At 33.1% G+C, this 61,962-nt stretch overlaps 2 protein-coding genes across 2 annotated transcripts in view; both read left to right on the forward strand.

Moving 5' to 3' along the window:
- Positions 1 to 5,135, forward strand: part of LOC132558439 (uncharacterized) — a 10,502-nt gene extending 5,367 nt beyond the window's left edge. The window contains exons 5-8 of the mRNA XM_060223007.1: positions 1 to 40; positions 951 to 1,346; positions 2,862 to 2,945; positions 4,339 to 5,135. The exon at positions 1 to 40 is cut by the window's left edge and continues 81 nt beyond it. Coding sequence (XP_060078990.1) covers positions 1 to 40; positions 951 to 1,346; positions 2,862 to 2,945; positions 4,339 to 5,135 — 1,317 coding nt within the window. The remainder of the gene's footprint in view (positions 41 to 950; positions 1,347 to 2,861; positions 2,946 to 4,338) is intronic.
- Positions 5,136 to 15,877: 10,742 nt separating this feature from the next.
- On the forward strand, positions 15,878 to 40,617 carry LOC132558440 (uncharacterized). Its single transcript, XM_060223009.1, has 11 exons — positions 15,878 to 15,967; positions 21,583 to 21,622; positions 27,748 to 27,918; positions 28,420 to 28,544; positions 29,996 to 30,137; positions 30,811 to 31,001; positions 31,648 to 31,695; positions 31,826 to 32,036; positions 38,798 to 38,896; positions 39,158 to 39,274; positions 39,482 to 40,617. Exons 1-11 carry the CDS (start codon positions 15,878 to 15,880, stop codon positions 40,615 to 40,617), a joined length of 2,370 nt encoding a protein of 789 aa, XP_060078992.1.
- The last annotated feature ends 21,345 nt before the right edge of the window (positions 40,618 to 61,962 follow it).

Below are 61,962 nucleotides of genomic sequence, written 5' to 3' on the forward strand. Positions count from 1 at the left end.
TTCATGGGTAACAAAGTTGTCGTCCGTCCCAATAACAACGGTAAGTCGCTTTAGTTTTTACATTGTATCTGCTGCTGTTGAGGCACACGTGCTTCAATAAACCATTATGCATATTCATTCATACACAGAAGTTTGCCTGCGTCATTGAAGATGTCGTGATAGGCGATTAAATTGTTACAACACAACAAACAAATTTCATATCAACAGAAATGATTGGTTTATGAAATGTCATAGGAAAATGCATTAAAAAATTCAAGAAAATATCCACATGACAACATAATCATAGTTCAAATGAAATTCCATGAAATTAAGGCAATACATGAACAAAGGAAAGATTTACACGGAAAAGTAGAAGGAGAATAAGATCAGGTGTTCCGGAAGAGTAAACGTCTTCTGCTTCATCGACGACATCCGCTATGTAATTCTTGGTCAATCCAAGTAAGTAGTGTCACGTCCTCAAATGAAAACAAAGCATACAACAACGGAACAGACAGGCAAACTAACTAGCTTCAAATACGTCCAGCTTCATGTCACACAAAGAAATAGAATAGTTCTCAATTAGATCACTATGGCGACCATAAACCATCCCTATGGTTTTCATTAACCTATATTTTTCGAACCCTTGTGTCAGTTGACTTCTTGCATTTATTTCTCTTGAAACTTCAGCAAGTAGGATGGCAGTTTGATAGGTAACTGTAGTAAAGGAACTCTATTAATTGGGGTATATTGCAAAAGCTGCATAGACGGATTTCAACTTTACCTTGCTAAGCAGTCAGCCGTCGAACTTCGTTATTTTTCTACATTGCAATATATATATTGAATATTGATATTGTGAAAAATGCGAACAAATATTATTACCGAGGTTGTGTAAATGTTCTGAATAGCTTGTCATTGTTATAGAGGTTACACGAAAACAGTTTGTTTAATATATTACAAAACTTTATATACAGCAGATCCTACAAGCACAGCCACAGGAAGCACCAGCTCCATCATAACCAAATTGATTACCACAGCTAGATCTACATATGCATTTTCTAACCAAGGTCAAGTGGCCTCCGGTGTAACATATTCAGCTTCCATTGGTTTGACGACGAATACCGGTAGTAGCGACACGGATACATTGAATAACCACAATAAGTCGACATCCGGTGAAAGAGCTTCAACTTCCGGAGTCATGGCAAGAGATGGCGATGACAACAACAGTAACAGAACAACTGTCAGTGACAAAAAAATTCATCCAGAAAACCATGGATTAATCGCAAACGAAGTGATACTGACCATAGCTCTGTCCTCGGTGTGTTTACTGTCGTTTTCCCTCGTCCTAATAATAATCGTGTGGAGGAGATGTAAGTATCATTACATTCAAAGCCTTTATTACATTTTTGGTATCTAAAAAAAATGACAAATTGGTTTTCATTCTTGTTGTAAATTTACTTAATTTGGCACCATAAATATTTCGTGCTTCGTCGTTTTTAACTTTTATATTCAATTAACCAAATAATGTCCGCTATGTAATCTAAGTCAATCCAAGTAAGAAATGTAACAACAGAACCAACAGGCAAACTAACGAGCATCAAACACATCCAGCTCCATATCGTACAACGGAACCAACAGGCAAACTAACGAGCATCAAACACGTCCATCTTCATATCGTACAACGGAACCAACAGGCAAACTAACGAGCATCAAACACGTCCATCTTCATATCGTACAACGGAACCAACAGGCAAACTAACGAACAGCAAACACATCCAGCTCCATATCGTACAACAGAACCAAAAGGCAAACTAACGAACATCAAACACGTCCAGCTCCATATCGTACAACGGAACCAACAGGCAAACTAATGAGCATGAAACACGTCCAGCTTCATATCGTACAACGGAACCAACAAGCAAACTAACGAGCATGAAACACGTCCAGCTTCATATCGTACAACGGAACCAACAGACAAACTAACGAGCACCAAACACATCCATCTTCATATCGTACAACGGAACCAACAGGCAAACTAACGAGCACCAAACACATCCATCTTCATATCGTACAACGGAACCAACAGGCAAACTAACGAGCACCAAACACATCCATCTTCATATCGTACAACGGAACCAATAGGCAAACTAACGAACCTCAAACACATCCAGCTTCATATCGCACAAAGAAATATATTTCTCAACAAGATCACTGACGACCGTAAAACGTCCTCATAATTTCCTTCAACCTACATCTCTTGAAACCTCGTGTTATGAGTTAGTATGTCTGTTGATGACATCTTGCATGGAATTCGTGATACTAGGTTTTAAATATCGAATTAACTACGACATATTAAGACCAAAGGTTAGGGATGCAAGGTTGTGTTGCTATCGAGAAATGGAAAATTCACAATAGGGAAATTGAAATAATCACGCTTATCAAACAGCTTGGTGGAAAGGTGACTACACGTACATAGATTTCCTTTTAGGAAAAGATTCATTGGGTGATTACGAATGACGTAGACAATAAATATCTCGTTATTTAAAGTAAAGACGATCAACCATTATATCTGAAAGCGAAACTGGAGGACTTTTCACAGTCTTTGAGCCTGTGTAAATAAGCCTTTCGATAATTCAGCCTCGTGTGAAAAAAACAAGTCAGCAAACGGAGGAAGACAGCTAGTTTTCGTAGGTATGCCGAAAGTCTGTCAGAAGGTCTTGCCACCAAACTCGACGAAGATGTTGTCAACCGGAAACTCAATTATTTCTATGATTTCGTCCTCCGTATATTTCTGTGACATGGACTAGCATTTTTATATATTAAGTGTACTACATTTTTAATAATATACACATTACCAGTGAAACTAACTTGTTCTTTCATTCAAGATCCGCGTTGTTGCTGTCATCGCAAGATTGTCGAAATCAAACAAGATTCAGACACAGTTAAGACGACAGACAAACAACAGGAAGGTTAGTACATTGTGACCATGTCTCTTTGATACAGCGGTTGTAATGATAGCGTACATTTATATCATCATTTCTAACGTTAAGTGGTGTACTATTAGCTCTAGATGTAATATTCGCTGTGGGTGTTAATTAGTGTCGTCCATCCTTATCCGACGTTGTTTGGAACTTTGGTCGAGTGAAATATGTTCGCAGTCATTACGATATCCCACCTACCTGGCGATTTCATGGTCCATTCTCAAAGACTGGCTTTTTAAGAACAGAGGGTATCAGTTTATTTGCATACTTGTCCCGTTTTTCAACAATAAAGAGGCACATTACAATATACATAAAGGAGTGCTATTGATATCCATTAAAATATCAAGTGTATTCTAGTAACACTGAATATAGGAAGATAACTCTAGACAACTTGGATTGGCATTGAAATAGCGTATATTTCGTTAAGTACCATGTCTCCGTGTGGTAAGCTCATCTGTTTTAGTCAAGATGTTCTCAGAACAGTTGTTCTAAAGTGGCTACGATCATTAACATAAATGCATGTATGATCATAAGTACAGAACTTTTTATTTAATAATCATTGTTGGTCATTCATTCTCGAAAATCATCACAAATTTGACGGATGAATTTTGTAGGAAAATCCAGAGATGTACATACATATATTGTGTGTTTCAAATTATTTCCATAATAAGTAGCATGTTCGACATATGAACCAAGCAAGCGTTGTTTGTGTATATGATGGATGAATTATTCAGGCGTTCGATCGGCTTCTTTTTTATAAACATCAGGTTACAGTCGATAGAACTTCAGTTATACGACAAGTGGGATGTCACCTAAACCGAAAATATCTGACACTAAAATAATAAGTTAATGTCAATATTCACATTTATTGAGGACAAGGCTGATATTAGCATTTATTATCACTCGTAATGGCTGAAAGAGAGAGAGAGAGAGAGAGAGAGAGAGAGAGAGAGAGAGGAGGGGGGAGGGAGCGAGAGAGAGAGGGGAGAGAGAGAGAGAACAAAAATGAAAAACAAAACAAAAAAAAACACTAGAAGAATGACATAAATATAGCAAACTGTAAGGTCAATGATAGTGATTGATGGGTTTTCATCACTTTTATGAACACGTCCGTTCTATCTCTGAAATGAGAATAGTCAATATAAATGTAGATATCAATAACACCAAATTATAAGTGAATATTGTCATGAAATTATCATTTCAGGGACAGAAATTTTCGGTCTAAATTTCACCTTGTAAATTTTAAACACCAACATCAGTATTTTTTATCATAAAATGAGTTTGATATCCATGACAGTATGTAAACGTTAGATTAAAATTATTCAGTTGAAAAAACCTGCGTATAAGCCGCATTCAAATATGCTTCTTATTATACGTACAGAGGAAGAAAAAAGTACCGGAGAAAAATACGACTCGGGTATACAGGATTGGGATAATGAAGAAGGATTCCTACAATCTGACGTTGCAACTTTACAGGAGAGGTGTGGCAATGTTTATTCAGAGACATGTCAATATTCAGAATTATCATGTGATCTCTATGATTATACACAAAACTGCAAGAGTCAACGTGATCCGTCCATCTATCCGGCGATCACGATTTTAGACGGAACATTAGAAAAGACCAATTATATTCATCCATTTTTTGATGATATAACCCGAGATGAGAACTCGTGGATTCCATCATCTGCTTGTTCTGTAAAGCCAAATATGATACAGGACAACCTTATCAACCAAACGGATAAACAAACACACTCGTCCGAACAAGGCATGGCAGTACACAAAGGAAATGTTCATCATTGCACAGTTATATTACAAAATGACCAACAGCGGGACAAAAGTGCGTTCACAAGGGACCAGGTGTCTTTTAGAAGCGAATGTGATGAAATGATTCCAAATATACGAGATAAGTTTGAATTTGTCCCCCCTGATTCGAATCCTAGTGAGTGTTCTGACATTACAAGTCAAATAATCGAACAAAGAATATTGGAAATCAACAGAAACTATTTCTGGAATATTTCTTCCGATGGAAATGTCAAGAGCAACACAAACACTTCAGAATCACGTGTTAATGACAATAAGACCAGAGAGTCGGTCAACCAATGGGTTTTTGATCAACAATGTAGTGAAGATATGGTTCACGACGGAAGTGATGTAAGCATTGGTGGCATCAGTTTATAACAGCTGTCACTGAATAGTTGATTCATTGTCAGAATATATATATAAATAACTGGTCAATATTAACAGAAATGTGTTGTTTTATACATTTTTTTTCTTTGTAAATTATTTGTCATTATCTTCAATATTGTGTAAATCAATAAAAGTTTTTTTATGTTCAGCTGTTATATGCACAGTTGAAAAATAAATTTTAAATTGTATAATTAACGTTAATATTTTACAACATGATTACATACGCTGAGCTTAAACAGCGTCCGTTGCAACAAGACAGACAAAAGAGGCATACACAGTCTCATTTCATCAGTATGAAAATTTGCAATTTCGAAACATAGTAAGCATTTGTGGCAGCCTTATTTTGATATCGCCATCTTGAATTCAATCTAGACGATAATTACGATAGCTCTCTTCACCCTCAGATACCTTTTAAACACTATCTCCTGTACTCTCTGTAATGTATAAACTGTTTTAACAGTTCTCGTAAATCGCGTCATGTACCATATGGATCTTGTAACAATAATATAAACATTTAGAACAGGACGTGATAGGGATAATTTAGTTCTCGCTTGATATAACAATCTTGTGTGTGGGTAAGAATCATCTTGTGTGCTATACATAGTGCATATACAATCCATGGTACAATATATAGAATGAATACTATTGTTAGACTCTCTATATACAATCAGGGATTTCGTAATTCACTAGCTTCATAGATAAATTTACCTAGCATACAAAATTCTTAAATATTGTGAATACTCAATAATTCAAATAACTTAAAGACTGAAGGTTTTCTCCAATAATATCACTTAATAAAATAAGCTTGAATGGTTTGGAATTGTCTACATGTTAGTGAAAAATGGAATCAATTATCAAATACAGAGTTACATTGTTTACAATATTTGTGTGCCTTTGGAATATTTCTACATCTTCCTGTCTCAATTGCAAGATAATGACTTGGCGTACGGCTTTTAGTACAGAACGTCGCTGACAATCTATGGAGTTTCAGCTGTAACAAGTTAAGTAACGGTAAGTAGACACTACGATTCTTACATATGATTTAATAGTCTAATGAGCTATATATATTGATATAAAGTATTCAAACATACATCGTTACAACAGTCGCGAGATTTGTGTGACTAAACTGATTTCGTATACATCTTAATAGCATAACACTTCGGAAAACCTCTGCTTTCTCTCTGTGTTGGTATACATAATGCGTCAGCATATTACCTCACAAAGTAAGTGAAAGGATACATGTCTATACACCGTATGAAGCTCTCTGAACACACTCGTATTGACACTAACAGCACGCGCACACAAGGTTTTTTATATGATCTTTTCGCAATTTGGTCTTTTAACAAATAACGCAAATATACAAACACCCGAGTTCAATATATACATTAAAAATACGATAGCAATCTGTAGCATTGTGTTCCAGAAAAATTCATTATTTCCAGAATTGTGTTTCAGGAATCATATAAACTCATTTTCTTTGTGATGGCGCATGGTATTTAGTTGCAAAATGATGTCAAATTACACAGATATAAGCACTATGGAAACAACACCACTATTTGCCGCCGCTGTAGCTGTACAACGTCGCAACGTTGCGCTGGTCAGGCTTCTGACGTCGACAAAGGTAAAGCTATCACCGATGAACAGCACGTGAAAGTTCCGCAACGAATCTGACATCACGACACTGGCGAGAACGACGCCCAAAGACATCCCACACGTGTCCGATTGGGGATGAATCACGTGCTCTTGTTGGCTATTCACGTGACGTGACATAACTGACGTAACGCAGTTTATATGTGACAATCAGTGTATCGTTGCAATACGTTGTTGCATAAATGGTACCACCACTGACATGAAAATCTTATCACAACGCCGCCGTATAGATTAGTATTCCTTAAACTATCACAAAAGTAGCTGATCTCTTCCCACACCAGCACACTACCACCGCCATTCCGACCCTGTTTTGGCGACGTAGTCTACACACGCGTCCCTTCTTTCAACAAACTGGTCATTGAAGCGAGATTTTAAAAAAAAACGACTTCTTGTGATTTCCGTTGGGCCACCAACGGTGCGTTTTAACCCATTTGAGACCATTTTGCCGATGACATCGCGTCAACAGAACGGTCACGAGACGCTTATCGTGTGATCTTGCGTTACGGATATGACTCTGCAGCTTGACAAGGAACAAAGCATTCTTAGTCTGAGCAAAAAACGCAAACGTCGACGTCGCGATGTTGTTACATAACAGTCCTGTCGTACCATCGTTTTCCTAGATCCTTCATCAGATAACGTGCCTTCAGTCGGGAAACTGTTTGAGAGATGAATATGGAAGTGAAAAGCAACGTCTCCAATCGACACATAACTTAGTTATAAGTAAAACCTGGACGTTGACTTTTTTTTTGTTTTTGTTTTTTTATTTTTTTCAAAATTTTATTTTTCTATTTTTGTTTGTTTTGGTTTTGTTTGCTTTTGTTTTGTTTTTGTTTTTCTTTTGTTCAACAAACCTTCCCTAATAAAATGACATTCACCTATGCGAACAGTGATACACGGCAAAAATTACAAAACGATTGTGCATTTGATTCCAGTTCGCTAATCGTTTCACAACAGGCTGTTACCCTACCAGATTTACATAAAACATACATAAATGAAAAATACATTTGACATAAAGAAAATAATTGTTTCTGAACAGTGTTTGGGATTTTTTTGTTTTTGTTTTTTTTGTTTTCAAAACTAACAATGGGCAACATTTGATATATCGATAAAAAGGTGGGGAAATTGTCTAGATCTAAACAATGAGATGATCGATAACACGTTTTTGTCTTCTCCCCAACAGGGTGAAGGGGAATAACTCTTGCGTTACTATAGATTAATCGTAAGAAAAAAGGACATATGATAGTAACATTGTAGCTTTTCATGAAAAACAACCAAACTCACAAAACAATGTGAAGATGTTCAACTAAAGCCATGAAGCTATTTAACGGTCATCAATTACCTGTCTAGATTCATTTACATAAATGTAAGGGAGAAAATACAACGGATTTATAAGTTATTTATCTGATGTTAAACTTTCTGATGTAAAACAGGCGAGGCCAATATCAGGATGTTGTTTAGAACACGAAACATGCTATTACCTGTTTGCTTACTTGATTATACAATATCATTTTTTTAATTTCTTTTTATATAAACTGTTTCATATCACGCATTTTATCTACAATTAATACTATAAAAATATTCACCTATAAACATGTACTTATTGGACTGCATTGACTTTCTGTCTACTCGAGAAAAAAACTTATCGTAAAGTTACAAGTCTAAAGACTCTTTTTGAAACTGTTCAGATTTATAAAATTCTAGGCCATCTGAAAGATGTTGGTCTATATTATAGACTAAGACTTACCACTTTAATATTTTGTGATAATATAACCATTTAAGATTTTCAGCATTTGTCCATTACCTTTTAGTTTGTTTGATGTTATTTCCTTTTTGGATCGCTGTGTGTTTTACCGGTTGATGGCCCTAATGACCTTTTATGTGTTGACGGGCCGTTAAGAATGTAATGATAATAATAAGCTACACTTCAGATTAATCAGTATTTTATATATTTCATTTCGCCTTTCGTTATGTTTTCTTTTTTAACACAAACTATAATTATTTTACAATAACTGCGAGACAAGCTATCAGTTTATATGTCTCCCTCTTGTTGGCCCGACTGGAACGCGCCGGGTCTTACTGTGGAAAGAAACCGGAGTACCCGGGAAAATCCACGTAATCGGGCAGGTGACCTCATTTCTTTTCACGCCCGTTCCGGGACTCTAACCTCAGACGGCTAGGTGAAAGGCGAATGCGTTATCACTGCGCCACCCGACCACCCTATTTTCCTTTCTAACAAAAGCAATTAATGTATCACTTGACGGTATCATGGGCTTATAGATAGCACAGCCTGCTATACCTATTGTGTACAGATATCTTTCAAACTATACCAAAGTGCTGAGAACTTGTTTTTGTGTCATTTACTTAAGAAAGTTACGTCATGGATAAAGCGATAGCGAAATAATATATCTAATTACGTCAGAGATCTTAAAATTCGTGTCAGTCTGCTTGGAATTTGTAAAAAAAACACGTAAGTTTTCGTAAGAATTTCTTTAAAAAGCCTCGGCGTACAGAGAAATTCGTAAAAAAAATATTTCGTAAAACCTCAGATTATGCAGAAATCATGATAACCAGCCACAGTTACCAGTCTCATCTGTCATTATACTTACAGCTATCGATGTATTGTGAATAGTATGAGCATTCTGACAGACAAGGCTGGTACAGTTGAACCACGTTAAGAACCCAGTATAATTTTTAATTTGTGATATAATCTATACATCTGCTTAGAAATTGGAGAAAACCAAGTCAAAAGTTTTGTGACATGGCTTGATAACCTTATGTATATCAGTTAGATTTTATCTGATAAGTACTCAATAGTCACGGAAAGATACATACACTCAGTGTATGTCTTCCTTTAAGTTGTGGTTAGTTATATAATCTACAGCGACCCCATAAACAGATACTCACCCACAGTAGATCGAGCTAGTCTTAAGTGGAAGTATCCTTCTTGCGGTCCACAATTACGTGTTCAACTTGTCAAGGATTCAAGTAAAATTTAAGTATTATCACCTAAACAAACTACTTAATAATTCACTTTTAAAAGACATAAGTTTCTGTGCTGAACAAACCATTCCTAAATCCAGCCTGATTTTAATGAATAAAATTAATATCATCTAATAGTTTTTTTATTCTGTCATTAAGTATAGATGTAAAGACTTTGCCCAGACAAGAATTTCATCAAATAGCAATATAACTGTCAAAATTATGTGCGTCATCTTTGTTTTTATAAATGGGCTTTATAACTCCCATCATCCAGGATTCAGTTGTATCAATGACAATCTTAAATAATTTGACATACAATGTACATCGGTAATAACATATCAATAGAACATTTAATATGTTCATTTAGAACTGCATCAATAACACTGACTTTGTTATAACTTAAAGAGCCAGACCCATTTCTCGACCGATATTATTTTATATTAAAAAAAATCATGATTTTCTACTTTTCTCGGGTAGCAAAAGTTCTGACTAACCCTGTAATATCGCAATTTTAAAGTAAATCGCTACCAATCTAACGTAATAAATAGTTTTAAAAGGAATTTGAAACGACTCAGTGCTAATTTATAATTATGCGGGAAGTCCTGCCCTCTGACGCATGCGCAAAGAACTGTAAATAAATTTGCCGCCTTCGAACATGGCAGAAAGCGTGCGAGGGAAGCGGGGAAGAAAACGTTTTTTGACGGACTCTGAGGCGAAAAGAAGAAAGATGGCTGGTTCATACTCTGTATCGCTCTCTGTTTGGCTCTCTCGTGTAGCATCACTCTAAAATCATATTCATAAATACTCTTATTATCGAATATTCGCTTTAAATATATCCATTTCGCGATGTTATCTATGTTCGTTGCCGTATCGTAGCCCCCATTTGAGGGCCTCTTTGCAATTATTCGTTGTTTTTCTCGTAATCTGCACGTTTTTGTGTGATATCTAAGCATTGGAAGATGTGATCAATACATACGTTAGATGATTTCCTTACTGGATATATAGAGTATTGATATCTCCGGTACCCTTTCAAATTCAAGTTCGAAACTTTATACAAGTCTTTATTTACATATTATCTATTAATATACAACAACATTTCCAGTCAATAAAATATGAAAAAATATCTATAACGGAGTGGGTCTGGCTCTTTAAATTTTGGACGAACTTTTAATTTCAAATTCCGATATTGGCTCATTAAGTAAATTATCATAGATAAAAATATTTACATCAGGTATAATATATTCCTCATCCGGGTTTGAATCCGTGCTGAGGTCTTTAAAGTAATTGTGAAGTTCTTAAACAGTTCAATAATATCATTTTTTTTTCTGATTTCCATCAATGTCATTAAAACGTTCCCGAAAAGCCTTTGTATCAGACATTAATGATTTTTCTTATTTCGGCGCTTCCGGTTTTTCTTGATACTTTATGTAACATGATTTCTTATTATTTCTATATTCCTCTCCCCTTTGTTTTTCATTCTTTGTTTATTCAAACTAGTTTTGATGTGAAATTATTTCTTTGTTATCATACACTCAAGTGTATACCACAGTTTGTGATAACTGGCATCTTTATGACAAACAAGATTTTATTATTTTAAAATCCAAACCGATTCACAAGAATCGGCAACTACTTTGCTTACTTAGCTACTACATAATTAATACAATTTTGTTCACTCACAGGCCTTCGGGAATCACCTAACTGATACAACTTTTCAATAAGTAAATTTATTCCAAGAGAATTACTATTACTAATAAAATATGTAAAGTTTAGTTTAAGATCATATCTCCATTTAACAGTTAGCGTAGTATTATCAGTTTGAATAGTATTTAGGATGCGTACTTCTGCACATGTATTTTGATATTCAATACATGAATCAATTCTACAGTGAACATCGAATATAACAAGATCAAAATCAGAAACACAAAGGTTACTGATGCTTGAAAACACATCTGCTGACAAAATTACATAGTCAATTAAGCTTGTATCACTAAATGCTTATGCAACATATCGATCTGCGCCAACCGTCTTGCCATTGACAATATAAAGATTCAGTTTTTTTTTTACAAAGTTTGATTAACTTGTATCCAAAGTTATTTGCTTTCGACAAATCTTCACTGTGTCTTTCTAGTGGAATATTAAATGTTGGGAGCTTTTCAAAATCCAACATATACGCTTACATTTTGTCATTTTCATCAATATGCATTATTGCAACAAAATTTGGAACGGGGATTAAAAATCAGGACAATACAGATTCTACATATATAATACGTCGAATTAAGCATTATGTGTTTTCATCTTTGAATCTTAATATTAAATCTTATATGCTTAATTAAAAATGTTGTTTGAAGTTATTTTTAGATACAAATATACTGACTTTGTACTGATATTTACATAAAGTATAGGTATGTGTGATGTAACGTGTGTATTTTAGGTGTGTGAGATGTAACGTGTGTATTTTAGGTGCGTATGATGTAACATGTGTATTTTAGGTGTGAGATGTAACGTGTGTATTTTAGGTGTGTGAGATGTAACGTGTGTATTTTAGGTGCGTATGATGTAACATGTGTATTTTAGGTGTGAGATGTAACGTGTGTATTTTAGGTGTGTATGATTTAACGTGTGTATTTTAGGTGTGTGAGATGTAACGTGTGTATTGCAGGTGTGTTGAGATGTAACGTGTGTATTTTAGGTATGTTTGATGTAACGTGTGTTTTTAGGTGTGTGTGATGTAACGTGTGTTTTTAGGTATGTATGATGTAACGTGTGTATTTTAGGTGTGTATGATGTAACGTGTGTATTTTAGGTGTGTGTGATGTAACGTGTGTATTTTAAGTGTGTATGATGTAACGTGTGTATTTTAAGTGTGTATGATGTAACGTGTGTATTTTAGGTGTGTATGATGTAACGTGTGTATTTTAGGTGTGTGAGATGTAACGTGTGTATTTTATGTGTGAGATGTAACGTGTGTATTTTAGGTGTGTATGATGTAACGTGTGTATTTTAGGTGTGTATGATGTAACGTGTGTATTTTAGGTGTGTATGATGTAACGTGTGTATTTTAGGTGTGTGAGATGTAACGTGTGTATTTTAGGTGTGTGTGATGTAACGTGTGTATTTTAGGTGTGTATGATGTAACGTGTGTATGTTTGATGTGTGAGATGTAACGTGTGTATTTTAGGTGTGTGTGATGTAACGTGTGTATTTTAGGTGTGTATGATGTAACGTGTGTATTTCAGGTGTGTGAGATGTAACGTGTGTATTTTAGGTGTGTGAGATGTAACGTGTGTATTTTGTGTGAGATGTAACGTGTGTATTTTAGGTGTGAGATGTAACGTGTGTATTTTAGGTGTGAGATTTAACGTGTGTATTTTAGGTGTGTATGATGTAACGTGTGTATTTTAGGTGTGTATGATGTAACGTGTGTGTGTATTTTAGGTGTGTAGATGTAACGTGTGTGAGATGTAACGTGTGTATTTTAGTGTGTGTGATGTAACGTGTGTATTTTAGATGTGTGAGATGTAACGTGTGTATTTTAGGTGTGTGAGATGTAACGTGTGTGTGAGATGTAACGTGTGTATTTTAGGTGTGTATGATGTAACGTGTGTATTTTAGGTGTGAGATGTAACGTGTGTATTTTAGGTGTGTGTGATGTAACGTGTGTATTTTAGGTGTGTGAGATGTAACGTGTGTATTTTAGGTGTGTGAGATGTAACGTGTGTATATTAGGTGTGTATGATGTAACGTGTGTATTTCAGGTGTGTGAGATGTAACGTGTGTATTTTAGGTGTGAGATGTAACGTGTGTATTTTAGGTGTGTATGATGTAACGTGTGTATTTTAGGTGTGTATGATGTAACGTGTGTATTTCAGGTGTGTTGAGATGTAACGTGTGTATTTTAGGTATGTTTGATGTAACGTGTGTTTTAGGTGTGTGTTTTAGGTGTGTGTGTGATGTAACGTGTGTATTTTAGGTGTGTATGATGTAACGTGTGTATTTCAGGTGTGTGAGATGTAACGTGTGTATTTTAGGTGTGTGTGATGTAACGTGTGTATTTTAGGTGTGTGTGATGTAACGTGTGTATTTTAGGTGTGAGATGTAACGTGTGTGTTTTAGGTGTGTGAGATGTAACGTGTGTATTTTAGGTGTGTGTGATGTAACGTGTGTATTTCAGGTGTGTGAGATGTAACGTGGTGTGTGAGATGTAACGTGTGTGTATGTTTACGTGTGTGTGTGTGATGTAACGTGTGTATTTTAGGTTTTAGGTGTGTGAGATGTAACGTGTGTATTTTAGGTGTGTGTGATGTAACGTGTGTATTTTAGGTGTGTATGATGTAACGTTGGTATGTTCGGACTGGTTGAATAAACTAGCGTATTTCAGGAGGGTGAGATGTAACGTGTGAATTTCAGGTGTGTGAGGTGTGTGAGATGTAACGTGTGTATTTTAGGTGTGTGTGATGTAACGTGTGTATTTTAGGTGTGTGAGATGTAACGTGTGTATTTTAGGTGTGTGTGATGTAACGTGTGTATTTTAGGTGTGTGAGATGTAACGTGTGTATTTTAGGTGTGTGTGATGTAACGTGTGTATTTCAGGTGTGTGAGATGTAACGTGTGTATTTCAGGTGTGTGAGATGTAACGTGTGTATTTTAGGTGTGTGTGATGTAACGTGTGTATTTCAGGTGTGTGAGATGTAACGTGTGTATTTTAGGTGTGTGTGATGTAACGTGTGTATTTTAGGTGTGTGTGATGTAACGTGTGTATTTTAGGTGTGTATGATGTAACGTGTGTATTTCAGGTGTGTATGATGTAACGTGTGTATTTTAGGTGTGTGTGATGTAACGTGTGTATTTTAGGTGTGTATGATGTAACGTGTGTATTTTAGGTGTGTATGATGTAACGTGTGTATTTTAGGTGTGAGATGTAACGTGTGTATTTTAGGTGTGTATGATGTAACGTGTGTATTTTAGGTGTGTGAGATGTAACGTGTGTATTTTAGGTGTGTATGATGTAACGTGTGTGATAATATTGTGTCTTGACAAAGGGGCGGATTGCCTATACAATTTATAATCCTGATCAGCTCCCCACCCCCATTTATATACTGATATATATATATAGCGAAATGTCAAACGAATTTTAGTTTCTACCAGAACTCATGATGGCACAAACGATTTTTTTCATGAGAAATAAAATTATCAAAGAAATGAACTTGAATGAACTTATCTTTTTATCTACATGTAGGAAAATAAATAATATTTCACCGCCTTATAAATATCTAAGTATATATTCCCAATGAAACAGAATAAAATGTATTTCAAGTATTTCATGATGCAATAATTTAGTAGGTAATCTATTAATTTAATATGTAATTTATATAAAGTAATTGTTTGATCATATTAAGTCTTCCGCTTCTTTCAAGACGACTGCAATTGAGGTCCCATATTGATTTCATTTCTCTGAAAATGTTTTAATTTGTGACCTGTTTACACAGGCGATATGACATGTTAGTGTTTATAACTCCACAAAAGGGTTTGTGACGTATAACAGATAATGAGTCACAATCGAGGGGATTGTTTAAGCTGAATTCTGAGGAAAAGCAAATATTTATAAATGATAGATATATATTTGCTTGCTACCAGTAAAACATTCCTTTATTTTATTATATCCTTCATACAAGTACATAGTAATTCTGCTATAACATCAACAGAATGAATTTACGAAGTCTGTATGCGAATACCTTTTGACCTACTTCTGACAGTGCACATAAACGTTTTCTTTATATACATATATATGCGTGTGTACCAAGAAAATGAATTCGTTGAATCAAGGGAGATAACCGTTACAAAGAAATTACGTTGATACAACATCCAGTTAAAACGTGAAGAAACTTAAGGAGACGCTACTTCCTTAGTCGGGAGATAAACTTAAGGGTCGTGCTTGTCGTTCTACAGCATGTATGTATGACCTGATTAGTGGCGAGAGAAACTAACTAGACTTCTGTGACATGGAACGGAGTTGAACACCTGTGTTACCCAAGTCTGTGAGAAAAGCACCTGCCAGTGCCCCGTCCTTATTACCTGTACTATTAACTTCCTGGATACATTCCGCCATGAAGTTCCTCTTGTACGCGGGAATTGTGATACAGCTCTGCTTTGTGATAGAAGGCCTCAGATTGTTCAATTGTACATCAATACATGCGGTGAGTTTGAGTTTTCTTCTCGTCTTCTTTATTTATTAACAGTATACACATGTTTGTTTACAGTGTAAAACTGTGCACGTGACTGCTTTAAGTTTCGTATCCAAACACGAAGAATATTGATTTGTCCTAAGTTCACGAAACTATTAAATGATGTCGATGAACTACTTCGACAATAATGTCTTTACCTGTCATCAACCGTCCGTTGACAGGGTCAAGTAATATTTTAACTTTGTTATATGTGTTTACAAATGTCTGACAATTGACAGCCGAAATTTAAGCCGTGACATGTATATGGAAGTATGCCATTTTTGAATTTGTTTTTATCCTATTTGTAAAATGTTTTCGGCTCAGATTTTGTAAACTCTACCTACTGTTCTTGTGTTCCCTGAGTTTTCCTACAATTAATGTCCACACTTTGACTAATTACAGATTGTTTACAACAAAATATTGATAAAATACAGACCAATTTCCTCTCTCAATATCAATTTGAGGAAATAAAGAATAATGATAGCCAAGTTTGAATAAAACACTTACTCCATTGTCTTAGGGAGATCATTTAAGTCATACTGTGAATGTTAAAAGCTATTCAATAGGTATACACTGATATTGTTATGTATATCTGGTTGTGAATAAAGAACACATAACAATGAAATCATTACAAAGGAGAATATTTGTTTTATAACACAAATTCTGTTTTAATTTTTAAACCCTGTTTTTAACTTGATAAGAACGTTTAGTCACTTACAAACAGACACGAGAAGATTTGATACAAGGAGAATATTTGTTTTATAACACAAAGAATATTTAAGAACGTTTTATACAAACAGACACGAGAAGATTTGATGCAATATGGCTGTAACACTAAAATTTCCATTTACAAAAAGAAAATTACAAAAAGAAATTTCCTTTTACATACCAGTACATAATATCTGAAAGATTTTATATCAAAGAACAAATATTGGAAACTTCCAAGAGATCTCCAGTTTGAAAATTGCTTAATTCATATATGCACTGAAATCAGAACCAAAAGATTGACTTTATTATAACAGATTTAATTAAAGTTTGACTATGAGACCGAACATTTACTCAAAATGTATTAGCCTTACAGGTTACAACATCTGTATGTAGCCTCTTGGTATTGCTGGCATTATTCAATTTTCTGTCACCAACAAATAAAAAAAGGTCACATACAACAACATCATAGTGATATGTCTTTTTTGATGGAAACACTGCTAAGACATGTCTTACATGAAAGTCATACCACAAAGACATTGTCTTATATGACAGACACACTGCATAAACATTGTCTTATATGGCAGACACACTGCAGAGACATGTCTTAAATGACAGACACATCATAGAAACATATTTGACAGACACAACACTGAGACATTGTCTTACATGACAGACACAATACAGAGACATTGTCTTACATGACAGACACACCACAGAGACATTGTCTTAAATGACAGACACAATACAGAGGTATTGCCTTACATGAACGACATGCCACAGAGACATTGTCTTACATGACAGACACACCACAGAGATATTGTCTCACATGACAGACACATCATAGAGACATTGTCTTACATGACAGACACACCATAGAAGCATATTTGAGAGACACACCACAGAGACATTGTCTTACATGACAGACACATCACAGAGACATTGTCTTACATGACAGACACACCACAAAGACATTGTCTTACATGACAGACACACAACAGAGACATGTTTTAAATGACAGACACACCACAAAGACATTGTCTTATATGACAGACACACTACAGAGACATGTCTTAAATGACAAACACACCATAGAAACATATTTGACAGACACACCACAGAGACATATTTGACAGACACAATACAGAGACATGTTATAAATGACAGACACACCACAAAGAAATTGTCTTACATGACAGACACACTGATAGAAACATATTTGACAGACACAATACAAAGACATTGTCATATATGATAGACACACCAAAGAGACATATCTTACATGACAGACACATCACAGAGACATTGTCTTAAATGACAGACACACCATAGGAACATATTTGGCAGACACACCACAGAGACATTGTCTTACATGATAGACACACCACAGAGGCATTGTTTATGACAAAGACATGTTCTATTAAATTGGCACACCATTAAGATTGACATTGTCTTATGTGACAGAAATATCGAACAGAGACATCACTGTGACACAGCTGATACAACTACAAAATTTCAATGAGGAAGCTGGTGATGTGTAAATGCTATTATCAGATGATTCATGTTGCAAAACGCTTTTTCCAATTCATCAATATAAGTACACTTCGTATTTCAGGTTTGTATCATATTTCAACACTACACGGACATCATTACAAATAAATTGATAAAACAGCTAAACAAATACTTAAATACTGCTATATACTTATTGTTGTTTGTATTACAAATCTGTCTTTTTTTTCAATTTGGCAAATGATTTTGTATGTTTAATAGATATTAAATATATATTCAATATATAAGATTTCTTATTGTGTAGCACATGTCCTTTGTCATTTCTATTGTTTATTTGAGATACAAGAACATGTGGTATCTTCTTTAAGTGCATGTAACAATGTGGACTGGTAACTTCATGTAGTGGATGTACAGGGAAGACATTGTTATGTCCGTTTAAACAGGAAAGATGTGCTAAAGGTGTAGTACAGATCATTCAAAAGATCGAATGACCCTTTCTTCACATTCAGCCAGCTGGCATTCAATTGTCCCTACTTCAAATCCAACCCATGCTTTCATCTAGATTTTTAAAAGTACATTTTTTCATTTCTTGAAATTTCAATATTTTTAGGATACATATATGTTATACCATTGACTAGAACACAGATATTTGTCAATTAGACAATGCCTGCAAGCTGAAAGTGAAGAGTTCCAGAGCTAGAAACCTGAAATTATAAATCTCATAGACAATGATGAATTGATAATTTAACTGAAACTGTTCAATTTATACAGAATAAATGGTTTATTTTTTTCTATTGTGGCTCTGTTTCAAAGATTGCACAGTCAAATGTCCCCTACACAGGTTTAATTACAAACATGTACCAGGAAAATTGAACGCAGCATGTGAGTGAATGTGTACCAAAGATTTAAAAATTCAGAAACAGGAGATTGAATTTCATACTGGCTATGTGATTAAATTTTAATTCAACTTCAAAATTTAAAAAGGTTTAACGAAAATTATCTGATGGAGTGATTAAGAAATGAATGAAAAAAAAAATCACAGAAAAATTACTATACTTTTGTATGTATGTTGTAAGAGGTTAAATTTAATTCTTCAAAATATCATGTTTGTTTGGTTACAACAATATGTAGTATATAAAGACCTTAAAAAGTTTCTTGTCTATGCAAAACAATTTATTACCAATTTTGGGACAATTTATTGCCAGGTGTAGGGTTTTTTGCAGTCAGTTTGTTTGAAATTATTAGCAGTCACATTCAGTAAGTTCATTAGCATAATTTCTAGAAGATTAAATTACCTGTTTTATCCCCAACATCTTGAGAGTTTGAAGTCACCTGCTTTAAAAAAAAACCAATAGTGGCACGGAAGTTGGACCTCATTTTCATTCAAGAATGTGTATGGCTTTACACGACACAGTACATTATACAATTGTACAGACTATACATGAAGATTTAGGTCTTAACTATGAAGAATTTACATAATTTACCAGCCTGATCGTCATGATTTCCAATTTCTACATAGATATTTAATTATATACATGTAGTTTGTTGTTATTTTCATTATTTATGTGATCCGACAGGTTTTCCTGAACAGACTGTTTTCTGATGTCACACTCGCTGTTCTCTCAACCATTTTATTAAACAATGATTGTTGGCAAAGTGTCCTTATGTGAAAAAAACTCTGAAATCTAAAACCATCAATATTAAAGCATAGAATATCTTTCAACCTGTGTACTTAAAATTGATTGTGAATATATTATTGTGTTAGTGTATTTACAGGTAATTTGAACTTTTTTTGCACTTAAGTTTATAATTTCAAATTGACTAAGCCCATTGTGATGCTGTGTTTTCAACCTGTTAAATTTGAAATACCATATTCAACCCAATAAGCACCCATGTCCCTATAAGCACCCACTCCACCCTTCAGATACCTAAAGGTCTTGATTTACTTGCGTTTTAGTCACGATCAAGAAGTGTTTTAAGTCGGTTTATTATCTATTTGATAAAATTATGGCTAAATTGATTTTTGAACAAATCATATCAACTAAAAAATATTTATAATTTAGAAGAATTTTTGTAAGTGAATGTTATTCAAAATCTGAAAAAAGTCACTTCAGTTGTTTATGTGAAACCCACCCCCTCCTCCATTCTCTGTGCAAAAGAGTGCATGACATGGATTTCAAGTTAATAAATTTTCTATTTCAATGTAAGCTACTTTGGTGTGATGTCCTGCTGTTAGTATCAAGGTCACAATGTGTAACAAATACTTTCGATATTTCAACCTGTTAAAATCTCACTGAAATATTTATGGAAAAGATAAGATTGAGATTTAAGATAACCCTAAACTACAGGTCAATTCAGGGGAGGTAGACCTGACAAACATGTCATTGTAATCTTGAAAAATACAGAAGCACTATATACCTTTTCTGAAGTCTTGTTATTCAATCGAAATTTGTATTTTTTATTTATTTTGCAATTTTTAAAAGTAAAAATACTCATGAATTAGCTAGAATAACACTGTGTCACAAAATAACCCCATTGTACCTTTATAATTTCTTTTTAAAATGTTTGCATTCTTTGGTGGAAGATGACGAAACATTTTCAACATTTACAACATAAACTCTTCGACAAAGCTGCAGTATACAACTGCATTATAGTGTTGTGGTATTTGTGTCTTATCGGTTTGTGTTTCCTGACAAGGTAAATAGTTCTTGGTCTAGTTTATACAAGTCTACTACAAAATTATTATTTCACATGCAATGTTAAAGACCTTGCCTTACGTTAAAGGAACACTTTTAAGTAGTTTAAAAACAACTAGGTGAACTGCGTTGTTGATATAAAATTCATCAAATGCTTCTGCGTGTTGTACACAATGCTTTTTTGTTGTAGAAATTTCATCTGAATTTTATTCATTTGTCAAAATTATTTTTATATTTGACTTATTTTACTGGTCACAGTTTAGGATGAATCTCTAACAGGTTCTTCCTGACATATGGGTTAATATGTTGTATACTAATTTTCTGTCTTTCCAAGATGCTTTGCATTTTAAATTGATCCAAAAATTATTTTTATCTTAAAATACTTCTTCAAAATGCTGTTAAAATAGCAAATAAAAGTGATACATTTTAAAAAGCACTTGTGATATTTTCAATCTTTATTTTTAGTAAATTTTAAAAATTTGATACAATCATTAATATTTGATAATGTTTTTGTTTTAAGGTTTGGTAGTGAGATCTAATAAAATATTAGAATTCTTCAAACTTCAGTATGAAATTTTTGAATTAATTGATGAAATTTTGTTTCAATTTTTCATCATTTTTTAAATATTGGTTGATTTTTAGTTTTTAATTCATATGTAGTCCTTTTTCCTATTTCAGCCACACATTGGATGTGAAGTATACCTTCTCAATAAAGATGGTAAGTACTGTGAATTATTATTATACAGAGTTATAGCCCTTGAATATTTTCTATTACTGAAGTATTACTTGTGAGGTTGTGATGGACACATTGTAGGTTTTACACTGCATACTTATAAGTGTTAGAAATTGCTGATAAATTTTCTAATTATTTTCTGATTCAATATTGATAGAAAAGTTGTATTTTTACAAAACATATTTTGTGTATACAATGATAACACATATACTACACCATACTTGTGCACATTTACATCACTGTGATGAAAGTGTCTGAAGTTATCGAAAACTGTTAGTCTGATCTTTATATTACAAGATTAACCATTAAAATGATAATAATAGAAAAATGTACACATCATCAAAAGTCGAAAATCTCATGCACTACCAAATGCAGTTCTAGATTTTTCTGTCTTGTTTCGTGCATCAAGTTTGATGAAAAATTCAGAGTTAGATTTTGATAAATTGAAGATTTTAGGAATGAAAATTAGTCATGTGTATAGTTTTATTCATCATGTTTCAAGGAACAGGTTGAAAGAAACATGTTATGATACCTTATGCGAAAGCTGATTCCTGTATTCTCAAGCTTGATTGACATACAATATGACTAATATTTACCCTTTATAGAATAAATTGCACATGGAAATCAAGATTTTAAGATAAAAATAGTTCTTGAATGGAGTGAAAAGTTGCCAAGGTATCATGTTTTCTATAACTATCAAATTTCATTGGGTAAATAAATACTTAAGTGTTAAAAAAGTTGTGTATTTCAGGCGAAACGGTGTCTAGGTCCTCTGAAGAACAGGTATTTACATGCATGATCATGAGGGTGGGGATGGGGCAGTCTTCAGTGATTTATTACAAGGAAATGAAGAGATAAGTCTATTTGTATACACCCTATATATATTGATATTGAGATATTTGTATAGGTTCAAAGTATACAGGGATCTTCTTCATTACAAAGTGTTTCCATGTCCAGGCTTTGCAAAGTTCACCATGGGTAAAAATATTGCCCTTAAATTATCAACAGTAAAACTGACTTCATTTGTCTAACTACATACAAATTTATATTTCAAACTTTCAAAATCAGTTTTAAAAAACAAAACCAACACAATTTGTCTATACTTCTCTTTATTTATGAATAGCCAGTGGTAGTGAAAATTGTGTTTTTATTGACAGCTGAAAACTTCCTTAATCTGATAGTAACATACATCTAAGCGTTGCCCTGTGTTTTAAGTATGTACTTTTGTCCTTTTATTTCTTGGTATTAAAATTCATCAGAGAGTGCCTTACAGTCCTTTAAATTCCTCCAGGTATCTAAATTAAGTGTATATAGTACAGAATACTTATGCAGTAAAGTGCGGTTGGTGCAGAATGAGTCATTTTTACTTTTACTCCCCTATGTAAACTTATAGCTTTTTCTTACATCTTATTCAAAATCTTATGACAGGTCTTTAATTTGATCAATCATGAAATCTGTTTAATAAAATTAACACACTCGGTCTTGAAAATACCCAAGAAATGTAAAATTCTAAATTGTAAAAATTCTTAATCTTATAGATAATTTTTGTGTGACTGGGTAGCTGTTCAGCTGTTCAAATGATCTAGCTAAGATATGCTAGATAGTATTAGCACATAATTACCATATATTTTAGATATATGTCTTCTGCAATCCGATCTCTTTCTCTGTATGATGTAGCTGGGATTGGTGAACAAGCCAGGAAAGTGTAGTTGAAATGCTACATTTCCAACATATTTGTTAAAATCCTCTATGATTATCATAAATATTCCCTTGAACTTGTCTAGACACTGCATATTAAGTTTTGTAAGTTACTTTTTAACATCTGATCATATTAGATACATGAGATGTGTGCTGCCCGAGTTTGGATGAGGGTGGGGATAGGGATGATGATGGGGATGAGGGCCGAGATGAGGGTTAGTTTAGACAAGGGTTCTTTTTATAACATATATGCATTAACCAAATTTTCTATAATAGCTTTTTATATATTATGGCACATTTTCATTAATAAAAATTTACAAATACATACATGTATTTAAAGGTCAATTTGTTGACTGAATACAGTTAAATCTGGTGTAAGTAAGGTTCATATATTTTACAATTTAGGCCTAATATTTCTTGTTGATTACATAATAATGCTGATGTTGTAGTATTTCATTGCATGTTAATCTTTTTTCATTGTATTAAACGAATAGATACATAGGTATACTTTGTGCATAATATTTCAAAATATTTCATGTCTATTAAAAATTGTTCTCAGAAAAGCACAATATCACATGATACTTAATGTGATATATATATTGTACATCATGTACTAAGATATATATATACTGTACATCGTGTACTAAGATCTATATATACTGTACACCATGTACTAAGATGTATATATACGGTACACCATGTACTAAGATATATATACTGTACATGATGTACTAAGACCTCAACCCACTTTCAAGGTATATATATATACATCGTGTACTATGATATATATATACTGCACACCATGTACTAAGATATATATATACTGTACATCATGTACTTTGTGCATAATAGATATATATATATATACTGTACACCATGTATGATATATACTATGATATATATACTAAGATATATATATACTGTACACTAAGATGTATATATATATATATATATATATACATTGTGATATATATATAAGTACTATATATATATACATCGTGTACTATGATATATATATATACTGTACTAAGATATATATACCATACTGTACACCATGTACTAAGATATATATATACTGTACACATCTAAGATATATATATATGTACGTGTAAGATATATATATACTGTACATGATGTACTAAGATATATATATACTGTACATGATGTACTAAGATATATATACATCGTGTACTATGATATATATATACTGTACACCATGTACTAAGATATATATATACTGCACACCATGTACTAAGATATATATATATACATGATGTACTAAGATATATATGATGTACTAAGATATATATATACTGTACACCATGTACTAAGATATATATATACTGCACACCATGTACTAAGATATATATATACTGTACATGATGTACTAAGATATATATATACGTGTACTATGATATATATATATGTACTAAGATATATATATACTGTACACCATGTACTAGATATATATATATATATATACTGTACACCATGTACTAAGATATATATATATACTGTACACCATGTACTAAGATATATATATATATACTGTACACCATGATGTACTAAGATATATATATACTGCACACCATGTACTAAGATATATATATACTGTACATGATGTACTAAGATATATATATATACATCGTGTACTATGATATATATATACTGTACACCATGTACTATAAGATATATATATATATATATACTAAGATATATATATATACTGCATACCATGTACTAAGATATATATATACTGTACATGATGTACTAAGATATATATATACTGTACTATGATATATATATATATATATGTACTAAGCTATATATATATACATCGTGTACTAATATATATATATACTGTACATGATGTACTAAGATATATATACATCGTGATATATATATACTGCACACCATGTACTAAGATATATATATATATATACTGTACTAATATATATATATATACCATGTACTAAGATATATATATATACTATGATATATATATACTGTACATGATGTACTAATATATATATATATATACTAATATATATATATATACTGTACATGATGTACTAAGATATATATACATCGTGTACTATGATATATATATACTGTACACCATGTACTATGATATATATATACGTGATATATATATACTGTACACCATGTACTAAGATATATATATACTGTACACCATGTACTAAGATATATATACTGTACATCGTGTACTAAGATATATATATACTGTACACCATGTACTAAGATATATATATACTGTACATCATGTACTAAGATATATATATACTGTACATCGTGTACTAAGATATATATATACTGTACATGATGTACTAAGATATATATACATCGTGTACTATGATATATATATACTGCACACCATGTACTAAGCTATATATATACTGTACATCGTGTACTAATATATATATATATACTGTACATCGTGTACTAATATATATATATATACTGTACATCGTGTACTAATATATATATATATATACTGTACATCGTGTACTAAGATATGAACAAAGTAAGTGGCCAAAGTATTTATTATTGGCATGATTTAACTTTAAACCCTGAACTCCAGCGAAAGAATTTATTTTTTATTTTTTTAGGAATTTCCTAACAGTTCATTGCCTTATAGATAAACAATTATTTGAGTCATTGTCCATAACTGTTCCAAGATAAACAACTTATTTATCGGGTCAATAACTGTTTATGAGAAATATGATTTGTCACGATGTGTAGTACTTTTTACATTCTGTATGTATCGGTTTACATTTTAAGTGGTTATCTTTTTATTTAAAAACAACACAGAAATAAATACTCCTTAAGGCAGGATGTACATGGTAACAAATATGTACAAATTGTGATGAAAATTACATATTATGCTTGCTCTTAGTGTTGTGGTTTTAATATTATAAACTAATTCTGATGAAGAATCATACAGTAAATATATATATGTTAAATAATTGCTATATTAAGTAGATATATTTGTCTATGCCTATGTCAGTTTCTATATGATTGTGTCTGTGTCTATATGTTTGTGTCTATGTCTTTATGTTTGTGTCTGTGTCTACATGTTTGTGTCTATGTCTATATGTTTGTGTCTATATGTCTGTGCCTATGTCTATATGATGTGTCTGTGCCTATGTCTATATGTTTGTGTCTATGTCTATATGTTTGTGTCTCTGTCTGTGTCTATGCCTATATGTTTGTGTCTGTGTCTACATGTTTGTGTCTGTGTCTACATGTTTGTGTCTATGTCTTTATGTTTGTGTCTGTGTCTACATGTTTGTGCCTATGTCTTTATGTTTGTGTCTGTGTCTATATGTTTGTGTCTGTGTCTCTATGTTTGTGTCTGTGTCTCTACAGTTTGTGTCTATGTCTACATTTTTGTGTCCATGTCTATATGTTTGTGTCTATGTCTGTATGTTTATGTCTAAATATATGCCTATGTCTATATGTTTGTGTCTATGTCTATGCCTATGTCTGTATGTTTGTGTCAATATATATGCTTATGTCTATATGTTTGTGTCTATGTCTTTATGTTTGTGTCTGTGTCTACATGTTTGTGTCTAAATATATGCCTATGTCTATATGTTTGTGCCTATATCTATGCCTATGTCTGTATGTTTGTGTCTATATATATGCTTATGTCTATATGTTTGTGTTTATGTCTATATGTTTGTGTCTATGCCTTTATGTTTGTGTCTATGTATATGCCTATGTCTAGTGTCTATATATATGCCTATGGCTATATGTTTGTGTCTGTGCTTATGTCTATATGTTTGTGCCTATGTCTATATGTTTGTGCCTATGTCTATATGATGTGTCTATGTCTATGCCTATGTCTATATGTTTATGTTTATGTCTATATGTTTGTGTCTATATGTTTGTTCCTAGGTCTATATGTTTGTGTCTATGTCTATATGTTTGTATCTGTGCTTATGTCTATATGTTTATGCCTATGTCTGTGTCTATGCCTATGTCTATATGTTTGTGCCTATGTCTATATGATGTGTCTATGTCTATGCCTATGTCTATATGTTTGTGCCTATGTCTATATGATGTGTCTATGTCTATGCCTATGTCTATTTGTTTGTGTCTATGTCTATGTCTGTGTCTATGCCTATGTCTATATGTTTATGTCTATGTCTATATGTTTGTGTCTATATATATGTCTATGTCTATATGTTTGTGTCTATGCCTATGTCTATATGTCTGTGTCTATAACTTTGTCTATATGTTTGTGTGTATGTCTATGCCTATTTGTTTTTGTGTATGTCTATGCAGCCACAGATATGATACATGATTTGTGATTTTTGGTTGTCAGTTTATACATAATGTTATTGTAAATAAGTAAGTTACAAAATTAAAGGTTTTCTCTTTTCTAGAATGTAGTCCTCCCAACCTGGAGACTGAGTTTCCTCACCTGTACACAGATGGACTGGAGTACCCAGAAAAGCCTCATGATTTTCATGTGGACATCAGCTACAAGTACTATCCAACATATTTTAATGCTTCCTACCCATGTTTCAACATAACAATTCGTCCACCTATTACAAGTATGTACTACACATCCTGCCTGATATCTCTAATTTGTTTATTGTCAAGAGATCAAAGGTCACCTGACTTACTAAGGTGACCTATTATGATTATCTGTAGCTCATCAAACAGCTACATGTGTCAATCTGCCTGATTTTTATAAATCTTGACTCATTCTGCAAAGTTCTTATTAATTTAGTTTTGAAAATATAAATATGAAAATATTTTCTTAAAAGTTTGAATCAATGATGTATTTTTGTACCATTAAGAAGGAGATGAAAAATTTATGGATGAAAATGTTCTTTCATTTTCATTAATAAAACATAAGGTACAGGACATTAAGTACTAGTTCATTTGCTGCAATATGGCTGTATCAAAATATCGTTCAGGGCATTTTTTTTTTATTCATTTGCATGTTTTTACTATGAAAAGAGTGGATTATCATTGTCTTAAAGTGTTGTTTCATTAGTTTTTTTTATGAACTATTGATCTCATTAATGATAATTAATTAAAATATTTAGGTAGTTATAAAGATGTTAAAGGATTTGAAGTGACATACATGGAGCTTATTGCTGGAAATACAGAAGTAAAATGCCTGATCTTCAATCTGACAGGCAAGATCACCACCACAGACAAAGAGAATAGGGTAAGGACATAGTTAGAAAACTAAATGTTTAGATGGAAACAGCTTAAAGTCTTGAATGGCTTTGAGATAACTAGACTTATCCTGCAGAAAGGCCCCAGGATCCCAACACATTACTATGACTTCTAACTCATAGTTAGGGGATGGGCTTATTACAGGACCCCAGGGATCATTATATTACCTCTAACTCATAGTGAGAGGATGGACTTATTACAGGACCAAAAGGGACCAACACATTACACCTGGCTCAAAGTTAGGGGATAGACTTATTACAGGACCAAAAGGGACCAACACAATACACCTGGCTCAAAGTTAGGGGATGGACTTATTACAGGACCCTAGGGGGCCAACACATTACTTCTAACTCAAAGTTAGGGGATGGACTTATTACAGGACCCTAGGGGGCCAACACATTACTTTTAACTCAAAGTTAGGGGATGGACTTATTACAGGACCCTAGGGGGCCAATACATTACTTCTAACTCAAAGTTAGGGGATAGACTTATTAAAGGACCCTAGGGGGCCAACACATTACTTCTAACTCAAAGTTAGGGGATGGACTTTTTACAGGACCCCAGGGGGCCAACACATTACTTCTAACTCAAGGTTAGGGGATAGACTTATTACAGGACCCTAGGGGGCCAACACAATACACCTGGCTCAAAGTTAGGGGATGGACTTATTACAGGACCAAAAGGGACCAACACATTACACCTGGCTCAAAGTTAGGGGATAGACTTATTACAGGACCAAAAGGGACCAACACATTACACCTGGATCAAAGTTAGGGGATAGACTTATTACAGGACCAAAAGGGACCAACACATTACACCTGGCTCAAAGTTAGGGGATAGACTTATTACAGGACCCTAGGGGGCCAACACATTACTTCTAACTCATAGTTAGGGGTTGGCTTATTACAGAACAATGTTGGTTTATATTTGTACTATTGCTAACTGCAATATATACATGAATGGGCTTATCATAAGACACATTGCTGATAATTTACTCTCTAGAAAATCCATATAGATCTACAGGTTAGGTTAAAACTCTGTATTTATTTATTTTTACAACAATTGAAATTAATGTGTATATTGAAAAAATTAAAGCATTCATTGATTTAACCGCGGGAACTGTGGTTTTGAAATTTTGAGGCAGATGTGTAATGAAATTAAGTTTTGGTGTTGTGCTGTGAACTTTTTTCATGCTTCATTTTGCTTTTTTCTTGCATATCAATATTCATGACTAAAATTTTTGGATTCAGAATTGTATTTCAATTGTTTGTAAATTCTACATACCTATTGCCTGATTTGTGAATAATTAATCAGTCCAAGTTGAAATTTAGTAACCCAAACCACAAAACCTCCATAAATTCAAACATAAACTAATTTCATCAATGTTAATCCATTCATTACATCAATTCTTTAGAGAAATATGTTATTTAATTTTACCAGGTTGCCTTCAGAGCAGAACTTGTATGTCCTGTCTCAGCGTCAAGTGACTATCTCCTAAGGGCTTATAGTTTACCTAAGCCTGCAGCCCATTACGATGTGGACATGTCATTATCTGCATTAATCCATGCAGGTCCGCCTTTCAGTAAGTTTTCATTATGATGACATCATTACACAGCAATTTCTTTATCATTACTTTCTATGGAAGTATTTTAATATGAGGCCGAGGAGCAGCTTATATGACTCTCTGTCAAGTCTAAAAGATCTGGAATATATGTAATTCTTTGTAGCTTTTTGGAATAAGGCATTTATTTTCTTCATGAATTTATTTTGTAAGTGACATTAGGGGTTGAATTAGTTGAAATAAAATAGTTGAATTAAATTTTGTGTTTGATATCATGATGTTAAGTTTGATGTGATTTCAACTTCATACGAACAAATTATCTTGACCTGCTTTAGAGCTCTAAAGTTTTTGTTTTTAATTTTTGTGTCTAGAGCATAACTTTGCTTGCATTTACTCTAGGATATTCAAACTTGACATATACATTGGTCATGATGTGAACATATACTAAATTCAGGGCCCACATTTCCTTGGAGATAACATCATTGCCCTTTTGTTAAATTTTTTGTCAGGTGCATAACCCTTGTTCTATTTGAAAATATGATAATGAAACTTTGTGTATACATATACATTGTACCAAATTCAAGACCAACAACTCCTTATTTACAGAAGTATTGTTTAAATTTGTTAAGATTTTTTGGGTCCTTTGTTTTTCGCGGAGCAGTTTCACTGATACTATTGGTTTTGTCTGCTACAGATACAACTGCTCCATCCTCAGCGTATTGGACCACCACAATAATGTATCGAAACTATTCCCAGGAGATCTATTACTCCTTCCAGGGCCCACCTTTACGCTTCAACTTTGAGCACTTCATCGTCAGCCTGTACAATGTGTCTGATAGGAAGCAAACATCGGGACTTTTAGTCCAACGACAGCATATAACAGAGGTGAAATCATCAGCACTGATATTAGACTGTGTTATATTGCATGGTTGGGTGGTGCAGTGGTAAACCCCTACCTTTCACCTGAGGATCAGAGTTTGATGCAACCAATGTATTTTATTTACAGTAGAAACATTATTTCTTAATATGAATAAAAGTGAAGAAATGTGTCGGCAATTTGAAACCTTGCTTTAAAAGTTGTGATGGTTTCTTGTATCTTTCATAAATCATCTATGAATGTCTAATTTTCAGATTTACAAATACAATTATGTACATAATGTAATTTGCAGTATTTTAAAGGATGCTTTGTTATAAAGAAAATAAGAAATGAGATACTTTCAGGTGTTTAAGGCCTCCGCGTACCATTCAAACAGATTTGAAAACATTTGAAGTGAAATTTATAAAACAACATCTTCAATTGTTTAATTTTTTAATCTGGTAAAAAAACATATATATATATATATATATATATATATAAATATACGTCAACATTTATATTGATGTGCATATGATTGCTTGTTTTTGATCTCCTCTGTATTTAATTATCAATACTAAAAAACATTGAAATTGAAAACTAAGTTCAATAACTTCAGGTTTATATCCCCATTTTAAAATCTGTCATAAATTTACCGATTCTGACTTTGTATTTCAGTATTCTGGGGTGTTCATAGACCTGTTACCAGGATGGTATCGTATCAAGGTAAGTTTTGACTTAAAAGAATGTCCATAAGGATGAAATACAGAAAATTATAATGCTACCAGATTATCTTGATATTTTCTCTAATAAAAATATTGGAAGGTTTGATAAGAATTTTTTTCTTTTCTTTTAGATTCTCCCTGAAGATCCTTACTACAAGGATCAAAGCAAATGTCTGTGTAGGGATAATTGGGGTAGCTGTGTTAGCTGTTCTAGAACAATGACTGCAGCGATATACATCCATGAACCCCCTACGACAACACCCAGCCCTTCCATTACGCAGAAACCTGCTACTGAGAAACCTTCTTCACTGAAGCCTGCTACACAAGAACCCTCTTCTAGAAGTAAGTATTATTGTACAGTCATCATTGTCATTTAAACTTTTTCCTGGCATCATTTTGGAGGGATATATGCTGGCTTCAATAACATTTGAATACTGCCAGACCACATACTTCCATCATCATCAAGAGGCCATGTAATTTAGAACTTAAAACACATAGATCCACTATGGACATGTCACAATAACTTTATATGTTATCATTTATAACAAATTCCTTCCATAGCAACTGGAATAGTTACTTGATGATGGGGTTTCGGGATAAAAACCTTTATGAGGAGGCTCGACCATTTCACAATCAATTGCTAGATTTTCTTGAATTTTTTACAAAAGAATTTTGCTACCATATATGGTTATAAAAATCTAAGCAACCAATGAATTGTTCAATTTTTGGTGGAAAATGCATAAAAACTTATACTTCTCCATTTTTTGTTATCTTTTAAAGAAAACTTTATCTACTTTACAAATATTTCATTTATGAAAATATACACAAAGCAATATTTATGAAGTTTATGTTTAGTGGATACATTTCAATATCTACTCTAAAAATACTCAAATAACAAAAAACTGCAAAAAACCACAAGTAAAATATTGAAACAAAATATCACGGAAACCCTTTTACATATGTAAATTTACATATAGAATTGTTCCTGGGGTGGGTTGTCTCCCTTGCAATTGATAGGAACTTCATGAGTGGGTAGCATTATTACATACCACATACGTTATTCATATATAACGAGTTTCAATAGAAGTTAGGAAGGGATGATTAATTACAACATACTCAAGCGTTACCAGTTGAGAGGTTATTGTCATGGAATTCCAATAGATACACTTACATATATATAACAGTATGATAAACAATGATTTATGTATCTGGTGGGCACTCATACATGTTTCGGTATTAAACAGCAGCACAGTGCACCTGTACCACTCACCTGATTTCAAATATGCAATAAAGGAATAACCAGGATTGTCCTCTCTAATGATATAAACTGTTATAACTTTATTTGTATTGCATCTTCAGTTCATTCTTTAAATTATATGCTGTCTCACCAATTCAATGATGCGTCGTCTCTATTTCCAGTGCATTAGAGGTACTCAGTTGTCCAATCCCATCTCATTCTCGTCACTTCCGTCACTTCTAGAGTCTGACCATGTGTCAATATCGTTTACAGCAACTGATGCTGTTGGCATGGAATAGGAATGGTAGTGACAGGTAATACTTACGTTACCATCACTTTCAAAAGGCATAAACTGCCACCTCTGGTCTCTTTTCCCCACGTACTTCTCATACTCTATATACAGAAGAGTTCTCTTTCACTCAATACAAAATTTACATCTCATAGCAAAATGCCAGATAAACAAATAGCAACTTAGGTCACCACTTGTGAAACATTATTTGTGTATGACGTAAGGTCGAGTCTCCTTAAACCATCCCCAGTTGAATATGACGACATTTTCATTATTGACTGTAGGTTTGGCAGTATTGTTATGTTATGTCTTAATATTTCCATTTTTGGGTCATCTGACACAAAGGGACAGGATGACCTGGCTATAGCCATCATGTTTCATCCGTCATCTTGCGCATTCCTCCACCACCATGTGTAAACTTTCCATTCAAATGATTTCTTTTCTATAACCAAAAGGCTCAGGGTACTGATATTAGGCCTGTAACATCATGAGATAAAGGGCTACCAAGTTTGTTGATATAAATGACCTTGATCCACTTTAAAAGTTACTGGGGTCACAGGGGTCAAATATGTTCAAATGTTTAAACAATTTCATCCCAATAACCAGACAATGGGCTACAAAGTTTGTAAATATTCATGCTTTCAAGGTCACAGGGGTCAAATGAGTTAAAATCTTAACACAACTTCTTTTTAATAGCAAAAAGTTCCAGGTTGTTTATATTGGTTATGTCATGGTATTTGTTTAGTAGCATTGATGAGAAACATGATTTTAAATTTGCAGAAAATGTTTTTATAAACTGACATTGTCTTCTTTGTAAGCTGTATAGTAGTTGAACAATTTAAGCCTCTTTCATATATAGGTCTTTATAGTCAGATGACTGTGTAATTATCTCTTTCTTTCAGATTACCTCACTTGAAAACTGTGATAATAAAATTATTGCAATGGTGAATTAATGTTTAATATTAACCATCTTGTTTCTATGTGGTTGGCGATAGATTTGTACAAAAGACAAAAGTGAGTTGTACTTTTGAATACAAATTAGAAAAAGATATGTACAGCATAACCAAGTAATAGTAAAAACAATATCACACAGCTGTTCCATCCTTCTAAGGTGATATCGTCAGTGATGCGAGGGTCAAAAGCGATGAAATTTAGGAAGTGATTGAGAGAAATAAAAATGGGCAAAATTTATATCAAAATTTCATTTGGAAGGAGTACAAACCTCATAATTCCAGTTCATAATTTTTAGTACAGAATGTTTTCTAAGTAAGTAAAATACTCTGCTATTATTGATGGAAGTAAATCCTAGGGAAAAGGATGCACTTATATTAAAAACTTGGTAATTTTGGCTTTCTGTACTTTATTATAGGTACGACAACCAATGGTAAATCATTGTCTGGCAGTATCTTTTTCTAATGCTCCCATACTATCATTTAATGTGTAGTAGCAGCTCATTTCTATCATTGTCAATATCTCTTCTCAATAAAAATCTTCTTTTTTTCTGCTCAATCTTTTCTTTTCTTTTTTGATGTTTTGCATGCAGACAAACTGGATTGATTGTCTCCCTTTGGTGACAGCAAATCATGTTACAGCTGCCTTTTGAGTGAGAAAAAATTCCGATTTTTTTTAATTTGTTTTTTTAGAATGTTAGCCATTCCAGTCTTATGATTTTGCAGTTTGTTAATAGCATCAGGGGGGTCTCAGGTATTACAGCATTGTTCTGCTGTCTTAAGTCATTTTGGTGCATAACAGGATAATCCATCACCTTGACAACTTATCTGGTCAAGATTTAGATATAATCATGTGGCATGCTTTTAATACAAAAGAATTAATTTGAGATGTCTATATATAGACTAAAGCTTAAATCATATATTTGAGATATAAAAATATGTGTACTTTCAATAATCTTGAATAAAGCATGTTTCATAGACCGGAAGTAGATAGGGTAACAAAATTTCAGAAGTTTGAAACTAATTATAATACCAACTTTTTGAAATGGCTGACTCAAAAGGTAGCTGTTCATCATGGACACATTATTCTGTCTGTCATTTTTTCTACCTTGCTTAATGCTAGTATGTGTTATAAATTTCAACATCTCCATCCAAAACCTCCTTGAATAGATATGATTTATCGTTTTAACTTAAAAATGGCAAAAATAGATCTTGACTACTTAAAATGATCATTCTAATGCAGTGTGTGTTTTTTTTTCAAATTGATGCACATATTGTCGTAACTATTCATTAGTCATGCCTGACAAAATTTTTCAGTTTTTTTTAACTTATAAGCTGTTTCTACAATGGCGAATGGTTTATCCTTTTTTCAGACTTGACAGAACTTAGTTATGTTCTTACTTTTCATCAAGTCTGAATTGGTTTAGGTTTAAATAAGAACAAAATGTTTAGAAAATTTAGGAATATTTGTGAATTCTGTTTGCCATGTCTAGGTTTAACAAACAACAATAACATAAATGTTTTAGCTGCTAGCTACACCTGCAAATCCTGTCATATGTTGGTTTATAAATGCTAATCGAATATGTCTCTTTCTATAGAAATTCAAAACGGCTCTTTTAAAGAAAATTTCCTTAAGCTGCTTCAACTTTCTTTTTAAGACTTATACAATAAATAAATAAATAAATAAATAGATAAATAAATAAATATATAAAACATGTAAATAGTATCAATCACAACAGCATGTGGAGTGGATGTTTTTAGGATTTATGAGGTACTAGTCGACCGAAGAGTGAAGGAACCTACAAACCAACCAGAATGAACAGCATTGGCTCTAATACATGTATTCTTAAAAAAATAAAAGACGCAGTGATGTCTTCAGTTGCAATGATCCTTTTAAACTTTTCCAGAATTACTGTAGTCCATTAAATATTCCTTTTTGCCAGGTACAATGAATAGGAAACTGTTCAGAGTTGGTTTCCCAAGAGCTTTCAACATTGTCTTTTTACAGAAAAACAGTACAGTATTTCTAGCAAATGTTTAATTTGGAGAATTTGGGGGTCTGAATGACCCCATTATGACCTGCATTTATGTAAAAATAAAATATCAGCTTTCAAAATGTGTCAACATTATTTGGATTGCTGTGTTTGTGCATTTTACCAATTACCTTTATACCAGGTAATGTGGTGACACTGAAACGGTTGAAACTGAAGGAATTTCTGTTGAGGACATGAATGACATCTAATTTGAAATATTCTATTTTAGATTGAATAATTTGCAGGGCATATATAGCTGCATTGATGTCTTTTCTTCTGATCATTGTGGGCACAATCAAATACTCAATATTGTTCCATGCTAGATACTGTTGTTACCATGTATGTTCAACAGTCATCAGTACTTCTGTGGGAAGATGGGTGTGGATTGTGATGAAAATACAACACTGGTAAATGGATTACGTACTTTATGCAAGAAGGGTACCTGAGTGAAAATACTCTTTACTTGGAGTTTGGATTTGTGACATCCCAAGATGATATTGATACCTAGGTTCATTGAGAATATATGTACATGTGTAGACTGACATTTCATATCAGTTACCTGACTAATCAAAATTAAATTTTTTTATCATGTTGGATTTGTTAATTCCCACCTGTAGTTATCAAGAATTCGATCATATTTTAGAATTGATAGTTTTTTGTCTCTTTTGGGTTTCCATTTTGAAGGAACCTGTTTTAATATATTCATGTCCTTTAATTGGTCAGCAGATTCTTCACTTAGAAAGCAAACATTTGATATTTAGATAGCATTACACAACTTAATGGCCTGTTATTCATGCAGCCTTGATATTAGTAAAGGTGTGTTGTTTCCCAGCTATCTACACTCAAGCTGTTAACAATTCACTAGATATTTATTGTTTGATCAATCAAATGTAAAAGTATAACCATTTACCTGGTGGTAGACTTTGCAGCTCACCCTAATGACAATAAAATATAACTAACAGACTTTCAATCAATTAACCTTTGATAGAATGTTAAGTTTCACCTTGTTTTTTGAAAAGCAAAAAGACATAAATTTCATCTTAAAATGTTTAAATGTGACTGAATTTGCCAAAGGTGAATATTTTGCCATAAGGAACAGACAAAACACCACTATGTAGATCATAAGAATCTATGATATTTAGAACAAAGGCTGAATACTTCTTCTTACACACTAATGGCAGTCTTTTCTGGAAGGATGCCTTAATACTAGATCATTGATTGGTCAATTTGTTGTGAATAGTTAAATGTGCTGATAAGTATGTATATACATTACAAACATTAATTTCTCCATGTAGAAGACAATTAAAACAGGTTTAGCAATTCAGGCATTAAGTGGAAGTTAAGCTTCATTAACTAACATACACATGAAACAAATGTCTCATTAATGCCAAAAGTGGGACATACAAATGAAATAGGAGATGACTTCCGTCATATGGACATTAGAGAAGCGAAACGCATTTTGCTGAAACTATAAAGAATGTAGATTCGTTGACAGGGGTCTTCCTGTTTCACACTCAAGACTTTTTATACAATTTTGAGTTTAACCTACTATGTTCCCATCAATTTTATGTTACATGAGACGAAGCTTCAAGTGACTTATTGCAATTGCCCTTTGTCCGAAATCGTGTGTCATGCATCGTCAGTCATAAATATTTGACATTCTCATCTTCTTCTTTATAACCGAAAGGATCAGAGTACTGATATTATGCCTGTAACATGCTGAGGTCAAATATGTTAAAATATCTAAGCAACTTCTTCTCAGTAACCAAACGTACAGGGTGCAGATATTTGGCTTGTAGTATACTGGGATGAAGAGGGTACAAAATCCTTTAAAATGAACAACCTTGGCCCGATTTCAAGGTAATCAGGGTCAAATATGTTAAAATCTTTAAATAACTTCTTCTCAATACCCAAAGGCACAGGGTGCTGATAATGCCCTAGTAGCATTCTAGAATATAGGGTTACCAAGTTTGTAAATATATATGACCTTGACCCACGTTCATAGCCACAGGGATCAAATATGTTAATTTTTTTTGATGACTTCTTTTCAATAACCAAAAGGCCAATGGTATGATATTGAGCCTTTAGCATGCTGGGATGAAAGCTACCAAGTTTGTTAAAATTTTCTTTAAGAAATAGTTCAGACTTGGTAAGAATTATCAGTATAAGCTGACAGTTAATACCCTTGGGCCTCTTGTTTAGTCATGTGACCATGCGAGACTTATATGAACTGTTATATGTGCTAACTCTAAAATTGTGAAATTTGAAAATGTATTAGCAAAAAAGACGACTGAATTGAGCTGTATTCATTTTATTTCAAGCGATTCACGTATCATCCGGCCAGGTTTGACTTAGTATTATGAAAAAGCACACATGCTGTGTCGAGTGGTTGTTGGAAATGGCAAACATGCCTACTTGTCACTCAAGATACCTGTACCATCACAAGAATGGGAAAATGTGACTGACAATATGTCCCAAGAAACTTCTCAGTGAAACAGAGAGTATTGCAGTTTTATATTCAGTGAAGTGATTGATAGTACTCTAGTATATATCCTAATCGTGTTGTTATTTTTGTGTTTACTTTTCAGGAGTAGAGGAAGACAAGACGGGAAAAATCATAGGAGCTGTAGTTGGTTCTTTTCTTGGTGTCATTCTCATCGTCATCCTTATCCTCTTTTTCATCATGTACCGAAGTAGGTTATATTTTTTTTAATATTTAATATTATTAATATACTATCAACCATTTTAAAATTTTCTTCCATCAAAAAAACTAATTTATTTTATTTAGAAAGTTTATTCGAGACCTGTGTTTATAGTAACTTTTCAATGTTAGATCACCTTTGCCTGGTATCAAATGTTTATAACTTTTTTGCTGAAGAATATGCATGAAAAATGATTATGTATTTTGATAGATAAAAACATCTACAAAATTCAATTTAACTTTGATTTTCCAGGGAGACTTGGAGGAAAGCAAGATCCTGAACCTGGAAAATATGTGCAAGGACCATATGAGTACCAAGGTCAAATAAATGCTAATTTCATGAATGACGAGAAACCCAAAGCGACAGGTAATAAGCTTGTAACTAAAGTATAGAATATGATTTCAGTGTGCCTTTCATGGTATTTAAAATTGTGTTCTGCCTAGTTTAAGATTGAGTAAGATTACTGAAACAGTACTGATTACAAATCAAAATATTTTGTCTATAAACAAAGTTCAATATACAAAATAATGGTAACGATGTATTTCTGTCAATATTTGTATGATTTGTGATATTCACACACAGGTCCAAGACTGTTGAAGAGACAGAATGTGTTCTTGGTGAACACTGAAGACCACCCTAAACATCTTGCTGTGCTGAAGGCCTTTGCCACTTTCCTACAGAAGGAGTGTAGTTGTGATGTGACCTTTGCCCCTGATTGCAAAATTGATGACAAACCTCAGTGGGTTTTACGCTCCATGGAAATGGCAGATTATATTCTGGTGGTGCAATCCTCAGCAGCATACCTCCAGTGCAAGTCTTTGAAACAGAAGAAAGGGGAGCTGTGTTATCAGCCTCTGACGAAGGTGGGGGATATTTTTGTACCTGCACTTCAGATAATTACCAATTGTATAGGCAGAGAAAAGGACGTCAGGAAGTTCCTATCTGTACAGTTTCCCTATACACCTGACAAGTTTGTCATGAAGGACTTGTTTCCTGGCAAAACATACAATATCCCAACTCATTTAGATGAGTTCTTGTGCTGCATACATGGTCTTCATAACACGCAAAGTAAGCTGGAGGAATACAACCTTCCTGTACGCGTTAGTATTAGGCTCCGTCCTCCAGGCATGAATCTAATCGATGCAATAAATGAAGCTGCAGACTATGAGAGTATGCTCAACCTCAACCAAAATTCTAGTACAGAAAAGCTGGACTCTGGTATTGGTGAGGACGACACTTATTCCATAGGCAGTCACAGTGGGGGTATTGGTAACAGCAATGGACCAGCAAATCATACCTTCCAGAACAATGCTTTCCCTAACAGTAATTACGATTATGCCTTCCAAGATGGAAATACCCCGAATCAGCTGTCTACAGAATCTCCAACAACACCAGGAGACTATGAATATGTAGATGTGAAAATCAATCAGGGTCCGCAAAAGCAGTTCTTCCCAACGAAGAGAAATGAGCTACAGAATATGTGGACTGCACCAGACGAACTTTCTGAGGACATCCCTGCTTACCTGGAGGTTGAAGGTGGCAACTTTTCATTCCATCCTCACCCTCCCAGTCAGCTTGGTGAAGAGGATGTCCAGAGCACACAGCTCAGAGATGAGATCCGCGACATTAACACACGCTACATGACCACGCAATTACGCGACAGCAATCCAGAGGTCGAAGAGTGTCAAAGTCTTGGTGGTATGAGTGTATAGCTTTGAGAACAAAGTGAAACTAGGACACATATAGGACCATCACAACCTGAAGTGTTGAATAAAGGTCTGAATAAAGGTCTGTCACAACGTGAAAAGTTGAATAAAGGTCTGTCATAACCTAAAAGGTTGAATAAAGGTCTGTCACAACCTGAAAGGTTGAATAAAGGTCTATCACAACTGCACAACCTGAAAGGTTGAATAAAGGTCTGTCACAACCTGAAAGGCTGAATAATCTTGAGTTAGGAACATGCCTGGATGAACTGCCACGGAATTGTACTCAAATACAGTAGAACTCTTGCTTATTTTTTCATTTAGAATACTGCATGATACATGGCTAAAACTTAATTGATTTATGGGAGATGAGAAGCATGCTTTCTTTCTCATTATGTTTACAAAATTATCTTTGTTTTACCAGAATAGTGGAACAAGTTATGTCAAGATGAAGTAATTGCTCTTAATGGTCTCGACTGAAGCGTGAAATCCTACTCTTGATGGGAAACAAGACGTCATAAAATAACTGATGCTGTTTCATAACCAATGGTCTGGTAATCTATTTATGGTCACTTAGGTTAAAGACAAATGCATCACCGTCATCCAGTCAATCTGCTAGAAAGCAACATCGAAAAATAAAATGTTCGAACACTGGTGAGAAAAATTCAAATATTCTTAGAAATCCATAGAAGGTGAAGTCAGAGAGATGAGAAATAATTAGAAATCCAATTAGTATTTTCATAAATTAATTAACACCAAAAATATGCATTGTTCATATTTACCAAATAATTACATTACATTCCAACATGTAACCTCCATTCCATTCTTCATTCCGTAAATAAGTTTATTGCAATGATGTGGGCAAAGTATAGTATTGCCTGCAACAATTCAATATTACTGTCATAATTTTTTTTTAAATCTTACCGTCATTTTGTAGATTTGAATAAGTTGAAAGGGAAGACAATGCTAGATATTTCTGTCATATTTTTTTTTTAATCTCACCATCGTTTTGTAGATTTGAATAAGTTGAAAGTGAAGACAAATGCTAGATATTGCTGTCATAATTATTATTATTATTATTATTTTTTGTAAATCTCACCGTCATTTTGAAGATATGAATAAGTTGAAAGGGAAGACAAATGCTAGCCAAAGTTCAATTTCAGATTTTCAGAGTAGTGCTTATGCATCCCCTAGTTTATTATTTCCAATTGTTTTCAGTTTGCGGTTTCAACACTTGAGACCCCTAGCATCACTGACAGGTCACAGAAGTATTAAACTGCAATAAGATTACGTTTTAATTTAGGTCATAATTAGACTTAATACTTTACTAATTTTAATTTGTTTTCAAAACTGATATTTCCTTGCCTGTCTTTTGTATAATATTTTCAAGTTGATATGAATCAATACACTTCTTTTAATGATATTGCAATGACTATATATGGAAGCTTTATCTATAAAATGAATGTTTGATTCACTGTATTAATCATTAATAATCATTTAATTTAACTTGTAACATAAAGAAATCAATGCTATGATTTTCACATTCATCATTTTTAATTTTTTTTATTTTATTATATTTTTTTTTACTTTGACATAACCATTATATTTGTTATTTTCATGTTATTCTTTTCATGAAACGAAATGAAATCTATTTTTAGATTTGTGATTAGAATCTTAGACACATAAAAAGACCTGAATTTTTGTGTCATTTTGTATTACTTTGTACAGGAATCAGATCAGATACATGAATGACTAAATCTGTATTATTGACACACAATTTGTCATTGACCATCAATGAATGCATTTTAAGTATTGAAGATGAGACATGCTCTCTTCTAGGTTGTCAAATAATGAATCAGTGAGAATTGTTAACATGTTGTGTACTTCTGGGACCCAGATCTTCAAACTAAGTGAAAATTAACCAGTTATCCTTATAGATATATTTTAAATGTTGTCCATATTTACATCTTAAAATTTATATACTTAAATCAGTTGTTTTTTTATATAGCCTTTATCAATGGCAGCCAATCATAATAATAAAATAACTTACATTTTATGCAGTTTTAGTGTTATCTTCATTAACATTTCTCAAATTTTCCTTTTAACAAACATTATTTAAAATTCCGTACTTGAAAAATTTTCGCTCCTTAAACCGCGAATTTACTTTTTCACTTGTACTGGTGGTATCCTGTTCATATTTTTTCTACAAAGTCATTGTCATCGCCATAATATTATTGTGACACTCGGGCCTTTGAAAGATTGTGATTAACACAGGTATGAATGGAGTTCAGGCATTAATAACAATATTTTTGGATGTAAAAAATATCTGTTAAATACTATCTTATCGTTGATATAACAAAAATGATTGTATTTATCATCTTGACCTCCCATTTCTCGATGTTGTACTGAAGTTGATTTATCACGTTATGTTTTTTTTTAATCATTGTATTTGTGAAATCCATTTCTTTTACTAGAAGAAGACTATTTGCATACGTCTTTATCTGTTCTTTGATTTTTTAAATTTTAATATTGATTCGGATAAGAAGTAACTAGGGAGACAACTCTAATACCGATTTTGGACTCTGCGCTACTGTACCATTCAGTGTATATATTAAGTTCTACTTCTTTCTTGAAATGTGTAATTTATTTTCTGTGATGAAATATGTTCTATTTTAGAGTATGTGATTATCATGGAATCTTCAGTAGTCTCTAGATTGTTGCAATGTTGTCATAAGGTCACTATTTAATTGCGTTACATATAAATGTATTGTATATAACTATACATCTGTATTGAATGGTGCTATTATTCACTTTTGTCTCTTTGTTACATAATTTGTTCACGTGAATACACATATGCTAAAAAATAACTAAAATCACGAAATTCCAGAATATTGTTACAATGAAGGAGATACGTGACATAATTTGTCACTACTTGGCATATTTATTCCAGGCTAGAAAAACTCTTCAGCCATATATCTGTTTGAGAATTGGCATTAATTTTCACTTTTTTTTTGTTTTTTGTTTGTTTTGTTTTTCATGTTTTAAATCAATTATATATATATATATGTGTGTGTGTGTGTGGGGGGGGTGTTTGTTTCAAGCCAGTGTCAGTTAGTGATCTTACATACCGTTAAGACCTAATTTCATGGCTTTGAAATCCGCATTTGAGTATATACTTTTCTGGAATTATCGTAAAATTGTTACACGAAGTTCACAAAGAGCATGTCACATAAAGAATTCAGGAGATACGTATTTTTGTATTTCAGATATATTCTTTGTGTTTTTAATACATTTCTATTTTTGTAAATTTTAGTCATTGATAGGGAATATGTAACTATTGTCATTTCATTGATGTTAAAGACAATTTTTGTAGATGTATTCTTATAGTTTAATAGTATGAGCTTACTGATATGTTAACTAAATTGCACATGAACGGCATTGTACATATTATTAGCAACTCTCTTCTCTTTTTCCTGTGTTGGGAGACTTGATAAACAGAACAGGTCAATGTTAAGTCAGTGTGAAGCGAGATTCGATTATCTTCCAAAGATCGCCTGCAAATCGACAAATAATCGATATATAACCATTTCTGTACACCATAAGTGAATTTCTTTGTCGTGTTGGTGTTTTTGTTTTTTGTTTTCCTGTACACTTCTTTTAAACATCGGTCTGGACAGAAGAGAAGAAGGTGCCACGTCACGTTTCACTTTCCTTATTTCAGATATTTTAGATCATTTTGTCTATAGCTGCATGTTAATCAAGCTGATATTGATAAAAAATGTATTTTGAATTTATCCTGATGTGATTTATATTACCAACACTTTACTCATTATTCTGTGTGCTTCACATAATGTATTGCAATAATAATCACGTTAACGTAGACCTTGAAATCCACGTACTTTTATAACATGCATTTCAGTGTTGTTTTAAATTCACAATTGATTTTATTGTTCATGTGAAAAATTCTGATGTTTTAGCCATATTTTGTGAATTCAAGCACCGGGGACAATAGAGAAATTAATGTAGGAGATTGATCTGTTTGATATAGCTGTGACAAATAGTCGCAAAAACGAGACTATGAAGTTGATTTCACTTTAAAATTTTGGCTTTAGATATGTTTGTCAATAACTCCACCTCTGACTAGCTTTGTTATAAATCTAGATCTATATCATATATATATATATATGCAATTATTTCTCAAGATCTGAAGTTTTGATCAGTAACAATGCACAAAAAATGAAAAATTCCGTTAAATATTTACATAAATACCTGACTCAGATATTCGTAATTCTGTATTACTTTTGAAGTTATAATACGGGAATATAACTGTATTCCATTCCTGATTTAGCTGTAATAGCTCTCATACTTTATAAGAAACATAGTTAAATTTTAAAAAATTGGAAGTCCAGCTTCACAGCATACCGAAGCTGCTGGACCGTAACATCTTGTAGACAATTTGTAAGTGAGGTGTCTACAAATGCTGCTACCAGGAAATCTATTCTATGTATTTCAATTCTTATATATGATAAAGAAACGTAGATTTTAGACCCATGTTTTTATCAACAGTAACGTAACTTTGAATACTGACGTCATTTTCAAACGAGGTTGTCCTCGACAAGATTTTTATTCCATGTTGGTGAATTGTATCAGAGAAAACAGATTCCTAGGTATCACTTAAATTTCCTGAAACGTTATTGTCGATGGTTCATTTTTGTCATTATATTTCATTAGTAAATGAATTTCTAAAATTAAAATTGGCTCTCTGTAAAATTATGTCTGGATTTTTATAACTTAGCGATGCAATGTGCCATATATATTGGGGTTAATATATTATTGATTTGATATATATCGCCTTCTTTAAAACTCCTATTGATTGTGTGTGATTTTTATATAAAATTTATTCACTGAATAATGGCGTTTGAATTATTATTTATTCCATAATAAAGCAAAAATGAAACTCAGCCCTACCAGGACGTCCTAGTAGTATTGAGTTTTCTTGTTGCTCTATTACGTTTCCTTGTAAAGGAACTCTATTGAATCCTTTACGGATCAATACAAGGACGCTACTCTATTTAATCCTATGCAGATCCACCCGATGATCATTTAAGCCGCTATAAACTGCAAACATAAAATATAAATGAAAAGATTTTTTTTCTCACATCGCTGATTAAGCCCCATCTTAGGCAAAAGGATTTAAAGAAATCACTTTGTGATTTATTTCTATTGAAATCGAAATATGAAAATATTTTGTACAAAATAACTCATGACCCACAGGACAGATTTTGATTTACATCCCAGATGTAACATTTTCTCTCAAAGGACTGCATGTGAATAGATTTTGGAGACCATTGGTTTAGGTTAAAGGTCACTGATGGTCATTTCTCAAATAATGGCCTTGTATACAAAATACACTATACCTGATGAACCCCTTGACATTTTTACATCATATGCACACCATTGCTTCATCCCACCAAGCTCTTCACCTGGTTAGATTTGTGTTGTTAAAGATTAAATTTCATTGTGACCACTTTTGAAAAGCTTGTTTACACCTGAGTGATTTTCAGCTATAGTCTGTTCCTACTTTCCTTGACAGCAAATATAGAAAATGACAAGTTGAATTTGATTTATAGAATAAAGATTTAAATCAATTCATGTAGGAAATCATATTTAAGTCTTAGATGTTTGCTGCAATTACTTAATATATATGTACTAAAATCTACATGCATTATGTAATGTATTCTAAAATCTAATCTCAAGAGTTTAAATTGTGATATCAATAAGAAATGTATTTACAAGTGTTTTAATAATTTTTTTTCAAAATGACAGTTTTAGAACTGAAAATGCAAAATAAAATCTATTCCGTGCTACCAGTAATTCTAAAATATATAATATCCTATTAGATGTTGTTGTGTCTTCTGTTAATCTCTTACATAATTGATAGAATTGTTAAATATAATTAGATGATGTTAATTGCTTAAATGTTGCTTTATCATTTGTAGTGTAAGTCCGGTCCGCATAATTGCTACAAGCAAAAACGATATGATAGATACATGTGTCATCATTTGGATGACCATATAGACAGTATTGGATTTTTTTTTCAAATTAGAAATAAGGAATTAGAAATTAGGAATAATTCATCTTTATGGTACTAGATATATTTCCTAGTCTGCTATGTTAGCTAAGTCATTGATGATTTTAGTTTCAAAAGTATAAAGAGTTTCATCTTTGCTAAATAAAAATGTGTCATCAACCAATAATTTGGATAGGCTTTTAAGATCATCAGAAATAGCATTGATATAATGAGTGAATGGTTGAGGACCTAGAATAGAACCCTGTGAAACACAAGCATTAATCGTTTTCAAATATGATTTAAAATCGCCAACAAACACCTATTGCTGTCTATCACGAACACGATTAAATCCAAAAATTTCCCCGAGACACCATAACTTGCTTATTTTACATTCACACACAATCGAACGCTTTAGATATATTAGAGAAATCTAAAAAAAGAAGGATGCATTTTTTCTAGGTTTTCACAAAAAATGTGTTAAATTTCTATTATCTGTTGTACTGTAGAATGTAGGCGGAAACCTTATTGATATTTGTATATATAATTGAATATGCTATCATTTGTTTTCAAATAGACGTTTAAACCTTTTCCAACAGAACCAAATTATGCTATAGGTATATCATAGACATAATACTGTTTATTCCCATTTTGAATAATGACATGATGCAAGTTTGTTTCCAGAGTTTTAAGGAAAATACAGTCTTCAAAGAAGATAAAGATATAAATGATAAAGCTTATGTAATTGTTGTATCTATACACATGTTATGATTGATTCTGTCACTACCAACATATTAACTTATATTTAAAGATACCGTTACGTCAACAATGCCATTTAATTGGAATGCTTGTCAGAGATGGCGGCGGTAATCCTAAGCTCTTCCCAAACCACGTCAATGATTGAGTCGTCGATTGCAGAAATAAAAACAAAGTACAGTAAAACACGTTTATAACGAACCTCAAGGGACCAAGAAATTTAGTTCAACGAATTTTGGCAAACAGTCACGCATAATTCGTTATAGGAATTGAACACGCTATAGAAATAAAGGAGCCTTATTTCATGATTATATATATACATGTATAGTATGTCCTAATAAACAGCAATTCACATTGCTTCCGAAATACTCGAATAATTACTTGAAAAAATGACAAATGACAGATTGCTTTTTGTTACTGTCTGAGATCTTGTTACGAGCCTTTGTGCTATCATTTGGCGATCAAGAGTTTTAATCCGATCCGTAAAAATGTTAGATGTCATACAACAGATAGAGATTTCACACCCTTAAAATATTTCAATTTTTAAAATTTGTACCCAGTGTTGATGTTGGAATTTCGAAGCTATCTGCGATATCCTTTTTAGTCTTTTCATCATTGTCTACTTCACAAATAGTTTGGTATTTGATTTCAATTGTTAACGCCTTCCGCTTACGAGACGTCGACGACAGAACAAGATTTCAAGATTTTTTCAATTTTTTTATTTCTCTCAGACAACAACAATGTGTGACAAGAGGTCATACATATTGAAACATTTTTAGTACATGACAGGCAGCCATAGTTATAAACATGTTATATATTTGTTGATTTTCCGAAAACATACATTGTAAGCAGCTCAAACATTTTAATATCTAGGACAATCAATGCTAACAATTAACGCAGTCGCATTATAAAATGTATGACAATCGTTGGATAAACATGCTTACATTCATCAATAACTTTTTATTAAAGACTGTGAACATCCCTTTCATTTTGTATCGGTTAGGATATTTACAGTAGTATCCCGGGATATACTTCAGTCTTAGCTGTTTTACTTCATCATTTTTACACAAAAATAAAAAAATGAAACTCATCTCCTATACCATTATTACACATGGGACATACTCGATCAAGATGTTGTATCCCTCTCCATCTACCTAATTCTACCGGTAATTTAACATTAGCTGTTCTGAATTTACAGATAAATTCTGCATCTTTTTTATTCAACTGTAATAAATAGTCTTCAATACCAAATTCATTTTTGAAAATACTATATACTTGTCCTCTGGACGATTTTTCCATTTCGTTAAACCAAGATTGGACAAACTGGTCCTTCAGTCTCTGAGCAACTTCAGATTTTAAAAAATTGATATGTGGTAAACAAGTTTTCTGAAACATCCATACATGACCTAATCCAACACTGTTTAAAACATTTTTGATGCAGTTTATCCATTTGAATTCTATTTGGCCTGTTTCGTTGAGTGAATACATCAATTTATACATGCAACTTGATAATTTATTCTCATTCAGGATTAGTGAGTACCAATATTTAACCATTCTTAATTTAATATCTATAGTAATAGGGTATCTTCCGATTTCTCCGTAGACCATAAAATTGGTTGTACTTTTCTTCAACCCCAAAATTCTCTTACAAAATTGTAAATGTATCTTTTCAATAAGATAACAGTTCTCATATCCCCATATTTCAATTGAATATAATAAAATCGGGGATACCAATGCATCAAATAATTTCAATTTCAAATGAAGCGGTAAATCAATATTTCTTATTTTTCGGTATACTACAAACAGGGCTTTTCGAGCTTGCTCAGACAAGTGTTTTTTTGCCGCGGCAAAACTACCATTGTAATTAAAAAGAACTCCTAGGTAGGGGAACGAGCTTTGTATATCAAGTTCGTTATTGTAAAGTAAAAACCTATTTCTAAATTTATTCTTTCTTTTAGAAAAAATGACAATTTTAGTTTTCTCGGTGTTCACTCCTAATTTCCAATTTTGGCAGTACTGTTGGAAATGATTTAACATAGTTTGCAGACCCTCTGGTGTTTCAGATATTAACACCGTATCATCAGCATATAAAATAACAAACAATTTTATAAAAACACCAATATTATCCCAATATAATTCATTTAGTTTCAACAAATAGTCGACATTTTTTTTTTGATAAAAAATCCTCCAAATCATTAAGATACAGGGCAAACAAAAATGGTGAACAATTTTCTCCTTGTTTCAATCCGACATTAGAAGCAAACATCTGTGACATATCACTACCATTTCTAACACAAGATTTCGTGTTTGAATATAAATTATATAACACTAAGTATTTTACCAGTAATGTTATTTTTAAGCAATTTCCTCCACAATCCTACACGCCATACTGAGTCGAATGCTTTCTTAAAGTCAATAAATGCACAATACAATTTTTTTCCAGACGATAAGTATAATGATATAAGTAGATGTAAGATAAATATGTTATCAGTTGATGAATGCCCTTTTCTAAAACATGCCTGGGCATTACTAATGAGGCCGATCTGGTCAGATAATTCGTATAACCTAGTATTTAGTACTGATGTGAAGACTTTTCCAAGACAAGATACTAGCGTTATCGCCCTGTAATTATTTAAGTCATTCTTGTATCCCTTATTTTTATATATTGGGATAATTATTCCGGTGTTCCAGCTTTCTGGTATTATTCCAGTGTCTAATATGATGTTAAAAAGGTTTACATAAGTAGGTAACATGATATCAATAGAACTCTTTATATATTCGTTAATTATGTTATCAATGCCACTTGCCTTGTTATTACTTAATTTTTTTACAGCTGTAGTTACTTCTTCAGAGGTAATTCTACTATTTAGTATATCGTCGTATGAACTTCCCCTCATGTCTGGAATAATAAATTCCTCATCTTTGTCGTTATCACTATTTAACTTTTTAAAATATGCGTATAGCTCATCGATCGACAAATAAATTTTTTGTCTTTTTTTCCTATTATCAACTTTATTTAAAATGTTCCAGAATAGTTTTGGGTCGAACTTGGAAGCATTTCTCATCTCATCTTCAATTCCCTTTTGAAATTTTTTATAATTATTGTTTAACGACTTTCTATATTCTCTACTCTTTTTACGTAATTTTTTTCGGTTCACATTATTTTTCAAATTCCTGTAAGTTTTCTTTGCTTCGTGAAACTCTTTACGCTTACTAGCACAATCACGGGTAAACCACGGTTTGTCTTTAATATTATTACTGCTAACAATAGTTTTACTCTTGACCTTTTGGGTTCCAAGGACGTCCCTTGAAATTTTCGCAAACAGATTAGCAATATCATTTACCACATCATTTACATCTTGTTTGGAGATTTCAATATCTGAATCTAACATAGCATCAATGATCGTGTTTATCGCTTGTAGCTTCCCTTCGTTATCAGATTTAAGATCAGCTATAAAATCACCATTTTTATCGTTCACCCATTTTCCAGTTTTCTCTGTAATTACAAGTGGTTTCTCTGTAACATTTTCAGACATATTTATAGAAAATATTATTCTGTTATGTACGTCTGAAATTAAAGGGTCAAAGTCAAGTACATCAAAGTGACTCAAGAAGGAGAAATCATTTGAAGATACAATCAAATAGTCAACAAGACTTACATTTTTACACGTATTCTTTCCGATATATCTGTCATTACCAACTCTGCCATTGGCGATATATAGATTACTATTTTTACAGAATTCTAACAATTTAAGGCCATATGTATTTGGCCTTGCTATATCCTGGCTGGCCCTTTGCAATGGGACCCCTAGGTGAGAAAGTACCTTATAGTCATATAGTTCATTATATAACTCATCAGTATCTATTAAATTCATCAATTCCGCCAGATTATCATCTGGTACAACATAATCATCATAACAATTTGTCCTGGCATTAAAATCACCTACAAGCATAATCTTGGTATCATTCTTCATCAAACTAATCATTTCATCTTGAATTTCTGAAAATGCTTCATCAGAGGCATATTTGGATGCTTCCGGTAGGATATAAATACAGCCTAGCAGTAAGGCGGGAGAATTACGACATACCCGTATCTCTACCCACTGAACAAACTCAGATAACTTTTGGGGAAATATTAGTAATGACTTATACTTGTCTTTATAGATAATAAAAATCGTCAGTCTTTGTTTCGACTAACACAGTGACGTCATGTGACGTTATGATGTCATTAAATTCAGGTAGAAGAAGTTTGGATCTTAGGCCACATACATTGAAGAAGGTAACTTTCAGGTCCGGTACTGACGTACCTCTTGTCACGTGGTCCTAGATACGATCCCTCTGATCAGGAGGTGCCCCGTTTGACGGATATATGGGAGGATTGCCTCTATAGTGTTCCCCATTGACATATAACGTGTCATAGTTTATTACAGCTTTGTTGTGGTGACGTTTCTGTTCTGTCATAATCGGATACAGGGCCCCCCGCCGGCGCGCTATTTCCGGAGGGAATTGTCTCTGTACGGTAATGTCCGGTTTATCACGCAGTTTCACAGGTACCGATTTCAAGACTCGCTCCAGATCACTATAATGACCGAACTTGGCAATGATACCACGTGGTTTTCCGTCATTTCTAGGTTTCAGACGGTGCACATTGTCAAACGGGATATTCCCAGCATCAGCAACCTCAAGCGTATCACGTATGAAGTCCTTAAGAGTATTTGCGGTGTTTTCTGCATGACCATTATCAGGAATTCCCCAGAATAACAAGTTATATTTCATCGTATGTGTTTGTAGCTTCAGAAAGTGTTTGTAGCTTCAGAAAGTTTTCATTGAGATCATAATTTTCTTTGATAAGATGTTCATTTTTTTCTCTAAGTTAGAGACACGTGCTTCTAAATTATGATGGCGGTCCTCTTGCTTGATGTTAATAATTTTGTTTTTGCTCCGCAATTTGTTTTACTTCATTTATTTCATTTTGAAGTTTCCTGATACTAATTTTTTCGTTTATCTGGTCAAGTAGGCCCAGTTTCGGTGGGATTTGGTCTAGCTGTGCCAGCCTTCCCTGTAGGTCATTGAATAGGTGCATCATTGACGGGGGATACGGAGGAGGCGGCGGCAAAGGATGAGGAGGTTGTGTAGGGGACATACTTGTGTGTTGTCCGTATAGTAGTGGGCCGTCACGGCTTATTGGTGTATACAGCTCACTCTGAGACACCAATACCCGGTAATGTACCCGTATCGAGACTCGTAAAGTCTCGATACGGGTACATTACCGGGTATTGGTGTCGATACGTACTGACCGGTATATACATCAAAATATCTTTCATTTGAATTACTTGAAATGTTCTGTTGACCACACTGCCCGTAAAGCGAACCATGAGCGTCCGTAATTACTGCCGACATAGGGGTAGGAGTAGGGGTACATGTAGCCATCTGTTGAACGTGTACTTTCTCGGGTGGAGTTACACCTGTGGATGAGTTTTTACCTTTGCGTTTGTTTCCCATAATAACTCTAGATTTCCCTTCTCTAGGATGTTTAGAGAGGTATTAAGCATGTTCTGTCCAAATGTCACATAATAGGGATCCAAAGAATACAATTAATACCAGAAAATATCGGAGCACGTACCTGAAACGTCCATATTACATGCCTGTCATGCGCATGAACAGAAAGCAAATATTTCATATTGAGAAGATCAGTTCAGTAACTCAAAACTCAAAAAACAATAGAACACAGGTACGTATAACAACAACTCCCTTTATTCGTCAATCTTACCTGTAGATAATTTACCTGGACACGGGGGTCGATACAGGACAAACGGCTGACTTCACTCAGGTGTGACGACTGCCCGAGGCCACTACGTTACATGGTTATCAATTAGCACTGATATTCACCTGAGCGGACCCAAAAGCTGCTACGTTATAGACATTAATTCGTTATGTGAAATTCGTTATATATTTTGATTTTACTATTAAATGAAAGGACGATTGACGGGGAATGAAAAACACTACGTTATAACCATTTCTTCGTTGTAAGCGTGTTCGTTAAAAACGTGTTTTACTGTTGTCATGATCACGATATTATACAATACTGGCAGCTACAGTTATGAAAGGACGTATAATGGTAATACAGTTTTCCTAAATTTTTATCGATCTGCGAACAATTTTCCATATCTTTTTACGCTCTAAGATGGTGTTGTCACAATAAAAGTATCTTGCAATATGACAGTTTTATAATCGATGTAATGTTTCACTGTGTTGTGCAGGGCTATTAGTAAAGCATGGACATAGACAAGTCCGTGGTGAAAATAGTGGAAACTCCAATCCAAGATTCTAAAAGTTATATATATATATATATCCAGTAGCATATGATGAAAGCAAAATGAACGCTAAAACAGCAAGAAAGTATGTAACACATTGTTTGCTAGCACGCGTAAGGAAAGTGAAAAATATAGCACAATAGCACAGGGTAAAAAAACGTAGCAGGGTTCACGCCAGCGTCGGCAATACCGCATTTTGTGAAAATAAAATAAAACCTGAGATGAAATATTACATTTCGCGATTTCAGACCACCAGCAATTATTTTGTAAACTTGTATTCAAAGTAAGTCGGGAATATATTTATTTATGTAACATAGGTAAAACTGGCCGTTTGGTAAAACTGGCCGTTTATCGCCTTATTCAGTTAATTCACTATCCAATTAACCAATCAGCGTCTTGTCGTGGCCACTAACCCCGACTGGGTTGTTACCAGTAGCATACGTACTTTTCATACAATATAGATTAGGGCATTTGTGACTTAACATAGACGACTATAAAAAGATTTAGCAATAGCAACATTTACCGACCGTGATAAATTTGACATTTAACACACACTGTGTTTAGGTTAAAACGTTTTTTAGTTTTGAAACATAATCTGGAAAAATTAAAAAAAATTAAAAATCGCAAAAAAAATATGTATATATATCATGCCTTTAGCTGTACGGATGTTTTTGCTTGACATGAAGATGTAGAAGTGCAGTTAACAAATTAGAAGATGAAGTTATTTTAAAACTTCTTACCATTTATTGACCTACAGACTGTATGCCTGGGACTAAGATATAGATCGAAGTCTGCGGTATGATTAGCCGCCTGAATCATCATCACCACAATTACATCGTAAAATTCAGATTGTTATTGTCAAATAACAAACATTACGTCTTAGGCTTTTTATGGTGTGTGCGGGAACATTTGAGTACACTATGCATGATAATCTCTTTGTACATATAACCATGATAGTGACATAAGACCATATAATCTAATCACGTATTTCCATACACAGTTTGACTTTTTTTCTTGAAATGAAGATTTAATCATGGAAAACGAAAAACAAGTTTCTATACAGCATATGGTTGTATATTGTTATATAGAAGTATGAATTGAGAGAAGTCTGTATCACCTATCAGTCTTTCACGCAGCTTAACCTATTCAAGTATTCGTATATGGTTGTTAACTAAACACTCGTTAATGTTTGTTCGAGAAAGCACCAACCATCAAAAAATCGTTAAATGCACAATAAAAGTTGTATTTTTGTAAAGTATTCAGCAATGTCAGGAACAAAACCTCTGCCTAAGAGGACAGATTAAATTCAAGCAGACTTTAAAAAAAAAGCTCACGTGTTAAACAGCGAAATTCCATCGTACATATTCTATCAAAAAATTACATTTTCTTTACATCGATATATGCTTCAACTGAAAACCAACCGATAAGGTATGTACATACATCTGTTCTTATATTTAGATTAAAACCTTGGATTGATTTTACAATGTAGTTTTGAGCTTTTTCTTACCTGTAAATTTCATTTTGTTTCAATTGGCACAGTTCACATTCATACTGTGCTGACGGGAATACTTTGCACTTGACAATTTTTGCAATAGCAATAGGATTAAGGGCACATGGCTGTGCTCCTGAACGGATTAAAGGCACAACTCCGTACTCTGCTTCAGAACATGCACGTTCTGGGCGTTCATCATTGTTATTGCCACTGTTCAATAAGACGGCAACACACGTGACACTTCCAGCAAAAGGTAGTTACTTTCTATATAAAATGACACCATTATGTAGGGGGGAAATTTAATCTCAATTTCTTACTGCATAACGCGCAAACAGAGAGTAGATACTGTTTACTATTGATGTGATTGCTGACAAGACAAAGGTCTTTGGCTTACGTGAGTGCTTACACGCGAGGATAAAACTGCTAGCACTTTTCGCTAAATTCAACTCCTTTTAATAAATCATTAATAAAGACTTAATACAGACTCGCGGATAAAGATTAACATTATAAAATTCCTCGTCTCATAATTATAATGACTTAAAACCTTTAAGCACAATATTGCTGGAAAATTGATAATGCATTTGTTATTAGGTATTGATGGATACACTATGGAATTTTATAAATTTTTTGGAGTAGTCATCATGTTTTGATACGTTCTTAAAACTAGGCAAATCTTTTTAAATGTTGATTATAAAATTGCATCATCTGTTATTTCAAATAGATTTTAAAAATGTATAAGATACTCTTATTAGTGATACACATAAAGGTTTCATAAAAGGAAGAGATATTGGAGAAGGTACTAGATTAATTGCAGAATTACTAGAAAACACAGAAAAATATTCCTGGACTTCTTTTATTGATAGATTTTGAAAAAAAAGCCTTTGACTCTTTAAAATTTAATTGAATTTTTGATTCTCTACATTTTGTTGGTTTTGGACCTTCAATTATTCAATGGATTAAATCCTTTTATGAAAATAGCTCGTGTTGTATTATAAATAATGGTTGCTGTTCAGATTTTTTATATTCAACGTGGGGTGAGACAGGGCGACCCTTTGAGTCCTTATATTTTTATTTTATGCGTAGAACTACTTAGTTCAGCTTTAAAAATCAATCCAAATATAAACAGTAATACTATTAACTATTCATAATATTTGATAAACCAATTTGCAGATGACACATCCTTTACATTATCTGATGACCCAATTTTTCTTGAAACAGCCTTCAATAAGCCTTAAATATTTTGGAAGATTTTGCAAAAGTATCTGGTCTTAAAACAAATTTTGAAAAAAACCTAAGCGGTATGGATTGGGGCAAGACGGGGTTGTGGGTTGGAACTTTTACCTGAAAGAAATTTGTTATGGAATTATCAGGGTATCTTTAAACTACTCGGTATCAAATATAACTTTCAGAAAACAAATATATTTGAAGATAACTCACAGCGAAAAACTAGAAACAGTCAAAAATATTAAAACAATTGGTCTTTTAGAATTTTTTCTTACATAGGAAGAGTAACTATTATCAGAAGTCTAGCGATGCCTATTTTTATCCAGACACTGTACTTTCTGATCCTCATTCATATATTAATATCGAATTACAGAAATGTTTATTTTAATTTTTTGTGGGATGGAAAGCCAGATAAAATAAAGAGAAATATAAGGTATAGTGATTATGGAAATGGAGGACTTCGTTTACCGCATGTTTTGACTTTTTGTCATGCACTGAAGATGTCTTGGATAAAGCGAATTGATCCCTCAAACCATGCAGTCTGGTAAAACATTTTAGACAAATTATAGTGTGTTTGAGGGAATGACATCTTTAAAATGACCAAAGCAGGATTAACAGAGTTAGAAAAAAATGTAATACTTTTTGGAGGGAAGTGTTTACAGTTCGGACTTCTATGCATGTGTTCCCCACGACCCCCGAAGATGTGATATCTCAGCCTATTTTTTCTAAATAATATATTAAAAGAGACAACAGATGTTTCTTTTATGAACATTGGTGCAAAAGAAGGCATATTTTTTATTTCGGATTTATTGGAACACAACCAATTTATATCTGATGAAATTTTTTCACCAAAATATAATGATGATATAAATGTGATAGATTATTATGGCATTGGAAGATAATCCTACAAAATATAAATGTCCACATACCTATCACTCAGTTTGAATCAATCAACTGTCGTAGCACATGTGATAAAGCCACAAAATATTTTTATTATACTCTTATCACAGCATTTGCATACAAGTGAAGAAACTTGGGAATTGATTAACCTTACACCAAGGGAGGTAACTGATGATACAAAATTGATTAATTTTCAGTATAAAATAGTACACAGTGTATGCTCATGAAATGTGAACTCTCAGAAACTGAGAAATACACTTTTTGCACAGATGAAAAGGAAACCATCATCCATTTATTTTGGGAATGCAGTGTGGTTAAAACATTTTGGCTTCTTTTTTGACAGAAATGCTGGAAAACAAATACCAAAATCTTTATATTTGGTGTATTAGACATATGAAATTAACTTTCTATTGTTTCTTATGAGATGCTATATGCATACATGTGAATTTAAAAAATATGTCTCCTATACTTTCTGACTGTAAAATATACATGAAATATTACAACACGATAGCAGATATGGGACTCTATACATATCACTATAAGAAACAAGAAAAGATAAAGAGCAAGTGGATTTTTATTAATCAGCTCTCCAATTAAATTTGCCAATTGCATGGTACATGTATGTCAAGTATATATGGAAGGTGTATATTCTATTGGTATCACGGTCCATACAGTTGAAGTGTTTAAATTTCAGAACAGTGGCTGGAAGAAAAAAAAGCAAACGGGAAAGGGATCTGCACTCCACATTTATGTCCTGGAATTTTACTTTACAGTTTAGATTTCTTGTTGGTTGCTGGAATACGATTTAAAAAAAGAGATGTCTTGATTTTGAAAGTAATTTGTCGATATTGAATTATATGATCTTATTAAAAGCAACTTAAAATATCTAACACTATTTATTGCTATCAACACTAGTACTTCAAGGATTAAGTTAAAAGAGCTTTCAGAGAGATTGGAAATACTATAATGACCCTGTGCGAGCCATGGATAGTTATTTGTACATTACAATATAATTACATGTATAATTAATATTATGTTGTAGAATGAAAAACAGTATAGTATTAATGTAAGTTAAATTTAGATGTATGTGATTATGAAGTAAAACTTGAATAAAAAAGGAAAAAAATGATATCTAGCAACAATTTAACTGGAGTTGAAAGAGAAGGCTGAACAGATATTTTTAAACGAATACCTTATTATTCAAATATTTATGAATGAAAAGCCTCGGCTTGGCTAAGGAAAAATAGATATCATGGGAATAGATTCGTCACACAATATAAAATAAAACCCTTTGAATGAATCAATTACGATTTCACGTTTGAGTCCTTCATTCAAATTTCCACTCCCTCAAAATTGCAAATATTGCTGCTAATACAAACAGATATTAACAAATAAGTATATGTTATGAATTGATTTAGAGCTATTGATATTAAAACCATATTTCAAAAGAATTTTAGTTTTTGTATCTTCTCTCTTTTGCGAGTATTGTAACATTCAGTTGGGTTTAAATCGATAAAATGCTGATATTTTAGCATATCCAATCCTTGTTTTACATAGCGCCACCTGGTCATATCTGAATACGCCCACACACGCCAGCTCTTTTACGAAGACTTTTATCTTGTGAGTTTGACATTTTCACTAGAGAAACCATTTAGCTCCCAAACAGCGGACACAGTGTAAGCGGTTAACCGATGCTAGTGCTGATATGATTTTGGTATCCAAATGTAAGTATTCTTTCCATTTCTGTGTGTTACTTTGTTAATTAAATATAAGCGAGGGAGAACATATTGATATAGCAGGACTGTGTTGTGTTTATAATATACAAGATATTAGTGGTAGGGTGGAGCTTTTCTTCCTGTTGATAAGCTGCTCTGTTTGTTTACTAAGATGTGTCACATGTGCAGGGCGCAGTTGAGTTACGTAGTTTAAGCTGTAAATAGTCGGCACTAATGTAATGACCTTGTATTGTTATATCTGTATATCTTCATTATGTTCTGTTAATGAATAGTTGTATCTATTGGAACACCTTGTTGAGTTATTGGATAAATCTGTGCTACCGCTACATCCTTTTGGTCGACTCTGAATTTAAAAGTCCTGTAGCCTTGAAAGACAGGTCAACAGGGGACTGTTGTGGCGGCTGGTGACTCGCGTACCGAGGACAAAAATCGTTACACTCACGATTGCTGTTCCTACCGGCTGTTGCCTTCTCTGGACCTACGTGTGTGTGTGTGTGTATCCGGAGTCTACGTGTCGATGCATGATTAGCTCCCCTATTACGTATGCAAGTCATTTAACAATTTCCATAATTTTTGTCCTTCAACTCCACAAGCGTAAATACTGAATGTATATAGACCGCGGTGTTGATATACAATCCGGTAACAAAACACTCCTAATAAAATGTTCAAGTAAAAAAGGTACAGTAACCCTACCCTAACTTGGAGTCCTCGCAACGCATAAAAAATCGTGCCAAAACACTCATAATAAAAGTACACGTTGCATTACACATGATCAGAAATCGCTCAAACGTTTTCTTTTTTTAGGTGTGACCAACGTAATTAGCTCTAACAACAATTTTTTTTACATTAAGTCGACAGTCTTTAAAGAATTCCGTATCCTGAATCTAATTGTCGTTTCTGTTTCCGTGACTGCTCCATCATAACCGACAATGCCGAGTGCTCCGTTTTCCATGTTTGTCAACTTACAATGTTTTTTATCTATTCAGGTCGCTTTGGCGAAGGTAAGACACCATACTTATTTGCATTCTATTATGTTCACTAACAGCAATTAAGCATATGTACATAGATGAAAAAGTTGAAAATGTACTTACTTTTTTGGGGTGTGGGGTATTGTGGGTGGTTGGTAATTTATAGAGAATTTTTGCATGGCGCAGCTACAGAAGTTCAAAGTTACTCAACAAATCAAGAAGTATATTTTTGTTGAATATCTCCTCTACAACTAGTTGTTGAGAAATCCTTCAGAAAGGACACATTAAGTCACAGCAGTCCAAGTAAATACAGGTACATTTGAAATAAATAGGTTCCAAAATGGCTGTGCCATGTGTCATAAATGTAGTTCCAGTGTGGTTTATTTTTAAAATAGGTAAATATACCGTTGAACAGAGGTATGGAGACAGAGTGAGAAAAAGGGAGATGACTCTATACTAAACACATTTTGAAAAAGCAATTTGGATGGATATGTACTTTCCACAATATTCAATTTAGAAATATGGTTCCCAAAACATGAGATGTTTTGATATTTTAGGAAGACATATTAAGAAAAAGTTAAGAGTTTATAACTAACATTAAGTGTTGGTATTGCATGGATCACAGCAGTTAGTTAGCCCATTCCTGGTAATAAGCCCATCCATGTCTTTTTCAGACGTTTAAAATTGTTCCTATATAAACGTCATCACTGAAACAAGCCCCTCCCCCAACAATACACACTGGCCCCCTAGGCTTATTACAGGGTAACAACAGGGGCCTATACAACACATTAACATTAATCATCATTTATTAATTGAGCCGGCCTCACTCACGTTATCACTACCATGTATCATATATTTTCCTAAAACTACTGTAGGTGATGTCATGTGTGATCACACAACTAGTAATTTTCAAAGTGGAGCTTTTCCTCATGGTCTTGCAACTAGATCTACAATCACTACCCTTAAAGAGACAGAGATTTAAAGGTTTTGGTAAACATTTCAGCTTTACCATTTTACAAGTCTGCCTTGTGAATGTGAAAAGGTTTCAGTGCACGTTGTATGTTTGGCTATTGGATAATGACATGGCTGAAATCCATATATTGTTATCATACTTAATTTGGTACACTCACATAGTAGAGACAGTCATATGAAAATGGCGTATTTTTAAAAAAAAAAATGTACATACCATTATATATGTCAATAAACGTCAGTGCACCAGTGTCAAGATCTTGCTATTGTTCAGTTATTGGGGGACGAGTTGGGGATCAAATTCATAATTATTGCAATAATTATCAAACTAAAATTTTTTTTTTTTTATTTTTTTTCTCTTAACTGTCATTTGATGATATATTTTAAAACCTTCATTAGAAAAAAATGACCAAAACATATGCCATTGTTGAAAAGTAGGTCATGGTAATTAAGTGCCCTAATTACTAATTAAGTCACACTTGAGCACCGTTTTTTGTCTTAATGCATCTATAAACAATACAGTTCTTCGGAATTTCTAAAATAAGTTTTTTTGTTGTTTTTTTCAGGCAACAATATCCAATGATATTGATATTTGTGGTGCAATCCATTGATTTAAACATATTTTATTTGTACAAAGTATACAAGCAGGATTGGGCACAAGTTTTCTAACTTATATAAAGCCCTTTCCTATAAAATTTTACACAATACGTATTAGCAAGACAAGACGACATGTTTAAATACAATTATAATATACGAAAAAAAAAACGACAGAGAGAGAGAGAGAGAGAGAGAGAGAGAGAGAGAGAGAGAGAGGGAGGGAGAGAGAGTGAGAGAGAGAGAGAGTTTAAATAACTTCATGTAGAGCGGTCTCTCCTGATACAAACAACACAAGTAAAAATACAAAACGCTTTTCATAACTTTCAAACTT

The sequence above is a fragment of the Ylistrum balloti genome, unplaced genomic scaffold, assembly GCF_031769215.1.
Source record: "Ylistrum balloti isolate Yb309-2 unplaced genomic scaffold, AGI_CSIRO_Ybal_v1 Utg370790, whole genome shotgun sequence".
Classification (NCBI taxonomy): Eukaryota; Metazoa; Mollusca; class Bivalvia; order Pectinida; family Pectinidae; genus Ylistrum; species Ylistrum balloti.

Excerpts from the sequence above, each read along its gene's own strand:
- LOC132558440 (XM_060223009.1), top strand. The coding sequence starts at position 15,878 with ATGAAGTTCCTCTTGTACGCGGGAATTGTGATACAGCTCTGCTTTGTG. Across the intron at positions 21,623-27,747 it reads ATACCTTCTCAATAAAGATG|AATGTAGTCCTCCCAACCTG; the intron begins GTAAGTACTGTG and ends TCTCTTTTCTAG. Across the intron at positions 28,545-29,995 it reads CCACAGACAAAGAGAATAGG|GTTGCCTTCAGAGCAGAACT; the intron begins GTAAGGACATAG and ends TAATTTTACCAG.